The following is a 52798-nucleotide window of genomic DNA, read 5'->3' on the forward strand; positions in this document are numbered from 1 at the left end:
CCGACTTGGACGGAAGGCGACCTATGATGAAGAGCTTGACGATCGCGCAAAGCGCTTCCCAAAAATCTAAGAAAACCGCCTCCCGGCTTCACGGCGGGTGGAGCCACATCCTCCATCTCGTTGCCGTCCTCCTCATCATTGTCCTCGCCGTCCTCATGGGCGAGGTCGTGCGTCTTGGGGACTAGTGGTGGCGGCAGTGGGAGTGGGGGAGAAAATGTGGGCGCGGCATGGCTTAAGTACAGCTGACTATCAATGCCGACGCAGGAGCTGAGGCCGCACACGCATGAGTTGAGGCGGCAGGCGTATTGGTCAGCGACGGTCTTGATGGCAAATGCTGCTGTCGGTCAGCTGTTAAGGGCCGTCGAGTCGCTTCCAAGTAGACCCACGGCACGCTTGGCCGGACACCACTGGAGGACGTTCCGGGACGGCGCACGCCTGCAGTCTTGCACCAATAACACTACACTTACGGACTGCTTAGCCTACAAAAACTTTACGGACTAATGTGGCCTGAATTGGTTGGCTGAAATTTTGTACCTACCTGAAAAATCGGACCACGTTCCCCTTTCCCACTTTGCATGCAGTGCCACGACCTGAATCCGTAAGCAAATCCCGTAGAAGTTGTCCGTACGTGTAGTGTTACTCGTCTTGCACCGTGGCGTTCTCATCATCTTCCGTCGCAAGTACGTGGTCTAGATGAGCGCGTAATGCAAGTCGGCTTCGAGCTGCAGAGGCAACATATGTACAGCCAGAACATCCTCGTGTGTGCCCGTGCTGTGGTATGCTGGATCAAATGCTCGCCGTTGCTTGCTAAGACCATGGAGAGGAATTAACTGCAGGTTTCCTGTCCAGATTTGTAGAGTCTGCAGTCCCAGGCTCCTAGTTGTTGCCACATCAACAAATCCCGGCGGAAACGAGTGCCATGCAGGGAATGGCCGGGATCCGTGAGTTCAGGGTGCTGATTTCAGGGATTGGAAGTTAAGGGTTTGATCCCAACCACCCCTACAAACTGAAGGTTTAAAACAGACTTTACCCTATATCTTCCCTCAGCTGATGTCCCGCTGACCGCTGCTTGCTGCGACCAAAAAATATGCAGGAATAGGGTTTAGGGAGAAGAAATATTTTTCGAAAGGTCCAGCAACTCTGCCGGCTTTCGATTTTCATTACGGAGTAGTAGGTAGAATATTTACAGAGGGCGAAGAAAATCTAGTTAGGGTTTCACGCGAGAAGAGAAGAAATTGAAAGATAGCAGGAAAGAGAAAGACTGGCCTCAAATCGGGAGACGAAGCAGCCTGTCACCGCCGCCGAGGACGGGCTCAGCTCAGGTCACCGGCGAATTAGCGGCACCCCATGTTCCGGTGTGGGCGTGTGGCGGCATCGGTGAGCTGGAGGTGGAGGTGAAGAACTGAAGTGCAGTGCAGGTGCGAGCCTATAATGAGTCGAGTCCAAGCAATTATGGCCCATATGTAGCCGAGACCCAAGAGCTGCCTATAATGTTTGTGACCAATTTCGGCCTGCAGCTTACGGCCGTCGCCGGTAGAGATTTAAGTTCTTTTTTTTTTGGATTGTGGAGGAACATATCTAAGGATGGCAATTTTACTCACGGATACGGGTACCCGCAGGTAACGTATCCGTATGGATAGGATATGGGTACACTTTTATGCCCATGGATAGTACCCGTACCCTGCCCGTTAAGTCATGAGCAGGGCACAGGTATAGCCTCATACCCGCGGGTAGATCCATACCCTACCTATTTATTGTCAAATCTTACGTGACACGTATATTTTTGTTGACCTATGTGTTAGAATATGAGAATATGATTTCTATATTATGTTAATTGTTATGTACTCAACTACCTGTTATTGAGTTGAGATGATTAATGTTTTTAATCAAATTTGTTATTGATAAATGTAAAATTGTGATTGACTTGTGTACAATTTAACCTACCAACCGGATACCCAATGGGTACGGGTACCCGCCGGGTATGGGTATGGGTAAAGTTTTATACCCAACCGGATACGGATATGGATAGTATTGCACTACCCTGCCCATACCATGTCCATTGCCATCCTTAAACATACCGAAGCCAGCCGTTTTTGTCATGTCTCGAGGAGCTTGTTGGGTTTCCCACAACCTTTTTTTGCATAAACAGAGCTTCTTCCTAAAGCCATGATGGACTAGGTTAAGTTTAAAGTCATGTTCTTCCTCTAGTTTGGATGCCAATAAGTTATTTCTAATCCATTTATGCACTTTGTTTGACAGCCGCAAGCACAATTTTGTGAAGTTTTTTTGAACGTGGATAGAATATCAGCTAGTTTGGTTGCAATCTTTGGTATGTTTGGGTAACCACTTGTCACCGGTGCTGACTTTACCACACAATTCTATAAAGAGCTAAGCGAAATATGACAGCAGTAAAATAAAGGCCGTTCAATTCTAGCTACTAGCAAATACTACTAGCAAATAGTAGTAGTAGTTTGTTAAAACTTCTCTAACTACTAGCAAATAGCAGTTCATTAATATATTTCCCTAGCTACAAGAAAAATTGGTGTTCAACGCAACACAAGACCAAATTGGAGGAGTAGAGGAGTGGTCAATGGCATGACAGTCTTCTTCCTTCTTTCTTCAGCCGGTTGTGCCTCTATCTGCACACATTGTGTCGGTCCACCGTTGCCTCTTGTTCTTCCAAGCATGAATGTCACCCTGACTAACTCCATGGCCATAGTCAATACCGTCCGATGTCACGGCCTCCTCATCGGGGAAGAATGCATCAATACCCCACTGCAAGATTCAGTTGTGTAAAATACAACATGCAAGAACAAGCTTAACTTGGGTGGAGAAAGGATGGAATGGCTTCTGATCAAGGATCTTAAACATGTTCTTTAGAGCTGCGAAATCCCTCTCGATTGTCACTCGCCGGCTGGAGTGTCGTTCTTTGGCATTTTTTGGTAGTGTCTTGTAGGGAAATCATTGAGATGATACCTTATTGACCTGAAGGGTGGAAGAAAACCTACGCGACAAGCATAACCGACATCAGCTAGGTAGAACTTACCCTTTGAGACTTGTAGTCCATCAGGTCTCTCCAAGGTGTCTGCCAGAATCATCGCATCATGGGTTGATCCTTCCCATCCAGCTAGAGCATATGTAAACCTCATATCAAAATCAACAGTTGCCAGCATATTTTGTCTTGTATAGTGTTTCCTCCCTTGCATGCATGCGACTCGCTTCTTGGCAATGCAATCCTGGCATGAAAATGAGAAATTTGTTATATCTTGCTGAAGTAGAATAATGTGAGAAAATGATGTTGAGTGCTCACCTTGAATTATGGAAACCATTAGTAGCTGTCTTTGATCTTCGTGATAGTGTAGGCAGATGGCGACTTGATCATTTCTTCTCTGAACTCTCCAATTGCAAACCGGACTTGCTTGAAATAGCGAGATATTGTTTCAGTGGAATTTCTCCAGGTGCTATGAATCACTCGAAATCTCTGGTTATGTCCAAAAACATGAAAAAATATTGCTACTTGTTCTTCGATACATCAGTGGATGCTATCTTTGAGCAAACCCCTAAGCATGAATGTGTTGGACAACCGCTACATCATTGCTGTTGTAGATGTAGTTCAGATTGTTTATCCTCTCTGTTACAATCGAACATTGGACCATGGGTGATAGCCGTCCTGACATTGCGACGAATGGCTCGCTCTAGGATCACAAACATCCAGCCATAGATCGCAGCTATGAGCGCTTTCACTGCTCGTCCTAAGATATTCGGGGTTGCATACAGAGAAAGGAAAGTTCAGCTAACTAACGGCAAAATCGTGTCCGTCTACGTGTGGAGAAGGTTAGAGGTGCTTACGGCATTGCTTGAAGCCAGCGCCATGGTGCCATCGACGAAGACGCTGGGAACAAGATGGTGCCCCACAAGTTGCATGTCGCCGCTGCTCCTTATCTACAAACCCCCGCCGCCCAAAGGATGCAAGACGAGAGGGGGACGGAGTCGATGAGGCAGATCTGCCTAGTACGACATGTCGGTGTCGCGCGCTGACGCTGCCTTCGCTGTTCGAGAGGGAAATGGGGAATCGTGGCTTCTCCAACTGAGGTGATCCACTAGCTAACCAATTTTCCCCCTCTCGACATCTCCCTCTGCACCCGCTCGTTCCCCCTCGCGCCCTGCTTCCCTACTTTTGCGCCTGCCAGCGCCTGTCCGAGCGACGATGGACGAATCGAGCGTGCCTAGCAGATCTGTCCCGAGGCTACTTTAAGGTTTGCGCGAGACAACAACACGAAAAACGGTTGCCTTCCAAACCCGCGATTTTTTGCATCCGTGGAGCCGAGAAACGACTTTGCAAGAAACCAAACAGGCCTGATGTGTTTGTTGTCTCTATTGAGAAATGCACGTTGGTCCTAGGATACCTACAAGCTGGCAAAGATGTAGTTACATCCTTTCCGAGAAACTAATAGGAGGCTAGTTAAGTAAAGACTCCGAAAATCTGAAAAGAGCTAGGATTTGCCTCCTTCTATCCCTGCCTAGTTGTATATATAGATGTTGCGAACTTGGAAAATAATCCTCGGCGAGTTGAGATCAGACCTACCGATGGCCGACAATAACAAGTTTTCGTTGAGCTCCTGCACCACTAGTGCCGGCGTATCAGGTCTACCGGTGTTGCAGCCCTGCACCCAGGCAGAGAAAGCGTCCACCCGGGAGGACAGTGCGCTGAAGAGGAAGGCGCCGACGGCCAAAGGTGTGTGCCACGAAAAGGAAAGGAGACGACGGCTGCGCCGCGGCAGCAGATGAAGAAGCACCGAGGATGTCCTAGATCATGGCACCCCTGTGACGGAGGCGGTCGACAAGATGACGGACGAAGAAGATGATGGGAATGATGACGAAGACGACAATGATGCCAACTTCGACACGGTCTTTGCGGAGTGCAAAAAACAGTACGAGGAACACATCCAGCAGCTCATTGCTATCTTACCGTTTGTGTTGAGGTTCAAAGATTACTCCATTGATTCCGATCGGAGGAGAACGAGCCAGTCGTATGGAAGTGAGCTGTTAGGATCAGCCTCACCGTGTATAGATTCAGAGATGAACAAATGTGTTAATCACAGTATCAGCATGTTACCAAGGTAGCTAAATGTATTTATTTCATATACTCATTTGGCTAACAAGATGGTTACTTCGCGAGGCCCGCTAAAAATGACCAACAAAGGAAATAACTGCATTGATTGGCCTCACCAAGAATTCACGATCCAGCTTGCTCTCCGTAAAATTTGATCAGCCCAATACTTACCTTTAATTATCTTTACAATGTTATAAACTTCAACACCATAGAATTCATGGTATAATAATAAGTAACAAAAGGCATGAGTTAGCGAATATGCAAAAAACATAAGCAACAAAGAAAAACTGAAATTTAGGCAATGGGCAGAACTGAAGACCAAGCTGGAAGGTAATGTAAATATTGCTTAGAATGGTGCAGCACAAAAAATATAAAATATAGCAAGGAAATATTTCCACCTTTAAACACCCTCAGTCATTTTTTTTATCGAAGAAAAGCAACTTCAATACAAAATATGCATGATCAGTTCAAAACAACACCTCACAATTCATAACCAAGGCAATGGAGCTGAGTTGTGCTGTTTTATAAACTGGACATGATTCAACATGAACATAGCCTCTTGTACTCAAGAAAGTTATAACATCTTAGTTTATTGGAGGTGTCAAGCATACAACAACCAAGCATTATCACTCGGAAAATAAGAATACGACAAAGCAACTAGTCGCAGCCATTGGCCAAAAGATGATCATGATTCACTCTCTTTTGCTTGGGCTATTAGCTCTGCTTTCATTTTCTGTATCTCCAGCTCTCGTTCCATCCTTTCTTGCTGAAACAACAAGACAACTTTTAGCTGCTTCCATAACACATTCCTGTACATTTCTACATGCTTTTTAAAACTATATTTCTCCATACATTAATTAACAGTACAGGACTTTGCAAGCGGTAGTGATTTGGCTGGTGAGGTGCATATGTTGGTCATACCAAACAGGCAGTGATTGTGTTTTCGCTGAAAATGATACATACAACACCTAAAACCACTGTCTGGGTTTCACTAGCAGTAAATGGTTCCTAACAACAAATAGACATCTAATGCTCTCATATCTCAAGCCTCGAGATGAATTCATACAAATGGAAATCCAGGAAAGAGTTAACCTTACACATGTAGGGCCTGGAACATTTGGAAGGAGAGGAATGACAAAATATTTAAACAGAAAACACCGTCCTTGGAGAGATGGAAGGTTAGGTTTCAGAGCGATTTACTCCTGCATCAATACAGAGTGAAGCAGCCGATGGTGCAACCTCTCCTAGGTTGGATTCAGTCCACCTTTACTTAATTTAAGGCCAATGTATTTGCTATTTCTTGTACATTTCTTTCCTCCCTAGACTCTTTTTGTAACTTTGGGTCCTTCTTGGCCTACTAGTAAATATATAAAAGAAATGAAAACACCATAAGGGCTTCCCCTACGGTCATGCTCTTAAAAAAAAACCTTACACATGTAGGAAACATAATTCTAAGTCTAGAGCTCAAGGAAACATAACATAACTACAAACAGTTTCCATTTCTAACTCTGGAGTTTCAACAGAAGCCCATTGCCCAAATATGACCTTTGTGGGGCAATGGAGGGTGATCTTTAACACATTATAACGAGGCAGGTGGGGAAGGTAAGGTACATAATAAACATACTTAATGTGTTTGGAAATAGATTATAGGTCCCGTTGACAAATTAATAGTTAGCATAAGCCCATGTCAAGAGTGAAAGAGTAGTCATGACTCTAGACAAGTACTAGGCGTTAATCACACTGTTATGCTACAAATACTATTAATTATGAAAAGGCACAGCTTCATATCAGGATGATTGTTCACTGCATATACTATGATTATTAATTACTGATAATCCCAGCGTAACAAAATACAGAAAAAAAAAAAAACAAAGGCTGGGATGTGTTGAATGTCTATATATAGGATACAAGCTGCCCTTGGGCAATTTACTGTTAATACGAGCTCCATATAACAGAAGGGTGAACTGTCAGTAAGTAAGCGAATATTAACCCACATGTCATCTCGATGATTAGAGGCTACACCAATTCATTCCAAACGAATTCCAACACTAATCATGCAAATTTATCGAGTCACTACTCAGTTGTAGGATAGGCAATACCAGAGCAGAAAACGGGCTAGATGGATATATTCAAGCTGTAAGCCTAGTTTCAGAGGGGTGAGTTTTCTGTTGAATGCTTACAACAGCAAGATCGACTGACTGGACTCTCCGACGAAGTACAATCATCTAAGATTCTGTATGAAGAGATGATGCAGTAGGAATGATTGACTAAATCTAAATATATATTATTCATGCAGTTGGGAAAGACCGGAAGGAACTATTGTGGGAGGCAGAGCTACCGTACAGCTGTGGAATTGCATGCCACAGTTTCCAGTTCCTAAAGTAAACACATAGATATTGTTTCCATTGTACTGCGCTAACCTTTTATATATAGAATGGAAGACATTGAAATGTCTTTTGTTTACGGAGGAGGTTCACAGTTCCTTCTACAATATGAATTTCCAGTGCTTGCAAGGTCTTATATGTTCAGATACAGCTCCTATGGCCCTATATGTTCCATAATTTTTTGTTCCATTTCACTGTGTGATGCTTGGAAAATTCGGGATGTGAACTACGATTCCAAGTCCGCAAAAACGCCGCAAGACCCACAACTAGAGAAATGCCCCCTCGTCAAATCTCAACATCGCAGTTGGACAAGCAAGCCTAGCCTACTCCCAGGATCTACGGTTCGTCCATCCGTTCAGGCACGACCCAGCAAGCTCGCTAGCCCGATCCACGATTCACAGGAACTGGGCACAGAGCTAATCGCGGACGGAGAAGACCTAGATCTGCCGCGGCGAGGTACCGAATTTAGTGAGGTGGAAGGGGAACGATTGGGCGAGCGGTTAGGTTTACCTTCTCGTCCTGGTGGAGGGCGATCCAGACGTGGACCTTGTCCATGGACTCCCAGAAGAGGAAGGCGCCGAAGGTCATCGCGAAGTAGGTCGCCACCCGCACCATCTTCTTCTCCCTCTCCGATCTCTCGCTCCGGCGGATTTGGATTTGGCGACGGCTGCGTGGTGGCGATGGACGGCCGGGGATCAGATTTTGGGCTGAGGGGACCGTGAACTCCGTGACCGTCAGTAGAGTTGGAGCGGGTTGGTCCGGGCCTCGTTTCCTTTTCTCCGAAACATGGCCTGTCTAGTGAGTGTTGTAACGAGGGCAGGTCCAGTATTCTCTTCAGTTTTTGCCATTTGCGGGGTCATTTTTTCAGAGTATACATTTTGAATTTTCTGAGAGAACAAGGCATGTGCACGCAATTCATACACACATTGAAAAACTTCACACACACCACACTTTCACTACATTGAGTTTGTGATGTGTTTGTCGCATGCGTCGACCTTGCACTCGAAAGTCAATCAAGAAATAAAAGGCCATTGAAACTCAATTCCACAGAGGAAACTTTATCATGTCAGTAAGAGTAGTCTTTTCTGAAAATCTCGGTACGATATTGTTTCCTGGCTAGTTATAACAGCTTCAGCGCAGTTATCTTTGCAATAGTCCTCATTTCTTGGCTGTTAACACCCACCAGGCACCAGCCCATTTTGCTGATCCGACCAGTCAGTATTGTTCAGTAATCAATCTGCCCACTCAATGAGGAATTCATGATAATTTCAGCATCTTCCTGGCAGAAGGCTATATTCCACAGGTTGCTGCAACAAAGATGTACCACAAAACGAACTGGGTCTTCTAGCGGATCAGGGAAGATCCGTCTGCTACATGCCATATCAGGCCAGCAATTGTTGATGCCCAGAACTCTCCAAGGTTTATCTTGATTCTCATACATATAGTGTGCAACAGTAAAAAATAAATCAGATACAATATCCTCGGATAAAACATCTAGTACTTCTCATCACAAATTAAGCTTGCCGTCTTAGTGTGCACAAACTTGCATTGTAAGGGCGAGCAGGTTTGCTCCTCCTATACAAGTGATGTGTACCCCCTCTTGTACCATTAAACACATTCATAGCACAGAATTGCATCATTAACTGGGCTAAACTGTGCATCTTTTTGCGAACCCTATTATTTGAATCTACAATTTCTCGACAGATTTGCTGCCAAAATATATATGTAATTTTGTGAACAGATACAATATCACACATGCAAGCAGTGAATAGTAGAGAGATATGGTAAGACTATTCCATGCCATCCCCATTTGTTCAGTTCTAACAATCAATGACATATGTAAGTGGCAAGTTAGTAAGGCGCAGGAACTAGGAACAAACATACTCAATCATAAAAGAACAAAGGGAGGAAATCAAAAGGAAAAAAATAAACACATACACAATATAAATATATTTCGAAGCAAAATCTTAAAGATTGATCTGCACCTGCAGTACTAACATACATATCATAGAACAAAAAAAAAAGGATGATGAGAAGAAATAGAACATGCTAGATAGTAAAATTTGGCAAGGAAGCATATCTGAATGACAATGAATGAAACTACATTCAAAAATAATACTGATATTTGACATGAAAAACGATGCAGAGCAGTTCTTTTACTTTCTGGTTCTCTGGATTATTCAGATAATTGGTCCACACACAAACATCAAAAGTCTATCTTATCTTAAACCAAAGTCAGGAACACAATTAATATTCAGACTTCTTAGAAATTGCTGCCGGATATGATTTCTTCTCTAGCGGATGATGACATCAACATACTGGGGTTCAGAAATCAAATCGCCAAGCCAACCTGTAACAACCATACTATAGCAGAAACCCATCGTTCAATCAGCCAAAGGACGTGAAACTAGGAATTACCAACAGTAAACAACTTTAACTGTGCCAAAGGCTGAACAGTTCCCAATCTTCAAAGCCTGTTCTTGGTTCATGTAAATCTGAATCTAGCTGGCACTTCCCCTCTGCAAGTGGTTGCATAGTCCTCAGCAAGGTGTGGTGCAGCTTCGTTGTGACGGCGTATGAACTTATCCATGAATACCTTCTCGCTGATCGTGACTATACTGTAGTAATCTTTGCCACGATCTAGCAATCCATTTTCCTTGAGAAACTTGGTAACATAGTACCGGGGCTTGAGCCGTCCCTCCAGGCTAAGACCGAGCATTACTGGCCGATGAGCAATGTACAGCGGTTCCAACCCCACCTCAGAGCTAAGGAATTCTGATTTTCTCTGTAGTGTGTCCTTAGAAATCGTCAGCATAAGCGGAGCCCTAGAGAGAGCAATTTTCACCTCAGCATCGGACCACCTGAACGTGGTCTTCAGATACTCAGATTTGGCGGCGATCTTCTCCTTGTTGAGGGGTTCTACAGCATGTAGAGCGTGTCTGAACATCCGAGATCCACGGGGCACACCTACACCTTCAGCGCATGCAACCATGGCCCGGACGCGCTCATGTTTGGAGGCCAGTATCCTTGGCTTACAGGTGCACAGCTTGGCAATGTCGCAAACACTTAGCCCGCACTCCTGCAAGAATGCAACATTGGGCTCTACCTTGTTGAAGTCACTGCTGAGGAGGTAGCAGCATCGATGGAGCCCCCTCAGGAGGTTCTCGGAGGAGCCGAAGAGGCTCAGATAGTACCGAATCTTGGGGACGATGGTTCTGTGCCGGAAACTGACACCGGCGAGTGAAACGAGGCGCGAGATCTCAGAACGCGATATGCCGAGGCCGGTGAGCCCGCCGACAACGGGGCCCAGGGTTCTCTCCACCCCGACACAGAGGAACTTGGGGTCCTTGGCGACAACGGCGGCGATGTCGGCGGGGGCGAGGCCGAGGCCGGCGAGGAAGGCAAGGACCGCGTCCGGCTTGGAGGGGGATTTGAGGTGGGTTAGCTTCGCGGATGCCTTGATGGCCTGGGCTCGGGTAAGACCGCAGGTGTCGACGAGGTACTCCTCGACGGCGAAGCCAGGGGTGGGGGAAACGGCGGGCGAGTCCGCGGCCGCGGAGAGGAGTCGGTGGAGAGGGGAGACGGGAGAGGTGGAGGGAGAAGAGAAGAGACGGGTGAGGATGCACTTCTGAAGGCGGAGCATGGTGCAGGCGGCGGCGACGGCGCCGGCGGCAAGCCGGAGATTTCAAGTTGGAAAAGTGAAAAGAGGAGTCTGTAGAGATATGCGCATACATGTACGATAGCCCCCACAAGGCCAGAGCCCACAAGCCACCATGATTCCATTTCTTTTGTAAATTAACATAAATGTTTTTCCAAGATTCCAAAATTACGAAAATGAAATCTGACATATTGTAAGATCCAGTAGAAATCTAAACTCATGAGTTTTGGTTAGAAAAGTGGCCATGTACGAACCGTGCCATACTTGTTGTGCAATGCATATATACCTAGAATACCTTTTTACATTTTCTTAAAACATGAAAGTCTAATTGTTGCTAAGTTTCTCTGAGAATATCCTCTCTCTACTTACTGGTTTTCTTTTGAAACTATAAAATATGATTTTGGTTACGCGCCTCTTTGATTCTCAGGATTCTAAGAGCGCAGGAACATGAAAAATGCACAATTGCCATATCATGCGGTTCTATAGAATTTCGTATGCAGTAATATTTGTTTGATTCCATCGTAGAAAAAATAAAGGATTTTCGAAAACAGGTTTGAGTTGATGCTAGATTTCCTATAAAATCCGCTGAAAAATATCCGCATTGAAGAAATCTATATGGTTCAATCCTAAAAATCAAACAACCACCATAACGAAGGAAAAACTATGAGGATTTGAATCCTCCAAAATTTCTATGTTAATCTTCTAGACCAAAGAGACCCCAAGTTATAGAATTGAGGTCATATATAGCTACATCTCGTGCTACTCTTCCTTTCCTACCTCTCTTCCTTGATAGCATTGCCCAACGCCTTGTCCTCTTGACCTACCTTTCTTCTCTGGTGAGCATTGCCGCATAAAGTGATATTCAGATTTTGGATACATATGAACATGTTTTATAAGTCTTCAAACTTCGTATTTTAAAGTTCTAGAATATTTAAATACCAGTCTTACCTTGATTTGTTAGGGGGATATATTGAAATTCAGTAGTGATGGAAATATTTTTGAACAAACAAAATACAGAGTAAATTAAGTTGTACTCATACATCCTGTCCGCACATTTTATAATTCAGGTGAAGTTGTGTCCATTTTCCGCAACTGCTATGTGGGTGACAGGTGAATGTTCGTACATTCTCAGCTTAAATAAGGTTAAGTTGTATAAACCCAATGCTCCAGTTTTCTCCTGTTCCATTTCTAGCCTATATTTCTTTCGAACACATGCAGATGTGTGCATCAGTTGGTACGGTATATGCAATGTGTATGAAGTATTCCCTCCGTAAAATTAGTGTCACAACTTTTTTTAGATATATGAATATAACTACACAGTAAAATGAGTCTAGATAGATTCACATCTAGACGAAGTTACAACAGTCAATTTTGAAATCTAGATAAAATTGTGACACTTATTTTGAAAGTGAACATCAGTAGAGCTGAGGGTACACATGTTTTCAGAAGAGCAAACTCACACAACCCATAGACGGCACTCAATTCACCACCCACATATATGTAGAGTTTGATTTCCGCTGATTGTATTCTCCGAATTCCGACGAGCAGATTACAAGCAGCAGGTGCAGATAACGCTACTCTAGCAAAAATAGCACTACAGTCTACAGGATCGTACGTACTAATATCTGAAACACGCCGAATAAACCAGAGTATATGTTTGAGCAAACCAAAACAACTCACGAAGAGACCAGAGCCGGTTCAGTTGCAAGCATATCCAAGAGCATTCCATGAGCAGTAGTGCCACCATCAACGGCCGCACTGCCGATACCAGCAGCAGCATCAGCGCCCGGCGAGCCGCGGCTATGGAGCCACCACAGCAGGTTGGTCAGCGTGTTGCCGTCGTCATGCGACGCCAGCTCCCTGGTCTTGGCCAGCGCCGCCTCCTTGTCGTAGGTCCCCTCCAAGGCGTACACGAACCCCTTCCACCCGTCGCCGACGCCGTCCCTGGCCAACGCCGGCGCGGTCCAGCCCACCAGGTCCCTGACGAACTCGGCGTCCGGGAAGAGGGCCTCGCTGATGGGCACGATGGGCAGCAGCTGGATCCCCAGCCTGCACTCCTTCCACTCCGGCGGCGCGAACCAGAGGCCGCTGTCCCTCTTGTTCGCCCACACGACGCCCACCACGCGGTTGCTGCCGGTGAAGTCGTCCTCGTAGGTCGCGTCGCCCTCCCGGACGTGCCACCACGTCTGCGCCGCCAGCATCTCGAGCGCCGTGAGCGTGGCCGCGTCGGAGACGAGCCGCGCGTCGCCGTAGCTCAGCCCGAGGAGCGCGGCGGCGTAGTAGGCGTTGACGGCCTCGCTGCTGCTCTCCTGGTTGCGCCCGTCGCCGAACTCCGTCAGCCCGCCGGCCCACGAGTGCAGCTTCCAGAGGTCGAACGCCCTCAGCCTGGTGTAGCTCGCGCCGGCGGCTTCGCGCGAGGTTGTAGTCATGAAGTCGGCGACCATGGAGTAGGCCTGAGGCATGTGCTGGCGGCCCCAGGCCGGGTCGATCTTGGCGAGCACGGCGGTGGCGTACACGAAGTAGCCCAGGTGGTAGTGGTGGTCGTTGTAGATCCCGAAGCCGAAGTCGGCGCCGGTGTCCGTCATCCCCTGCAGAGTGACGAGGCCGCCCCATTTGGGGTCGTACAGGAAGCCGTTGCCCTCGAAGCTGCCGTCCAGCCACGGCGTGACGGTGGCTGCGAGGAAGCCGCGCACCGCCGGGATGACCTCCGGGCACCCGACCTCCTCGGCGATCAGCGCCAGCCTCGCCGCCCTGGCGAGCGCCTTCCCGTAGAAGTAGGACGAGGTGGTCGAGATGGGGGTGGAGGCGAGGTCGTCCACGTCCTTGCGCAGCGCGGCCACGATCTCGGGCACCCCGTCCTCGCTGACGCCGCGGGTGGAATGCCAGGTGGGGAGCACCGGGTCGGTCCTTAGAGCCCAGGCGTCGCCGACGACGCCGACCAGGTCGCCGTCGATGCTGCGGTACCTGAAGTCCTCGAGCACACGGACGGCGCCACGGTCCTTGGAGAGCAGGCGGAGGTGTAGCGGGTGCGCGAGCATGAGCAGGTCCCCCGACCCCTGCGTGCGCCAGGCGTAGTCGACGGAGAAGGGCCGGTTCAGCGCGGCCTCCCCGCCTGTCGGGAAGCGGCCGCTGTACCGGTCAAGGACCGCCTCCATGGCGGCGTCGGGCAGGAAGGCGACGCGGATGACGCCGGAGAAGCCGGGCGCGGCCAGCTGCGTGACGCTGGACATGGACAGGCGGATGGGCGCGGACGCGTAGAGGAGGAAAGTCTGGCCGCTGTTCATCCGGAGGCGCCACCTGGTGAGCGTGTCGTCGCGTGGGGCGGCCTCGAGGAAGGCGTGGACGGAGGCGAGGGAGATGTCGACGGGGACCCCCGCCCCCGCGGTGGCGACCGTGACGAAGGGGCTGCCGCGGACGAGGAACGCGCGCAGCGACGGGGCGAAGTCGAGGGTGACGGAGAGGTCGTCGAAGGCGGCGATACGGTGGGGCGCGGCGGGAGTGGCGGCGGACGGGGACGAGAGGGTGAGGTCGGCGACGAAGGTCTGGGCGTGGAAGGGCGGGGAGTGGACGGTCTTGGGGTAGCAGACCGTGAGCGCCCCGGCGGCGGATTTGACCGAGTACGGGTGGATGTACTCCGGCTGGTCCCCGTTGTTGAGCGCGAAGTTCTGGAAGAAGGAGTTGGTGGGGAGCGGCGCGGCGAGGAGCTCGGGGGCGAAGAAGCGCGCCGGGTCCGGGAGCACCGTAGACGCCGCCCGCGGGAACGGTGGCGGCGGCGGCGGGAGAGGCATGTCGGGCTGCGGCGGCGGGGTGGGGTTGCGGTTGGACTGCCAGAAGAGGAACGCTGCGAAAGCGACCGCGAAGTACGTGGCGACCTGCGCCATCCTTTTCCTCTCCATCTCCGGTTCCCTCTGCCGGGAGGCTCTGCCGGCGGCAACTATATAGGCGGCCCCGGTCGATCCTCTCTCCGCGGCAGAGTGTGATTTGGCGACGGCCGCGTCCGGCGTCCCACTTTTAGGAAGGGATGGTACCGAGGATGGAATGTCTACAGTACAGATTTTTTTTTTACAATCAATACCACATATATTCATAGTAACAAATAGTACATGGTAGAGATACATGAACTGACTCCAACGATTACAAAATAAAGTCTAAAAGATAGTAACAAATCTTCGAGGTCTTCAATTTCTTTCTTCTTCCATAACACAATCTTGTACTCTTGTGAAGGCAGCCAAAGATACATAACGAACCATAGGCACCAGATACGACGAAAGTTCTCCCATAATTTTTTGAGCCGCAATGCCAAGACTGCGTGCACGCACGCAATCATTAAAGCAGTCATACAACATCGGCAAGAGTACCAACACCAGTATATCAGGGAATAATAACCAACTAGCTTTATCGTCGTCAATGGAGAGCCGAGAGTACGAATCACCATTGTCGAGGACGTAGCAGCCGGGACAAAAACTGCGAGGATAATCCTCCTCGCGGCAACAACGACAAAAGATCCAAAATCGATCTGGCGAAGCAAGATCCGAAGACCCATACCTAGAAAATTGTGATTGTTCAACACCACCATTGACGCCGGGAAGAAGATCTCGTCGCCGAACGAAAGTCCGAAGATCACTTATTGCATACGATGCCATCTCCATTGAGGGGAAACCAACAAGAAGGCGGCTACCAAAATCCTAACATAATCTAATGAAAACAATACTTTTATTCAAAACTCCACGCATAGATCGGGTTCCCCACTCCTCCTGACGCCGGCGAAGCCGACCGGAGGAGGGGGAACCAATCTATGGAGGAGGATGAACTGGAGGCGGCTAGGGTTAGGGCGGCGGCTGAGAGGAGAGACCACGGGAGGAAAGTCCTTTAACGGGAGGAAAGTCCTTTAACTGGAGAACTTGGTAGCGAAGCAAAACAATTGGTACTTTAACATGAGCAACTCAAAACAAAGGTTTAACATAACTGATGCAACTGTTTCTCCAAGTACTGAAGCAAATATCTCTCAGTTAAAAAGATCGAGCGCCGAGGAACAGCATTCACAAATCACAACTGGTCTACAACGATGACCCAGCAAACAATCAGAGTACGAACCAACAAATGCACTCACAATGTCGTCTATAACACACAGAGAATAGTAGCCCCTATGGCAAGACAAGCCACACCAGTATCATCTTTTATTGTGATTTCGTTCGTTTACAACAGATTTACATATACAATAGCAGCACAAACTTTTACAAAAGTGCATCTAGTGGTTCCTTCGTCACTACACCCAGGTGTGATAGCAAAGACTGAGTTGCTATAGCAAACTACCCATTTTCTTACATCAGGAAAAACTCACTTCCTTCATTTTTATTCTTTTCATGGGGTAGGCAAATTTAGGTATGCATTTTCAGGTATCAATATAATCGAGCTCCATTCTGTGGGAACAGCCGTGGCGCATGGTTGCGCCTCATTGCAGCAGCCCGCTCCTCTTCCCCCACCCCATGGCTACTATGTACAGAATCGTGCAGCCAGCAATGGTTCCGAAGGTGGTTTCCCAGAACTTCACATGTGCTGCTCGTGTCTCATCTGGGGTTGCGGGATTGTAAAGCGATATGCCAATGTTCATCCCGAAAAGACCGACGACGGCCACTCCGGCAGTAACAACAACCGTGGCAGTTGAGAGCATGACCCCCATCTGCAGAAGCTGATTTTGCTTGTCATCCAACATTATGTTGATGTAATCCTCGGTATCATCAACATACTCCCTCAGCTTCAACCAAACATACAACGAGTATTAAGATTGAGAATTTGATAGATAAACATTCTATATAAAACTCCCTACACCAATGCTTCATTGTTAGAAACAATATTTTTTGGTAGTAAATCATTCTAAAGAACTAATAAAACCAATTGAAAGAAAAATGAACTCAAGCAATAATGTCTACTGATATACCAATAAACTTCTACTTCTAGAGTGCCCTAGCTCCTAATATCAGCCTGTTGAAGGCATCATTTCTGCAACATTCTGTAACCTGTACCAAAATGTTTTTTACTACGGTAGTTGCATTTTATGTTCTTGAGTACAACCACATATAGCGTTATAAAATTCACGCTCCAGATCTAAAGTTCTTTCAACAATTATAAATGGACGGAAACTCAGCAATATTTGGATTAATGCAAGTAACACGAGAAAGAGAACAACTCTTACATGTGAAAGCTTATTTAGTGTGCCATCAATTTGCACAAAGTAGGCCTCCAAAAGCATCTCTAGTTCTTCAATGTTGGGCTTATAACCAGCAAAGCTAACATTGGTTCCATCTGGCTCGCTTCTATAATCTTCATCCCTACACACAAATGAAATGATTGCATTTTTTCAGCATATTCATACATGCATATAGATTCATTCAAACCAGTAAGAAATATTTATGATCAACAGAAACAGCAGTACATCTAAAAGAAGAAAGTAGAGATGTCCCCCTTTGATGACTTACCCACCCTCCTCTAACTGAGATGGATCATGATCATCAACCTCAACTCTAGATGAAGTCTCACTGATATCTTGTTGAGCAAGTTTTTCTGTCAAGTACATTTCAGCCATATCCATTTCATCATCCAATAGGTGCTCAAGTTCATCCCTCACCTATGAGAAAGTAAATTGTAAAAATGTGGAATTATTGTGCAAGTGGATAAGGTAAATGAGTTCAGAAGATTGCAGTAAAAATAGGCTTTTGTGAGGAAATTATAGACGGAAAGAACATGTATAGAGGTAGGTGGTGCTCAGATGTGCATATGATGCAGGTGAGGGTGAAGGTTTGGGGAAAATTTCTTCCACATAGTTATGGAGATCAAATAAATAGTGATATCAAAAGCAGCCAGCAGAATAAAACAACAAATTATGTTTGACAACACCTACCCATGATAGTATAGAAAATTTACATGAAATTGATGGAATCCTCGAACAAGTTAAATTGCCTACCTTCTGCACACGTCCAGAAATTGCCACCAGGCGGCTCTTAATTTGCCTAACTCGCTCAAGATTCAATGTACTGATCTTTGAAGTTAGCTCATCCAATGCTGGATAAGCCTCTTTCTCCAGAGTCCCAGTCTGCGGAAAAAAGCAGGCCAGTCACTGTCTGCAACTACCAGCACACCATGTTATGTGAGAACTACTGCTATCTCAAAAGTGATTTGTAGTCTTTGCTATCTTAAATGTAATATATATTAAATAAACCAGGGAACACTCAAAAGACTATTCCAGGCCAGCTTAAGAAAAGCTTCTACAGTAAGCATGGCTCCATCTATCTGTAAAATAAAATATAAACAGGACTGCCCCAGGTTTTATGGGAAAGCAGGAGAACCAAACTTTTATAAATTGCTCTAACAAGGCATCAAGTTCATCTGATAAGCACATCTGAATAAATGACTGAACATCCTATGTAAATACGTAAAAACAAAAGCTCAATATCGAACAGGCCATGGTGTGAACCATGGCTTGTTAAAACAAGATATCCTAAGATGGCAAATAAAATGATCTAGTTGTATTCAAATAATTTGAACAAGAATATCCAGAAATATGATGAGATACGTACTTCCTCTTCCAGAGATCTACATGCTGACTCGAGGCACACTTCAAGCGCACGAAATTCAAAAGGTAAGACCTTGGCGCTTCCATCTTTCATTGTGGCCAACGTCGGCACACTGCTGCTGTGAATCATTCCACCCACCGCATCAGTAGTCCTCTTAGCCATCTCCAGTTCATGTCCTTTAGATGAACTGGGAGCAGGAAATGGTGAAGCAATCACAGATGATTCACCCTCAATATCAGTAAACTCTGCAGCCTGTTGAAGGAAGAAAAAAATTCACATATTCATACAGCCCCTTATGCCTTATTCCAGTATCTCTTCTAGAAAGCAGGAAACCAAGTGGAATGACCTAAGTGTCAGGATCAACACTTGTATTTTCAATTTTGCATATAAACAATTGGACCGACTGCCCATGTCCTCATATATGCCTCCAGTCACTGAAGTGCAGAATTCTTAAGTGAGCAGAGCATATATTATGCTAACTGTATGGATGTCTGATGTTGTTTTTGGCAAATATAAAGTTCAATTCAGCAGCAATTTCTCAAACCAAGACTGACGATATGGGTGGTCTAACAGATGTGCAAATCAAATTGTATTCTTGGGACCATATGGTGTTTGGACAATTCTGAATATATGGGTGCTCTAACAGATGTACTCGAGCCCCAATGCTACTGGCCAGTCACAGTTTCAAGACCATTTTAGACACCTGATCCTAGACCAGAAACCAAAGATATAGTTCTGGGAAGAATTAATACCACTGGCAACATTGCATCTCTCTTTAAGAAGCAGAACACAAGGTTTGATATATCATATATATGCGAAATCTAAAAAAAACTGCTCATAGTTCTACTATCCACCCACAGCTCGGATATTGTACCACGGACCACAGTTATTTTACTAATCGAAATCCTAAGCCCAAAAGCAAGCAAATCGTGAACTGTCAGAAAGCAGTGGTACGGGAATATACCTGACCAGAGGAAGCGAGCACGCGGGCCTGGAGGTCGCGGACGAATTGCGCGAAGTCGGGGTCCTTGGAGTTGGGGAGCAGCACCTCGGCGGCGGTGATCACGGCCTTGACGCGCTCCAGGTTGACGACGATGGCGCGCTCGCGGCCTAGGATCGTGGACGGGTAGGACAGCAGTGGGTCGAGCACCCTCAGGTCGCGCGCCGGCAGCCCCGTCCGCGCCATCACCGCGTGCTTCCCGGCCTCCTCAACCCGCGCCCGCCCTGACGCCGGCACCACCAGCCACTCACGGCTTGCCGCCGCCGCAGCAGCAGCTCCCGCCTTCCGCCTCCCCCCGCCGCCCGGCACCGTCGCCAAGGGCCTCATCCCTTATTACCGGAGTTAGGGTTTCGATTGAAATCGCCGACGGCAGCGTGGAGGCGGAGGTGTGTGTTGTCGGCTGCCAGGAGAGGGTGTTGTACGAGTGAAAATTGGGGGTCTTGTCCGCAAATGTTACAAAACCAATTTTGTTTGGACTGTGTAGCAATATCCTTGGCCAAAAATCAGTCAAATAATCTCTGCCCAAAAAGGAAGTACTACTACTGTAGATGATTTTCCAACAAAATATTTTGGGGGAATTTTTTTCACATAAACATGCTTTGGATCTAGTATAAACCGAGTTCTAGAATTCAAATGTCTGGAAAACCGAATAAATCATTAAAATCAAATTTGGATTACCAAGCCGTCGAATAGGCTAGAAATTTAAAATTATGGGTGCAGTGGTTTGGAATGTTGAATCAAGTCTTTGATGTCTCATAAAAAACGAAATATTTTTTTAGTGGGAGGTGAAGTTCCTATTGATAGTGAGGCGTCCCACTGGCTTCAATCTTAAAACTCATCGGATCAGAGTTTCAAAATCGGTCCGATCTCTCAGAGGTGTTTATAGAGATAGGATGTGCGTGTGTTCGTTTGTAGGGGTGAGTGCGTATATGAATTTGTGAGCATTTACGTATGTACTACTGCATTTCTAAAAAAATCAAAGCCTACATATACTTCCATTGGAATACTACTGCATTTCTAAAAAAATCAAAGCCTACATATACTTCCATTGGAATTGAGTCCAGATGAAGACCAAAGTATGCTACTACTTTGGAAGATAGAATAAACACGGAGTGGCGGTTACGCAACAAGCGATCAGTTGGACCATTAGTTCCCCTACTCAATAGTTGTATGGCAACATCATCTTCTCCTCCCCTTCATCCTCTTTTGTTTCATCCCGTTCCAATCCGTCTAGCCCTCATTGCATGGCTCCACATATTGTTATAAGGTCCCTATCCCATGAGTAAACATTCTTTTAGTGCATGTTGCTTTCCAAGAGATTTAAGCTCTAAATTAATGTAGAGAGGAAGAGGATGATGATACATTGGAGCGGAGTAGGAGTATTCGCAAGTTATAACAATGAACCAATACAATTATAGGTGTTTAATTTCTCATTCACAACTCCTCCTTTCCAATGCATTATATAGTAAATTTCTCAACATGGGCTCGTGGTCACCACGGGGTTGTACCTTTCCGTCGACCACATATACGATAGACATTATGGACTGACCAACATGTATAGCTTTGTTGCACGCCTAGTTCACTCACACTAAGGGTCATATAAATAAGACAAACACATAAGAAAATCAAAAATACCCATGGGATTGGAAGTTGTGTTATTGAAGCTTCCGTTGTATGAGTAGATGCTCGTGTCACAAAAGCTCGCCTTCTAATCGCTCCAACCCCTTGACCACCGTGCACCACATCAATTTGTTTTCATCGAAGGTAAAGTTTCTTGCTCTTGCTATGGCGTCGTATTCAGTGGCGGATACATAGAGTGGCTAGGGTGGTGCATGGACCACCTTGAAATTTCTACTTAGACTATATATATATATCATAGAATTTCTTTTAACACAAATATAATTAAATGAAAATATACACTATTGGATCACCCTGGTATTTTGTGTTGGATCTGCCACTGGTCGTATTGGGGTGCCGTTGGTGAAGAATTAATGAACCTTGTGGCATCGGAGATACAGAATGCCACTAAAATCAACCCCCTCATTTGATACCTCACTAAAGAGACCTAGATCGGGCATCGTGCCCTTTTAGTTCTCGATATGTCCCGTTTAACCTCCATTGGAGGCATCCCATCTGATTCTTTATCTGGAAGGATGACTGGCATTCTTAACAATGATGTTGGATTCACCCTTGACGACTACTACCTGTTCTAAGGGCTCTTCCTCTAGGTAAGAGCATATTGGTCATTATTGGTGTCAATGACTTCTTATAATCTCCAGGTTTGGAGGTCATCATCCGATGGCTTCACTACATAGCTGGTGGAGATTGTCATTGAGCTTGTCGATGATTTTGGATGAGTTGGCCAACAACGCAGATGACACATGTTGCCACCTCCGCGGTGGCTTGCCATTCCTAGATGGAGCCCAACTGCAAGTGGTAGTTCTTCCAATTAACTATATCCACGTGTTATAAGAACAAAATTTCTCTCCTATATTCTCAGGCCCTCAATCGTGGAGTCTCAAGTTCAAAATAATTATCCAAAAATAGAATAGATGTATCTATAGTGAGTGGTGTCATAGGTGCAGTATAATAAAAACATTTATTTATTATTTTATAAAATCCCAATACAAATTTGTGGATTGGAAATATTTTCTACTACTAAATTTTGTAGTTATATGTGCAAGTACCTCACATGGTTTTATGCTTTTGGTTAACTTTTTTTGTAGGGAATGTTCCCTTTTTTTTTTAGGGATGTAGGGAATGTTCCTCGTCTGTAGAGGGGACGATCACGGCGCGTACATGCCCTAAACGAGTTTTTTTGTTTTTGTTTGACAGATGTCCTAAACGAGTTGCTCAACACGCGCTGCTGACTCGGCTTTGTTTCTTCGTTCGCCAATCTTTGCGTGCTCGAGAAGACTCTTCCGTGCTGCGCCACACCCATGTCCCCACCCCCTCACTCTCTCCTCAGCCGTCGGATCCACATCCGTAGTCTACCCCAGCCGTCCGATCCCTCCCACTCCCACACCTCGAAACCTCCTCCACCTTTTCGAAACCACCTCCTTTGTTTCTCCTCCTCCTCTCCTCCCTTTGCTAGATCGCACCAAAACGGAAAAACTCCCCTTCCATACCGAAACCAAGCAAACGAGGACCGAACGGACTAGGCGAAGGATCCCCACACCCACCCACGGCTCCAGCCCCCTCTCGCGCGATCCGATCGGCGGTTCCGTCCGGGCGATCGGAGCAAATGCTGCGGGAATCGAGCCGCCGCCGCCGCTGCTGCTGATCGCGGTGAGCCACACTCGCTCCGATCCGCTCGATCGCCGCCGTTTCTGCGACTATTTCCCGGTAGATTTGACGGCCCGCGCGCCAATTTGAGCTCCGCGTGGTCGGGCGCCCGGGATTTTGCTCGATCGGTGCCTATTTCGCGCCTGATTTTTCTGATTTTAGTGCGGGGTGACGTCAGCAGAGGCGCAAGGGGAGGTAGCTGCGCAGGAGCCCGGTGTGGTGTTGGGGAAATTGGTGTCTAGTTTTCAGTCGGTCCGTTTGCTTGCTCGTCGTGTGGGGTCTGGGTGAGATGGTTGAGAGTCCGGTTCCGCTTAATCACGGGCTGGAATTCGTCTTCTGGCAGCTTCAGTCGACCATTTTTGTGGTGTTAGCTTACTGTGGGCTTGGTAGGGTTGCTGCGATCGTTTATGTCAGCGCATGTTGTGGTAGTTGTGGGTTGGGTTTTTGCTCCGTTTGCCTTAATTGGAGCTCTACGTTCTCCATGTAGTAAATACAGTGGGGAATGTTTGCTCAATCGCTGTAGTCGGGAGTCCAGTTGATGGTGGAAGTGTGGATTTCACAATAGGAACGATTGCACCACTCCGATGGATTTAGTTTCATGAATTTGTCCTTTTGAGGTTACCCCATGTATGAATTTATCCTTCTGAGGTTACCCCTTTATGAACTTTTGTAGGGACAATTTTCGTGTATGTAGGGTAATGACTTTAGCACAATGCATTTTGACTTAATACTGGACCTATTGTTGTAGGAACTGGCTAATGGGTTTGGATTTAACCTTACGATGAAGAACTAGATACTTCTCTTAAACTAGGAATCATACCTGAAACCAGTTGCTACCCTTTTAGTCAGTAACGGGGAGAACTAGCTGGATAAAATATTAGTGTCTTGTTTGATGGTGCTTTTCATACGGTGCTAGTCTGCAGCATGAAATGTGTCAAAACCAGTTGAACTACCTAAACTCTAGTTCATGAAATCTCGCCAGGTCAAAAGAGCGGGGTTATATGTCCTTTTATTTATGTATCACATATACAAACATGATGAAAATAATCACCTGAATTGGTTTGTTTTGTCAGTTTTAATCATCATGACAGACTTTCCTCTTTGTGACTTTGTTCGGTGTCACTATTAACGACTTACCTTTCATTTGTCCATGGACCACTTAATTATTGGTTGATTTGTTAGTTCTATATACTAGTTCGAAATTTATTCCATCTGATTATAGAATTTTACCCTGGCAGGCTTTGATTATAACGAACATTGGATGAAGTTTGTACTGATCTATGGAAGTGGGTACTCTACAAGATGTTCAGGAGATTAAGAATGAAGAGAATGACTTCGAAGAGAATGGCAGTTCCAGTCCCATGGTTTACCAGCTAGTTCGGGTATATTCTTACTTTCTTAGCTATATTACACCTTCAAAGGTACATAACTCATTGTGATGTTTCCAATTGCTTATAGCCCTTTGATGAACACTTATTTTTTCATTTTAAAAAGGTTGAAGGTGATGGAACGCTTGTTCCTCCTACAGAGGATGAAGTCTTGCAGATTGAACAGTTTCTTGATGAAAAGGTTGATCTGCCTTCTATTGAAGATGTAGGACACGTGGAGGATTTTTATACTAATGACTGCATTTTTCTGACAAAGCCTGACTATGAAGGTGCTGGCCGTATGTGTATTCAGTTTGAATTATTATTACTGTGCTATTTCATTTCCTTTTGGGAGTTCTTACTTCATTGAACAGTATTTGAGCTGTGATGTTGGAATACAGTTTAGCCATACAAAATTCTTGTTTCCTGCATTACATATTAATTCAACCCCCTTGACTACTTAAGTTGCTTACTGTTTATGGAACTTGTGCAGAGGGGTATTCCGAATTAGAGACTGCTGGTGAAATACATGCACTACAGTTTGATGCTAACCTAGAGGTATGTGTGTTGCTTTTGTACTGTGCATCATTAATATCCCATGATTCCAAGCTTTTCAGATTCGCTACTATACATTAGGTTTATTCTCTACAAGAAAATAAGTTCAGTGCTCATCTAAGAATCTTTTTGGTCAATGTTTGAAGCTAAATCTGACATGGTTATCATATGGGCTGCCCGGTTTCTACAAAATTCTCAAATTAGAGTTTGCCATGTTTGGAAAGCATGATTTTTTGTTTCCTATAAGATTCCTGCGTCCTGAACAGGCCTTGCCTGTGACGTCAGTATTAATACATTCATATGTATTACATCTTGTTTGAACCACCTTTAGAATTAGCATTATTCATTGTCATCTAGTCAGAATATCAGATCTGTGTTTCCTACTCAAGCAACGCCATCTTCGTTCACGCTTAAGCTTTCCTTCATATATATGCTATTCAGGTATAGCTAAGAGATTCTAGAACACGGCCAATAATTAACAGGGAGAAATGGGAGCACATATCAGAATTAAGCTAAGTAGTAGAAATAACATATAGGCAAGTTTTCATGCCTAAAGTTATCCCATGGTCCATTCAAAGATGTGGGAAGGTTTGAAGTGCAGTTATGTAAATGTTATTTTTGTTTTGGTGCTGCATATGAAGTGTCCTTGCATGTGGCTAGTAAGTGATTACACTGTTTGTTTTAATTAATTCTCTTCAGACTAATGAGTTACGGGCTATTGGCCGAACTTGGTGTCATATCATCTGCATGGTATCCATTAATGCTTGAGTGGGATTTTACAATTTGTTGTAATTACTAATTAGATCAAATCGCCAATTATCTACAAATCTTTCTTGTAGATACATTGTCCACGTTTTATTTATCTAAGTGAATGTGACATTAAGGGGATGCATATCGTTGCGCAGGAGGACAGGTTAGAATCGTTGGATGTCTCGCTTGACCTTCCCTCAAAGTGTACAGGTGGTCATGATTGCGGACAAGATAAATTGAACACGGAACAAGGGGATAACACCATTGTTCATCAGGACAACACTTCAACCGAGACTACAAAATCAACAGTATTAAATGACTCCTGCAGTGCTGAAAAAGAAAAGGCCGATGCCTGCTCAAGACCTGTAAATAACTCATCAACAGGACCATCTGTTTCTAGTTCAGTTCCTGACTTTTCCATTTTAAGAGGAGAAGTATGTTTGGATAATCTTACAATTAGAGAACTTCAGGAAGCATTTCGAGCTACATTTGGGCGCCAAACTAATGTCAAGGACAAGTTATGGCTCAAAAGACGGATTACAATGGGGTTGACCAATTCCTGCGATGTTCAAAGTTCTGGTTGTGTAGTTAAAGATTATAAAATTGTTCACAAGGATGCCAAACACGTGCTACCTGCCATTGAAGGAATACCGAAGGTTGAGGTTGAAGCCACTTCTTTGGTCAGGAACAAAGTATTGGTTACTAGAAGTGAGAGAGATACACCATCTTGCTCCTACTATCAGAGTGAGGACCAGCAGCGATCCTCCAAGAGGCTAAAAGGAGCATCAGCACAAAACAATGGATCACAAGGAACTTTGCAGGATGAGCAAGGCTCTGCTAAGAGACTTCGAAAGCCAACAAAAAGATACATTGAGGAGCTCTCAGATATCGAGACTGGTGACTTCACTGGGAAGCTTTCTTCACCAGGAATAATGCCTGTACATGATGAAGTGTTACTGAGACAACGCGTTACACCTTTCGAAGGATCAAAAAGGCCTGCACATGATGAAGCGTTGCTGAGACATCGGGTTACACCTTTCGAAGAAGTTGATTCATTGAGTATAACTTATCCTACTCGAAAAGATACTTTTGGAGGATTCAGTGTACATGTTCCTTATGTTTCGAGGATGAGAAGAGGGCGACCTCGAAGAAACCTCCTTTCATTCTTGGTAACAATCTACTTCTTCGTAATTTATTTTCACAGCTTTGCTTTCTGTCTGCGTTCTTCTTATTCTATTTACTAAAAAAAGATGCATATATTAAGTTACTACATTTTAGTAATGATGTTGCATGTTATTCTCTTTATTTGTCTACATTTATTTCTCAGAATAGTGAAATACTTAAACATAACTCATTGATATACATTTTGGCATGTAATTTTCATTATGCCCCAAGTAGGATAGAATTACTATGCACTTAGTTGCTACATGTCAGATTCTCACCTAAGAAACTTAGCTTGCGTGGAAGTATATTTCAAGAAATTGTATTCAGTACCTAATTGCTGACTATGTAACTGTTGTTGATTCATTATTTTCTTCATTTAATTCATTGCCTCATTTTGCTGCCTTGTCAATCCATTATGCCATTTTTTCAGACAAATGTGACAAATCTCTAAAATTCCATTATGCCATGCATTCATGCTGCCTCTTAAAGTACTTAGTATGTTGGTCCGATGGTCTCACTTTAATACACAATATATCTTTCCTTGTGGATGTCACAATAGACTGTGTCTGACATGTAGGTTAACATACAAATGTTACGAAATACCTTGCTTTGCTGTCAGGGGTGAAGCCAGCCTAGATTAACATTGGGGTCATCTTATTGCATTGGGGTCATTTTTTTACTAATGACAACATTTATCACTAATTTATTGAGGATTTTCATTGAACGATTGGGGTCAATTGACCACACTAATTGTACCTGGCTCCGCCTCTGTTTGCTGTATTATCTCCAGTGTGCTGTTAGAAGAATTTAGACCAATGAGTCAACTGGTCTAAATGGGGACAGCACAGTAGTCTAATTATACAAAGTTGATGCATGGCCAGTGTCCAGTTGAGCTATTAGTAAATTGCACATATGTTAACGTAGTGATTTGGATGTATCACCATATGTCACTAAGTGTGCTATATTTGTTAGACCAATGAGTCAACTGGTCTAAATGGGAAAAGCACAGCACAGTAGCCTAATTACACAAAGTTGATGCATTGCCAGTGTCCAGCTGAGCTATTAGTAAATTGCAGCATATGTTAACATAGTGTTTTGGATGTCTCACCAGATGTCACTAAGTGTGCTCTCTTTGTTATACCTTCAATAACAGGATGATGATTCTTCAGTGGAGGGTACTGAGGTTCAGATGGCAGTTGAGGTGACGTTGGGAAAAGATGGGGAACAGAAGAACCATGCAAACAAAGCCATGGAAGTTTCACTAATGGTATTCTTATATCGCTCTGATCATGTAGGACCACGTAGTGAAAATATAAACTTAAGAAACTCATAACTAACTAGAAATATATTCTGAAACACGTATTACTTAAAAATTCAGACATGGTTGCTGAGCTACAATTGTGACTTGTGTCTACCATGCAATGAAATATCTCCTGTTGTCCCTCTTGTTGCTAGACAAATGCTGAGAAGAAAGGAGGGCTTATTGAAACAACTGATGATGATGATGAGGTTCATGCCGTACAAGCAAACGATGTTTGCAGAAGTGATGCCAAGCCGAAAACACAGCAGTGTTTGAAGCGGAAGCATCATCGAGCATGGACATTGTCCGAGGTTCAGAAACTGGTCGATGGCGTGGCTCGGTTCGGGGTTGGCAAATGGTCTGAGATTAGAAGACTATCCTTCGCTTCATATTCTTACCGTACCTCTGTGGATCTCAAGGTGGGTTTGCTCGCGCAATTCCTCGCTTATTCCTTATGATTTGGTTTTCTAATTGATCACGGTGCCCTTGTTTAGGATAAATGGCGTAATCTGATCAGAGCCAGCCAGACGCAGCTTTTCCCGGAAAAAGATGTAATATCTTCCTCCCTTCCAACTTTTTGCATTTTCACCATTTTCTCTGATTGGCTCAGTTATGCTCATCTTGTCATTTTTTGCTCCTCGATTACTCACTTTATTCACTCTTCAATCATGCTGAGCAGGGTGTCTGTCCCCGGAAAATCAATCCTTCGATCATACCAATACCACCAGACATTTTGTTACGAGTGAAAGAACTAGCTGAGCTGCAGCCACCATCAGGCAACCTGGCAACACCGATCAAGTTCTCAGGGCAGGGCAGCAAGGTTGCACAGGGGAAAGGATTGGGGTTCCTGTGATCCACGTACTAAGCTGCAAGTAGATGGAAACTGCCGAGCTAGGTGTACGCTTGTGGACGATGAACACTACCTTTTGTTGCGACAAAGTTGTGGTCGCGTTCTCTGCGTGCAATGTAAATAATCTCTACGCCTGCAATGCAATACATTTTCACCTGGTTTCTCTGCAGCATGTAGTTAGATGTGCATGGAGCTTTGCCATATGTTCCAAGTTGGATAGTCAGGTGAATGTTTAGTGCCTAGCGATGCTGTGCATATGATGTACAAGTAAGATATGCATACGATGATACAAGTAAGATATGAATATGATGATACAAGTAAGTAACCTATGGCCAAGAAGAAAAAAGGGGCAGTGTATAGGTGAACTTGAAGCTGGAAAGAGAGATACAAGACTGGACGTACTCCGGTCGTATCCTGGAACACTGGAGCATGGTCTCTGCAAAACGAGGTTCCTTCTCTCTGTTGCACCGAGCAACCAAGTGACTCTTGATGTTCCTTCTTTCTATACCTGTAGTCACGCTCTGTGGAAGATATATGGAAGCTATAACCGAGGTTATATCATCATGCTAATGGGCGAGCTGAGTGCTCGGCCCAGGTCACTCATGACAAGGCCCATAGAACCGTAGGCCCTTACACAATACACTGGATCATAGAAGGCCGTGAGACGGTACACTTGATGGGCTATCCCAGTCCAACATCGCAACGCTGGGCTGCGTGTGTGCACCTGGTGAGACCAACAGCCGCGCGCAATGTGCCGTCACCTGCGCCCGTCGGCTCAATAAAACCCAACCCACGAAGCGCCCCGAAGGATCTACCCATCTTAATTAGGGCAGGAGGAACCGGACCTGCGCTGAGGAAAGGAGAGGAACCGGAGGATCTGCTCGTGCGACTCTTCTCCGGTGCCCTGGTATGGACCTTCTAGCTTTGGCCGATTTTTGATCCTGCACTTACTTTGTTTTCTCTCTCTTTCTCTCTATTTGAAGGTGTTCTCTATAGATCTGGTTTGCCTTGGGTCATGCTTTTGTATTTACATTAAAACTTGGGAATTTCTTTATACATTTGAAACAGATCTATGATTTCTATAATCACTTTGTTAGGTTTATGATTTGTGACATATCAAAAGTCCAAACTTATGGAGAAGATTGAGCAATCCACATATACTTAATTATTCTCTTAGACAAGGACTAAACTTAATTGAATTGTGAAACCATGAGAGTTGAACCCAATATCTTACTCTCATACCATATTGAGTTTCATACACAATAGAACCAAAGGTCCTAGCCCTAACTAATGGATAGGATTAGACAATTGATGTATACTTATCGATCACAAACTAAGATTTTGTTCCAGATTTCATAAGGATACCAACACTCCTCTCTAAATCAAATCTATTATTTTCCGCATTTAGATGATATGGACCCACCCCTTAAGTGTAAGGTTAATATGACACATTCACAAGTCCTTCAGGGGATGCTACATCATGTAATAGAGGCCCAACCCTCCTCCCATGTCGCTCTAATATATTTTAAGTTGTTATGAGAGGTTGCCCCTAGAACCATTATATTATTTTTGTGTAGTAATTGCTTAAAATTGGAGGAAGGAAAGCAACCAATTGTGCCTATGTTCTAAACAACCTCTTTACTTTCAAAACACGTATACAAGGAAGAAGTTTTCACTAGAAGAGTGAAGTTGATCACCCTTCCTTATTCACACTGAATTGCCTTTGTTTGAGTAGACTATTGAGTGGTTTCCCGTTTCCTGCTTGAATTTGATATCATTGGCACATTGGTCTTATTAATTGCCTCACTTGGCCCCATGTTGTGGATACGATCATGCTAGTGTATTGTGTGTGATTGTCAAGCCATTCTGGTACTCGGAAGATGAAAATCGGCGTTAGCAAGATTGCCAACCCGAAATCTAGCTTTTGTTCTTTCGACATACAAGTTGATTTTGGTTGAGGAAAAGAAGGTTGTTCAATTGAAAGGAACAAACAACTTGTTGTGAGTTCTATAATTTGTTAATGATAAAATTACCTTGGATATGGCCACAGCATGTACTACGGGGGTAGCATTTGAGAGGTGTGGATCAAGGGTGACGTAGTCATCTACGGATCGAGATTGCGCAGGTACAAGGGTTTACCCAGGTTCAGCCCCTCTAGAGAGTAAAATGCCTACTTCCCGTTGCTTTGTATTACTTGGATAGTTACAATGGGGTCCTCCAAGTCAGCAATTGTGACTCGCAAGGTGGTATGAAGGTGGAAAATCGTCCGTCTAGGGTTCCATGCTGGGGGTTCATATTTTTAAACAGAAGGCACGAATGCCCAGCTTTGAATTAATAATATAATAAAGCCATACGGTCGATGATACAAGGATGCTGCAAGCAGCTTACAACACCACGCACACCCCAAGCATAAAAAAGATAAGAATCAAGCCCAGCTTGAGGTCGACGAAGACCACCATGCTCGAAGCCTAGCCGAAAGCTGACGGCAGCATAGGAACGGCCAGACGCCATTGAAGCCAGCACCAAGTGAGCATCTTCCAGTGACTTAGGTAGAGCACCAACCTCCTTTCTCGCCGAAGAGGGTCCCTACCCTCTCGCCCTAGATCGAGGGCGCCGAACCGTCAAACGAGGAGCTGCTCACCCTTGAACAAGGAGGTTGTACCGACCCGAAGAACAACACAGAGGGATGCATCACAAGGCCCTTCTCGCAGCGACGAGCATACCACAGCCGCCACCAGCACGAACAGGGACCAACCGAGACAGAGGGAAAGCTAGAGGCAGACACAGCTCACGAAGGATGTAGGGGAGCCAAGCGCAGACGACCAACACCTCCAGCAACAACACCCCAGCCACTGAACCCCCCACGCCTGGCTACACTCACCGGCAGCCAGCGCCCCCAGCTGGCGCCTCCAAGGAGGGTAAGACGCCCATGGCGCCGCCGCCGTCCAATTCGAAGGATTTTGAGCATTCGCCCGGAACGGAGGTGGGGGTGGGGGGTTTGGGACCTCGGTAGCGCCTCCAGGAAGGTGAGCGGCGCCAAAGGCGTCGCCGCCGCTGTGGTCAAAGACCAAGAGCGCCAAGGATGCCAAAAGATGAGACCTGCGGGGAGGAGAGAGCCAAAAACCGAGGGAACTGACCTTCTAGATCTGGTGCGAGGCGGCCGCAGCCGCCAGTGCAAAGCCTGCACCCATCAAAGAAATGCCGTCCGCACGGCCAGATCTCTGGGCCACCGCACCCGTGGAGGACGCCTGACAAGGGATTAACTTATCAATGCCTACAGATTGTAGACTAGGGTTTAGTTGGAAGTAGAGGGCAAGTAGATCTCGAAGGTTTCAGCCGAAAAGTACTCGACGAATAAGAAACTAGGGTTCTGTTGACAATGGATTCGAACCTTTCTTTGTCCCTCGACTCCCCCTTATATAGGAGGCGGAGCCGAGGGTTTCGTGTTACACAAGATTATATATTCCGGGAGACTCTCTGAGTTCAACCCGTAAATTTACACATCTCTATATTTCCTAATACAACTCTATCGTTCCTTAATACTAATTGGGCTTCTGAGCTTCATATTCTTCGACTTGTGGGCCTTCCGTAAACCCCGGGTACCATCTTCGGCAGGCCCATTGGGGATGCCTATGTCAACGCCGCCTCACCTCACGAGGATGCCGCCTCGCCGCCCGAAGCCTCCACGCCAAGCGCAGAGGGGTAGAGCCCCCACCTAGGAAGGAAGGCCGCCACCACCAGACGCCTCCCACACCTCCGGCCGTGCCAGAGATCGGCCCTCGGCCGAGGAGACGCCCGATGACCCCACCTAGGCTACAGCGAACCCGGCGCAGAGATGCTCCAGCTAGGAACCGCGCGGGGGGCCAGGAGCTCAGATCCCCGCCGCCCCCTTCACCGGCGTCGTGGCCTTAGGCCGGCGACGTCTCTGGGGGCGACGAGGGGAAGGGGGCGGAGGGGAGGGGCAGCGGCGGCGGGCTAGGGCTCGCCTCATTGGTCGCCTGGGGGCGACGCGAGGAGAGCGAAACAGTCCATCCTGCCGGGGGTTTATATGAGCACCCGTGGTTAGGGTTTACAAAAATTACAACGAGTCGGTTGGCGACTCGTGGGAGTAATGCGCCATATAGCTACTCTCATGGGCTTCCTCCAAATCCAGTCGGCCCAGGCGATTCGAGTGAATGTCCTAGCCTTGTCGTCCAGACAAATATCCCCATCACTTTCCCATGAACAACCATGGTAATTGCATAAATGGTAACTTGATGAGGAGTCACTTGATGAGGAGTCTCACATTTGTTTTTAATCTTTTAAACGATGTGTGACTAGCTTTCTGCATCAACTTCCTCAATCTTCTTATGAGTGACCATGGTTTTCTTCTTTGTGGATGATGCACACTTTGTCAAGCCGAGCGCAAGTAAGTTATAGTATATGTGGTTGCTTAGATCTTTTCCAGTTTGGACTTTTGGTTGCATTGACTAGTGCATAAACTTGACATGGTACGTGAGCAGAGGTCTTAGGTTTAAGTCTCAGCTTTCACAATTTAATAAACATTGATTTGCCTCCTTTCTATCCACGTATAGGAGTCATACATGAGAATTCTATATTCAATTGGTGTAGGCCTCACCAATTCATACATGAGAGAGGGTGTACGATATATGCGTATTGCCTAGCTCTTTCAATGAGTTCGGACATTTGGTTGCGTTAACTACTACATGAAACTTGACAAATTCCATGTGAACTTTGTTAAGCTTACTATATTCCTTATGGATGCACATTCTCGTGTGTCATCAAACTTTATCGATCCAATATTTGTCAGCTGAGCTTGAGCCCGAAAACAAGCTCATAGGCAAACTTATCTCTTAAGCTGCTAGTAGTATTAGGTTAAACCAACCACTTGGTTGTGCTCTGTTCTCTATCATTGAATGAACAAAGCGGATGCCCATACCTATGTGTCTAGGAATCATCTTTAAGTTGAGTAATCTTATACAAGATCGCGAAAGAATTGAGCTATCTAAAGATGACATAAATCTTGCCTTGATTCCTTTCACATGTTGGTTTCACTGAATGTTGTGGACATGTCTGACCAATTATTAGTAAGATCTTTTGCCAAGGAATCCAATTTACAGAAGAAGTCAAAAGGGCACAACGAGGCATTTTCATACTAGATTGAATCAACATTAACAAATCTACTCCAAGACTCTTCATGGTTCATTGCAAAAGAAGAGTCTCGTTAGTCCCTAACTCCATGGATTTGTCTTTGGTATCAAGACCTTGTTATTTGCGCCTTGGGACATGAGGCTATGAAATGGTTGAAAGCAGGCATGTCATTAAATAGAGTAAATCCAGTAGCCTTAAGTCTAATAGTAAAAAGGGGTTTCTTTCAACCTAGTGGTCCATCGGTGGTACGTGGAGAAAAGTTGCCCCAAGGAAGGGACTAAGCCAATTTGTTCAAGGGTATCTCAAGTGGAGTACCAAAGGGAAGGAAAACCTCTTGAGAAATCGTAGCCATCTTAGGTCATCAACATGTGTATACAAGTAGAAGTATTGCTTGGTATTGTGGTACTAGCCAAGGACAATTTTGAAGGGTATGAGGGGTTTCAAGCATTATGGAGTGGTTGTAAATTGATTACATTGGTGCGTTGTGACAAGATGCACTTTTGTTCAACTAATTTGTACACGACAGGGTAGCACTTAGTGATCTCCTATTTGGACATCTCCTAGTTTGGGTGGTGGCATTCTAATTTGTGTTGGTACAACGTATTTAGGGCCCTTCACTCAATTTGGATTTCAAAATGCCATCAAATTTCCATGGGACCACATCCACCATCTCCATGTACCTCGCTCCAAGGGGAAACTTTTCATACTTGTACTATAACATGTTTGCACTTAATTTGTACCATCTTCTAGACCACTCATCGTCACACCAGCTAATCCCTATTATGTTTTGTATTCTACCATTTGCAGTACCAAAATCATTGAGAATGTCAAGAGACTCTTATGAGAAAAATGTATTTGGAGTTGATCCCATGGAGCACTACAAACATATTATCTCTGAGTTGTTACTCAAGAAAGAAGACACTTCCTCTACCGGAGTTGTGGCCCAAAATAATGTTAAAGCGAGTCAAGAGTCTCTTCCATTATTCTCAGAAGAAATTAGGGGCCTTTCCGAATGCGACATGGAGATATTAAAGCATGTTCTTCATGACGTTTTTACAAACCTCAATGATGATGTTGATGAGGTACAATCTTGAATACTTGCTCCTACCCATTATGTATTCATAACTTCTTGGATGAGGCGCTTTTGCATATGCTCCCGATTTTTGAAATGACTTCTAAAGATAATTTAGAATTTCAAATAATATCAGACAAATAATTGACGTGTACGTCTCAACATACTATGTGCTCATAAAGTCGTCTCACGAAAAGCCGACATTTTGTATGTCGTGTGCAAAAATCACAAAATTCGGTGCTTAAAAACACTTTTCACGATACATTTCTCTTATCTTTTTTACACAGGACACAAAAAATGTTAATTTTCCGCAAAACTTAACGTGCACACATTATTGTCGACATATATGCGCCAAATTTTTGTTCATATTTTTTTGACATCTTAAAATGTTTTTCTCGCGTAGCAGGCGCATATGCTTCCAAGTTTAAAAGTGGATTTCCGTAACTTCTTAAAATTACATTGAACAAATTGCGTGAGGCAGATCGAGGCCTCCCGGGTCGCACGGAAAGGCGACTCCAGAGGCGATTAGATCTAGCCAGAAAAAGCTCCGTCCAAGGATTCTCCACGCCGCTGTCGCCGTTGGCTCTGCCACGGCGGCGGCGGCAGCCTGCCTTCGCCGTCCTCTTCAGGCCCTTGGGCACTTGAGTTCTCGCGCGGCGCGCAGCAGGGACCTTGAAGGCAAGTACTTTTGGCGGATCGAGAGGCTGCATGACTTGGCGGCGCACCATGCCGAAATTGGTTGTGCGCATGCAGCGAGGAGCAGTTCTCTGGAGGGATCGAGGCAGCGTCGCCGGGAGATGTCGCGGCCAGGAATTAGACGAGGTTGGCCATCTGTTGGATCCCACGCCGTCATCCTGGTCGACTGCATTAAGGACCCAAGTCAGACGTTGAAGCAACGTCTGAAGGTGTCCTGGCACCTGGCGTCACATGTTTGCCTTGGTGATTGGAAGCAGTCTAAACTGTTGCCGCATGTTGCCATCAAGATCCGGGAGGTCGGGGTGAAGCTGCTAGATCGGCCTTTGAGCTCTTGGCGGCGCCCATGACGTAAACCGATGATGTGCTGGACGGCGGCAAGTTGGTGCTTCTCAGCAGCACCTAGGTGGGCATGTTTCCGGCGGGTCGCGTCGGGCTGCTCGTTCGGCCTGAATAAAAGTGGTGGTCCTTGGAAGGACCTACCGGAGGCCTGAACTCGTGATCTGGCCGGAGTGTTGAGTTCCGGAAGACTCCGCCGATGAATGTAACAGTGCTTTTGCCTGGAGTTTGTTGGATCGGAGGTATTCGGTCGTGCGCACCCATGTTTTTATTCCGACCGATTGGTTCTGGAGGGAGCGGCGCGAAGCTCTTTTTCTTTGATTGACATCAAGTGACTATGGATCCATGATGAAAGTCGGAAGAAGAGAATTTCATGAAGGCCAGAGGGGAGGACTAGCTAAGGGAGGTTCAAGTCTTTGCGATGTTGAGGGACTTGCTTGGTGTTTCGGGCTTCACAGCAGCGGTATGAAAGTGGGGGCGACAACACAGGTGAAGTGCAGAGTCCTACCTTTCAGGGTGAAAACCCAAGGTCTGGCCTTAATTGGTTGTGCCTGGCAATGTCCTTGGTGGAGGCATTTGTTTTGAGAGCGGGGACTAGTCTGTAATTCAGGTGTTATCTTGGCTGTGGATGTATTGCTGTTGTTAGGTCCGAGATACTGTAACGGGACTTTTATTTCTTAGTTTTATTTTCTTATTTTTGGCTGTGTGCATCCATGGTGCCATTAGGGTGGTGCGTTGTTGCAGAGGCTGGGTATAATTGGTATCTTCTTGATATTAATATATTCCCTTTATCGAAAAAAAGATACTGTACTGAGTTTTGTTCAAAAAGTCCACGCAAACACCAGATGAATTAGTCTATCTTTATCGTAAATGGCCATACATAGAGATGGAGTTAGGAACGGATATAATGTTTTGTAGTTTGGAGTAGAGACCTTCCTTTGGGAACATGTTTATTGGGTTATAAGCTAAACGAAGAAAGTCATACAAAATACATTATCATGCCTAGGTTGTGAGGGTTCTTATCAATTTGATTCACTTGGGGTGAAAATGCGTCTGTTCTCCTACAATTATATTGTAGGCTCTAATGAGCAATTAGGTTATGATACTCTTCCATGTGTCTTTGGTACAAAATGACATGGGGAAAGGGCATGTCAAGTGAATCTCGCTCTTGGTGTAGGCCTCCCTTGAGAGTCAACTTGCAATCAGCAAAGCATGCCGTGTCCTTGGTAACTGTGTAAGCATGTCATGCGAAGGCTCTTGACCACTGGATGGTCTTGGCGCACACTATCTTAGTTGTGCCTATTGGTATTGTGAGTGAAACCAACCAAGCTTATTGTATTTCTCTTTGTGATTTATAGTATATGCATGTTTATGAAACAAACCAATTCTTTTGGGTAGTGTTACATGCTATTAGTGATCTAAGGCTCTGTTTGGCATTATGGGGCATTGTGATAACCTTATTTGCCTAACCACCTTGTACACAATTTGCTGTTTTTAACTTTTTGTAACCAAAATTTGCCTTTTTTCCACCTACTTTCATAAATATCAGATAATAAGTTCAGAACAACATAGTTCATCAACCACAAACTGATCCTAAATTACATTGAACAATCAATAAACTATTACCTCACCTTTAAGGGTCTCTTTGGCTCAAAGTACAATTTTGGAGGATTTCATTTGTTACAATTTTTCCTATAGAACTTGTTTGTTTTTCTGGGATTGGAAATTATAGGATTTTTTTCTCCCACGGTCTAGTTTGCATGCACTTGGAAAGGAAAATTTCTGCTAAGTCCACTAGTGGAAACTTGCATCTGTTCAGAAACACATATGTTTTCTTTGGTGCAACCAACAAACATCTAATATCCAATGACATCGCGTTTTATAAATGCTATATACAAACCAAAGAGGCCCTTAGCTTTTATAAGGTGAACAATCCTACAAAAGGCTACTATCTAAATTAAGAGAAATATCTAATATGTACATATGCTTGCGGTGAGAAAATAAGCATCGGATTTGACATTCTCCACTGCGGTGACGCATGGAAATACTTTGACAATATATTACATTTACCAAATACTCTCATCTTTTGAGAGTCTCCAATGCATGTTTTGACTTTGATTTCACTTATAATATACCTACAAAATTAGTAAAAGGACATATGACATAGACAAACACAATGGTATTGTTCTTACATGCCCACTGCATATATCAGGGGTCCAGATTGTGTACTTATGTGCCTTATACTTTGGAATTGAGTAAGTACTTCATATTCGATGCGTTATTATTCATCTTATTTCTTCTTTCCTTTTGACGTGAATATATTAGTAATAATCATAAATGATAAATGTACCACTTGAATTTATCATCCATGCAGTATGTTTCCACAATCCATGTCATTTGGCATCCTTGTAACTTTACAAAGATGGCTAAAAGTTTACCTATAGAGCTATACTGCTATATGCTAGTACTTTGTGTGCGCTGGATTAAAAAAAGTGACAACATGTGCACCTAGAAAGGTTAGTGATTTGGTATCTTGTCTCTGAACCCCTACACCCAAAACAAGTAATTATAAGCTCTAATAGTTGTATCATCTAAGCATGGACACCTAGCTGTATGAGCTGTGATGTTAGCTGTGACATGTCGACTCAAGACCAAGCTAGTCGAGGCTCAAGAGAATCCTGGAGACTCAGGCTCATGTCTTCTTGGACTTCCCAGGAAGGACTAGTCTTTTTCTGTTAGTACGGAGCACACAATAAAGGACACGCAGTAATCGTCAATAGCCCTGACTAGTTTCTCTAATTCTTATAAGTGCTCAATCTAGCTGTCTATATAGACTTCTGAAGTTACAGTACCGTAGTCACTAATTTAAGATTCTTTGATATTGCTTAGGCATAACTGTTGATATTAGTGATTTTATCTAATATGTAAATTTGACCGCAGATATTCTGTTACATTTTAGCAATATCCGAATTTAGGTCTGAGAAGTTGCTATCAAGCCATGCAAGGGGATCATGTGAAGAAGAGATTGCCCCACCGAGTGCAAAACGGAAAACACTGACTATTTCTGAACGGGGTGCTTGTGAAGAATTACATGGTCATATTAGTTCAGATATCTTTGAACAGGTGAAGAAGCTATATTTATACCGAACTTTCATGCTTGATTTACTACTTTTTCCCTTCGCATGTAACCCATTTTGTTCAGCCAATCCAACACCAATCTGTAAAAACAATGGTATATTATGGAAAATGCTCTCATCCAAGCTACCTTTTAAAGAACCATACGCCCTGCTAACGCAGAGCATGGACACAACTTTGTTGCCCTATTTTTGTTAGGGAAACCATAATAATTCTGATAAAAAAAGAAAAAAAATTAGGTGATCTTTTTTATTTGGCAGTCTTCCATGCTGAATCATGTGAGAATGATGTCAAGTTAGGCTATACACCAAACCTACGGTTCCACTATAAGAACATTTTCAGAATTTTTAAGGCATTGATAGGTGAGGTTTTTTCTTCTGGCAGTTCACAAGAGATATCCGGTTGATAGAAGAAAGTGGTGAAACACGTCCAGAGGCTTTGCAAAAGTTTTCTGATGGATTGCTGCGAAAGGTATTTAACATGGCATTAGGCTATGGAATCTTCTTCGACAAATAATATCTTAAACAGTTCTTACATGAGTTCTACTTCCAAGGATTCAAGTGAGACCTTTTTTCAGCTTAGTAAAATGGCGCAAGGTGTTGATGATTTACTGAACACAGTGGCATGCAACTGCAGGTAGTGTTGCTGTCTCAATTGAGTGATATGCTGATCTATGTTGACTGTCAAGATTGTGTACATTCTAAGATATTGAGCAATTTATTGAATTGTTGCATATTAACAGATCTATGACCACTGCTGAGAAGATTGAACTCGGTAATCGCATCCACAAGCTCCCAGAGAAGGCACTTGATCACATGGTGGAGGTAGTTAAAATGAGGAAACCTGAAATCTGGGGTTCTGATAAAGTATCATTCAACTTAGGAAGACTGGTATGCTCCTTATATGTACACTCCTACTAGTGAACTTACCATGCAAACTATTCATGTGGTTTGGGGTTTGCTGTAATGCCAACCACGAGGCTGTCATAGAAATTGTTTTGGATTTTGATACTCCTATTAATCTACACAAGGCGAGAGTCTGTCACGAAAAATGGGAGAGTACTACATGCTATGTTGGATGCATACTTCAAACAGCAAGCATGTTTTGCATTAGCTTTTCAATTACCTTTACTTATTTGCAGAAGCTTTATGTCTCACATTGTCTCCATTTGATTAACTGTGTTACATCACTATATTCAGCTTGGCCTCACTTACTTTCATTTGGTTAGGATGATGCAACTTTGTGGAGACTATACTACTATGTGGAAACTGTGCTGAAAGCAAAACAAGATCTGACTATCACCCCTCCACAGGTGTTCAATCGACAGTAACTGTCGGTCTAATATGTTGTCCAGGTTTTACTAGATGTAGTTATTAGGAGAATTCAGTGTAGGTGGTAGTGCTTGGAGAAACATATTAGGTTCGTTTGCTGCCAATGTAACATCTACCTATATGTATAGGGATAGCTCTTGCATTGATAGATGGTGCACTAACCACTAACTCACTAGGGCACTGCTGGCAATTTTGTTTTAGTATGCCACATAGTGCAAAATCAATCCTGGTTATCTACTTTAGATATTGCACTCCACTGCAAGGTGTTTCTGCTTTCTCCTTTCTGCATATTTGCTCTTATTCAATGTTTCTGCAAAAGTTCCAGCAATGGAGGTCTTTCTAGCGGACGAAAGATATCTCGTCGACTTTGCCACGCCTGGTGTCTTTTCCTAGGTTTGGTCCTTCTCTGCCAGATGATTTGAATAGCTCAGGCCTGAGGAGCGCGCGTAGCGCGTTGGCAAAGCCCAGCAGTGGCTGGCTGCCCGCTCGTGAGTTCGACTCCCCGGGAGCGAATTTACCGAGTGTCTCACCTGCACAGTGTCTAGTGTTGGCGCTGTAGCAAATTTCTGGAGGGCCCTATGGGCTGCATATATGCAGAAGACTGAGCCCATAAATCAGTCTAGCCCAGTTCAAGCTTCGGAGCCAATTTCCACCGTGGTTCGACACTGGTATTGTGGTGTGCCCACCACCGCAGGGATTTCCCAGAAGATCTAGGCTCGCGGAGGCTCATGTCTTAGTATAGGTTTGGTTAGGTCTAGCTTGCGCACGAGTGGCGTGTGTGTGGTGTTGTGTGTGTGTGAGGAGTGTGTAGTGCGTGAGTTCAGATACTACAAGATGTACTAAGACCAGGAAAATCTCAAAAAAAAAAAAAAAAAAAAAAAAAATAGCTCAGGCCTAAGAATTGGCAAGGATTGAAGGGAAAGTTTCCTGGAGGAGTGGCCAGCGCTTGAGTGCTGCATTGCATCAACTAAATCTCCTCCATTTGCAGATTAGTGGAGACGTTAAACTTCTCATAATGTTGTTCCTTTATTTTCCCTTGTCCCGTCTCTCTCGCTAGAAAGGCGTGTGACATGCTTTGCAGTAAGACAATCGAATATATGATATGAGAGGAACGGAACGTCTTAATGGTGTTGCTTTTGTACTAGCATATTCTAGTGCTCTAATAGGGAGTCCCTGTTATGACTGAATATAAGAGCATCCCCACTCGTTGGCGCTCCCCACGCCCAAATCCGGCGAAATTTTCGTCCAGATTGGATCAATTTTTGGCATGGGGGGCAGTATATGTCCAGTCGTGTGCTCCCTAAGCGGCGTTTCTCGGGGAAAAAGAGGATGGCTCGGGGAGTCCGGACGAAAGAGGAGACACGTGGGCGTGGGCGGTTGGTTTTGCTCCATCCGGAGTCCCCGAGCGCTCCCCGGGGGGCGGGGATGGCGTGGGATCGCCGGATGAATTTAGGCCCAAATCCGGACGAAATCGAGGAACCGGGGGCGCGACTGGACCGGATTTCGCCGTCCGGATGTAAAAAACGGCTCGTGGGGGACTTCTCGGGGAGACGAGTGGAGATGCTCTAAGGAAACCTACTCTTGCTTTGAGCGTAGAAGATACAATCAGAATTGAATGGGCAACGAAATGATGGTGGTACATGCGTTTGTACCGTACGATGATTCCGTGATTATAGTTGAAACGTGTGAACCAGAGATTACCAAGAGTACCGGCTACAGATGTGGAAATGCACCTGAATTCTATAAGCCTATCATGTATTGCCAAAGTGCTGCCTATCTCGTCCTCGTATGGTCTCATATGCCGCCATCATATTTTCTAGTTATCTTCTGCACACCTGTAAGAGATTCGTGTGTGTGTATATTACAGTATGACATAGGTTGGAAATATTCAGAAATGATTGCAACTGTATTTTTCAGGAAGCAAAAAGTAAATCCCAAATCGAATACAAAAAAAGACAGCTTCTAGCAATGCGGTGTGTTGGTTCACGTAAAGGTGGAGCTGGCAGAGATGGTGGGCTCATGTCTAAGAGCATATCTAGCAGAGCCCGTAAAAATGTGAACCGAAAACCTGGAGTTCAGTGCACCGAACTCGTGTTTACGGATCGTAAAATGGCTAGCGCAGAACAGAGCTCGCAAACCAAACTGAAAAACGGAATATTCTGTTTTTCAGTTTTGGTTTTGGTTTACGGACTCTGTTCTGCGTCAGCGGATTCCGAATCCGTAAAGGTAGAATTTTTCATAGAATTTATATGCAACACATACAATAATCGATCATAATTAATCAAATAATCATCCAAATTATTAGAACACATGAACAATAGTCTGAACCAAATTATTACAACAGTTTTGGAAAAATTGAACAAATGAAAAATGTCTCAATCAAATTACAACAACTCTCGCAAAATTGGACAAATGAATAAATGTCTCAAGAGTGATACATGTGACAAACAAATGAATGGAATGATAGGATCAAAGGCGACGGCCATGTCGCTGCCAGTGGTGCATCTTCAGATCATAGACGAGCTGGACATGGGTGCTGGCATTCTCAATCTGCCGATAAGTTTCAAGGAAAGCTTCAATGCGATCCGGATTGCGTTGGAGTTCCACTCGGGTACCAACATTGTCATAGAAGCAGGGCAAGCTCAATTCTCTTTCATCCTCGATAATCATGTTGTGAAGAATCACACAACATGTCATGATGTTGACAAGGGTTTTCTTGTCCCAAAATTGGGCTGGGCCACGAACAATGGTAAATCTTGCTTGCAAAACACCAAAAGCTCTCTCAATATCCTTGCGAGATGCTTCTTGAGCTTTGGCAAATTCAGCTTCTATTTTATCTTGGGAATCCTTGATAGACTTAACAAAAGTTGCACAATCCGGATAGATGCCATCGGCTAGGTAATATCCCATTGTGCACTCATTGTTCATGACCTTGTAGTTGCAAGTGGGTGCTTCCCCATTTGCTAATTTGGCAAACAAAGAGACCTTTGCAGCATGTTGATGTCATTGAGTGTCCCTGGCAAACCAAAAAAAAAAAATATGCCAAATCCACAAATCTTATGATGCAGCGGCCTCAAGTACAATGGTTGCATCTTTGCTCTTGCCACACTACTGTCCATGCCATGCCTTTGGACAATTCTTCCATGTCCAATGCATACAATCAAGGCTACCAAGCATGCCTGACCAACCTCTTTTCTCATTTATCTCCATCAATCGTTTGGTGTCATCCTCATTGGGAGCTTGGAGATAGGTTGGCCCAAAAAACTTGATAATCAGGCGAGCAAACCTGCGCACCGACTCCGATGTAGTACCTTCGTTAATTGAAAGATACTCGTCGGTGTAATCCGCAGGGATGCCATACGCAATGAACCTCATGGCAGCAGAGATTTTTTGGAACGCGCTGAAACCCATCACCACGGCGTCATTCCTATGTTGCTTGAAGTAATTCGAATTGGCTTCACGGGCCTTGATGATTCAGACGAACAAGCTACGCTGCATGCGATACCTCCTACGGAATAGATGGGGCGGATAGGTAGGTACCTCGGTGAAGTAGTCCTCCATCAGCTGCTCGTGGCCGAGGAGGCGATTCTGCTGGATGTGGTTCCATCCGAACACGGACCCGCGCCTTCGATTCAGCAGCTTCGCGCGGTCCTTGATAACGCGTGAAGCACACGTCCGTTGGGAACCCCAAGAGGAAGGTGTGATGTGTACAGCAGCAAGTTTTCCCTCAGTAAGAAACCAATGTTATCGAACCAGTAGGAGATGAAGGCCACGTGAAGGTTGTTGGTGAAGGAGTGTAGTGCGGTGCAACACCAGGGATTCCGGCGCCAACGTGGAACCTGCACAACACAATCAAAATACTTTGCCCCAACTTAACAGTGAGGTTGTCAATCTCACCGGCCTGCTGTAAACAAAGGATTAAACGTATGGTGTGGAGTATGATGTTTGTTTGCAAAGAACAGCAGAGAACAATGATCGCAGTAGATTGTATTTCAGATGTAAAAGAATGGACCGGGGTCCACAATTCACTAGTGGTGTCTCTCCAATAAGATAAATAGCATGTTGGGTGAACAAATTACAGTTGGGCAATTGACAAATAGAGAGAGCATAGCAATGCACATACATATCATGATGACTAATATGATATTTACTTAGGGCATTACGACAAAGAATATAGACCGCTATCCAGCATGCATCTATGCCTAAAAAGTCCACCTTCGGGTTAGCATCCGCACCCCTTCCAGTATTAAGTTGCAAACAACAGACAATTGCATTAAGTACTGTGCGTAATATAAACAATACAAATATCCTTAGACAAAGCATTGTTGTTTTATCCCTAGTGGCAACAGCACATCCATAACCTTAGAACTTTCTGTCACTGTCCCAGATTCAATGGAGGCATGAACCCACTATCGAGCATAAATACTCCCTCTTGGAGTCACAAGTATCAACTTGGTCAGAGCCTCCCCTAGCAACGGAGAGCATGCAAGATCATAAACAACACATATATGATAGATCAATAATCAACTTGACATAGTATTCCATATTCATCGGATCCCAACAAACACAACATGTAGCATTACAAATAGATGATCTTGATCATGATAGGTAGCTCACAAGATCTAAACATGATAGCACAAGAGGAGAAGACAACCATCTAGCTACTGCTATGGACCCATAGTCCAAGGATGAACTACTCACACATCAGTCCGGAGGCGGGCATGGTGATGTAGAGTCCTCCGGGTGATGATTCCCCTCTCCGACAAGGTGCTGGAGGCGATCTCCTGAATCCCCCGAGATGGGATTGGCGGCGGCGGCGTCTTTGGAACTTTTCTCGTATCGTGGCTCTCGGTCATAGGGTTTTCGCGACGGAGAGAATATATAGGCGAAGGGGCAGAGTTGGGGGACGCTCGAGGGGCCCACCCCATAGGGTGGCGCCCCCCCCCCCTCTTGGCCGCGCCGCCAGGTGGTGTGGGGCCCCCTCGGCTCCTCTCCGTCTCTCCTTCGGTGTTCTGGAAGGCTCCATGGAAAATAAGACCGTGGGCTTTTGTTTCGTCCAATTCTGAGAATATTTCCTGTGTAGGATTTCTGAAACCAAAAACAGCAGAAAACTGGAACTGGCGCTTCAGCATCTTGTTAATAGGTTAGTGCCGGAAAATGCATAGAAATGATATAAATTGTATATAAAACATGCGAGTATTGTCATAAAACTAGCATGGACCATAAGAAATTATAGATACGTTTGAGACGTATCAAGCATCCCCAAGCTTAGTTCATACTCGCCCTCGAGTAGGTAAACGATAACAAGGATAATTTCTGAAGTGACATGCTACTATCATAATCTTGATCAATACTATTGTAAAGCATATGAGATGAATGAAGTGATTCAAAGTAATGGTAAAGATAATGACTAAACAACTGAATCATATAGCAAAGACTTTTCATGAACAGTACTTTCAAGACAAGCATCAATAAGTCTTGCATAAAAATTAACTCATAAAGCAATAAATTCTTAATAGAAGGTTTTGAAGCAATACAAAGGAAGATATAAGTTTCAGCGGTTGCTTTCAACTTCAACATGTATATCTCGTGGATAATTGTCAACACAAAGTAATATGATGAGTGCAAATAAGCAAGTATGTAGGAATCAATGCACACAGTTGACACAAGTGTTTGCTTCTAAGATGGAAAGAAGTAGGTAAACCGACTCAACATAAAGTAAAAGAAAGGCCCGTCGCAGAGGGAAGAAGGGATTACTTATGTGCTAGAGCTTTTTATTTTGAAAACATGGAAATAATTTGGTCAACGGTAGTAATAATTCATATGTGTTATGCATAAAACATCCTATAAGTTGCAAGCCTCATGCATCGAATACCAATAGTGCTCACACCTGGTCCTAATTAGCTCGGATTTCCATGGATTACCATTGCATTACATATGTTTCAACCAAGTGTCACAAAGGGGTACCTCTATGCCGCCTGTACAAAGGTCCAAGGAGATAGATCGCATTTGATTTCTCGTTTTTGATGAATCTCAACTTGAGGACATCCATACCGGGACAACATAGAAAATAGATAATGGACTCCTCTTTAATGCTTAAGCATTCAACAACAGATAATATTCTCATAAGAGATTGAGGATTAATGTCCAAACTAAAACTTCCACCATGATACATGGCTTTGGTTAGCGGCCCAATGTTCTTCTCTAACAATATGCATACTCAAACCATTTAATCATGGCAAATCACCCTTACTTCAGACAAGACGAACATGCATAGCAGCTCACATGATATTCAACAAAAGTGCAACAGTTGATGGCGTCCCCAGAAACATGGTTACCGCTCAACAAGCAACTTATAAGAAATAAGATACATAAGCGACATATTCATTACCGCAATAGTTTTTAAGCTACTTCCCCATGAGCTATATATTGCAAAGACAAGGAATGAAATTTTAAAGGTAGCACGCAAGCAATTTACTTAGACTGGCAGAGAAATACCACATAGTAGGTAGTTATGGTGGACACAAATGGCATAGGTTTTGACTCAAGGTTTTGGATGCACGAGAAGCATTCCCTCTCAGTACAAGGATTTGGCTAGCAAGGTTGTTTGAAGCAAACACAAGTATGAACCGGTACAACAAAACTTACATAAGAACATATTGCAAGCATTATAAGACTCTACACTGTCTTCCTTGTTGTTCAAACACTTTTACCAGAAAATATCTAAACTTTAGAGAGACCAATCATGCAAACCAAATTTCAATAAGCTCTACAGTAATTCTCCACTAATAGGTTCAAACTACATGATGCAAGAGCTTAAACATGATCTATTTGAGAGCTCAAAACAATTGCCAAGTATCAAATTCTTCAAGACCATATACCAATTACCACATGAAGCATTTTCTGTTTCCAACCAAATAGCAATGAACGAAGCGGTTTTCAACCTTCGCCATGAACATTAAAAGTAAAGCTAAGAACACCAGTGTTCATATGAACAAGCGGAGCGTGTCTCTCTCCCACACAAGGAATGCGAGGATCCGATTTTATTCAAACACAAACAAAAATAAAAACATACAGACGCTCCAAGTAAAGCACATAAGATGTGACGGAATAAAAATATAGTTTCACTAGAGGTGACCTGATAAGTTGTCGATAAATAAGGGGATGCCTTGGGCATCCCCAAGCTTAGATGCTTGAGTCTTCTTGAAACATGCAGGGATGAACCACGGGGGCATCCCCAATCTTAGACTTTTCACTCTTCTTGATCATATTATATCATCCTCCTCTCTTGATCCTTGAAAACTTCCTCCACACCAAACTCAAAACAATCTCATTAGAAGGTTAGTGCATAATCTAAAATTCACATGTTCAGAGATGACACAATCATTCCCAACACTTATGTACATTACCCAAAGCTACTGAAAGTTAATGGAGCAAAGAAATCCATTCAAACACAGTAAAAGAGGCAATGTGAAATAAAAGGCAGAATCTGTCAAAACAGAACAGTCCGTAAATACGAATTTTTTCGAGGCACTTAATATGCTCAGATGAAGAAGCTCAAATTGAATGAAAGTTGCGTACATATCTGAGGATTACTCATGATTTGTCGCAGATTTTTATGAGTTTCCTACAGAGATATCTGCTCAAATTCGTGACAGCTAGAAATCTGTTTCTGCGCAGTAATCCAAATCTAGTATCAACCTTACTATCAAAGACTTTACTTGGCACAACAATGCAATAAAATAAAGATAAGGAGAGGTTGCTACAGTAGTAACAACTTCCAAGACACAAATATAAAACAAAAATTGCAGAAGTAAAATAATGGGTTGTCTCCCATAAGCGCTTTTCTTTAACGCCTTTCAGCTAGGCGCAGAAAGTGTGAATCAAGTATTATCAAAAGATGAAACATCAACAGAGGAGTTTGGAGTTTTCTCAACTATGCATTGTATCTTATCTATGTACGAAACTCCTCTTTCGTTACTCTTAGGCTTACTATCCTCCTCAAACAAATTTTCAGGAACAATCCAAGCAAAATTCTTTTCTAGTGCCTTATGCATTCCTAAGAGCTTACAAGGTATTGGTACTTTAATCCCCCTCACAATTGACTTTATTAGTGTACTTTAGTCTATCTTTTTCCATCTTTTCAAGGGTATTTGCAAAATTGATATAAAAGCCAAGCCTCTTATGCTTAATAAAGACTTTCCTAGCTTCTCTAGCTACATCACCAAATTCTCTAAGAAGGGTTTCTAAAACAAAATCTCTCTTTTCTCCTACTTCCATATCAGAGAGTGTAAGAAACATATGTTGCATTATAGGGTTAAGATTAACAAATCTAGCTTCCAACATGTGTACTAAAGAGGCAGTAGCAATTTCATAAGTAGGAGGAAGTTCTACCAAGTGTATATCTTCAAAATCTTTAACTGTACTAACATGAGTGAAAAATTCTTCTATATTATCTCTTCCAATGATAGACCCATGCCCTACTGATATATCTTTAAGAGTGAACTTAGGGGAAAGCATGATGAAATAAACAAAGGGTAAATAAAGTAAATGCAAGTAACTAATTTTTTTGTGTTTTTGATATAAAGAAAGCAAACAAAACAGAAAATAAAATAAAGTAAAACAAGACAATAAACAAAGTAAAGAGATTGGATGTGGGAGACTCCCCTTGCAGCGTGTCTTGATCTCCCCGGCAACGGCGCCAGAAAAAGAGCTTGATAACGCGTGAAGCACATGTCCGTTGGGAACCCCAAGAGGAAGGTGTGATGCGTACAGGAGCAAGTTTTCCCTCAGTAAGAAACCAAGGTTATCGAACCAGTAGGAGATGAAGTCCACGTGAAGGTCGTTGGTGAAGGAGTGTAGTGCGGCGCAACACCAGGGATTCCGGCGCCAACGTGGAACCTGCACAACACAATCAAAATACTTTTCCCCAACTTAACAGTGAGGTTGTCAATCTCACCGGCTTGCTGTAAACAAAGGATTAAACGTATAGTGTGGAGAATGATGTTTGTTTGCAAAGAAGAGCAGAGAACAATGATTGCAGTAGATTGTATTTCAGATGTAAAAGAATGGACCGGGGTCCACAATTCACTAGTGGTGTCTCTCCAATAAGATAAATAGTATGTTGGGTGAACAAATTACAGTTGGGCAATTGACAAATAGAGAGAGCATAGCTATGCACATACATATCATGATGACTAATATGGGATTTACTTAGGGCATTACGACAAAGAACATAGACCGCTATCCAGCGTGCATCTATGCCTAAAAAGTCCACCTTCGGGTTAGCATCCGCACCCCTTCCAGTATTAAGTTGCAAACAATAGACAATTGCATTAAGTACTGTGTGTAATGTAAACAGTACAAATATCTTTAGACAAAGCATTGTTGTTTTATCCCTAGTGGCAACAACACATCCATAACCTTAGAACTTTTTGTCACTGTCCCAGATTCAATGGAGGCATGAACCCACTATCGAGCATAAATACTCCCTCTTGGAGTCACAAGTATCAACTTGGCCAGAGCCTCTCCTAGCAACGGAGAGCATGCAAGATCATAAACAACACATATATGATAAATCAATAATCAACTTGACATAGTATTCCATATTCATCGGATCCTAACAAACACAACATGTAGCATTACAAATAGATGATCTTGATCATGATAGGCAGCTCACAAGATCTAAACATGATAGCACAAGAGGAGAAGACAACCATCTAGCTACTGCTATGGACCCATAGTGCAAGGATGAACTACTCACGCATCAGTCCGGAGGCGGGCATGGTGATGTAGAGTCCTCCGGGTGATGATTCCCCTCTCCGGCAGGGTGCCGGAGGCGATCTCCTGAATCCCCCGAGATGGGATTGGCGGCGGCGTCTCTGAAACTTTTCTCGTCGTGTCTCTCGGTCATAGGGTTTTCGCGACGGAGAGAATATATAGGCGAAGGAGCAGAGTCGGGGGACGCTCGAGGGGCCCACCCCATAGGGCGGTGCACCCCCCTCTTGGCCGCGCCGCCAGGTGGTGTGGGGCTCCCTCGGCTCCTCTCCGTCTCTCCTTCGGTGTTCTGGAAGGCTCCGTGGAAAATAAGACCGTGGGCTTTTGTTTCGTCCAATTCCGAGAATATTTCCTGTGTAGGATTTCTGAAACCAAAAACAGCAGAAAACATGAACTGACGCTTCGGCATCTTGTTAACAGGTTAGTGCCGGAAAATGCATAGAAATGATATAAAGTGTATATAAAACATGTGAGTATTGTCATAAAACTAGCATGGAACATAAGAAATTATAGATACGTTTGAGACGTATCAGTCCTCCAGCTCCTTGACGGAGATGAGGAGCATGGTGGACTCCATCTCGTCGCCCTGGAGCAGCTCGTCGAGGTCGGAATATTCCGAGCTCGACGAATCCGACAGATCGACATCGACGAACTCGTCGCCTGAGCTCATCCTCGATTCGGACGGAGCGGCGGCGGCGGCACCCGGAGTTGGGCGAGGAACAGCGGGCGGGATGCGGGGCGACCTGCAGTAGCTTCGGGATGCGGGGCTCGGGCGAATCGGGCGGTGCGGCGTCAGCGGAGTGTGGTGGTGGCGCGGGGAGGGATAGAGCGAGCGGTTGCGTCAGCTCAAATTTCAGCGCCCTAGATATGGATCGAGCGTTCGGTTCGCTCGACGACCCCTAAAAATACAGACCGATTTGGGTTTTCAGTCTCGGCCCGAAAAAAGTTTTTCGGTTTTGACCCTTTTACGGTAACTGGCGCTATTTTTCTGTAAACTGGCGTTTATTTTTTGGTTTTGGCTCGTTTACGGGCTCTGCTAGAGATGCTCTAAGAATGATGGAACATATACCTATGGAATTCAGATTTCAGATCACAATAGATGGACCTGGGGCTGGGGCGTTCCAGTTATTAAAAGAAAAAAAAAATATATAAAGTGACAGCTAGCTAGCTAGCGCCGGGCGCAGGGCAAGCTGCCTTGGCCAGTTGGCCTGCCGCTCACCTCGCCTTCGGGGTCAGCACCACATCACACAGCAAACTTCCTAACACTTTCGACTAACCATACGCCGGAAAAAAAGCTTGGGCGTATCATGCCGCCGATCGAGATACATAGCAAGTGACGCGCTTGAGGACATACTACTCAGTCTATGTACAGAACGATGCAACAACTACAAGTTGCGAGTTGCGACGGTGCACGCGATGTCAGAGAAGAAACTGCTAGCCCGATCGACCGGAGCAGCGCCACACATGCTACAGATACTCTAGCACGTGTTGGTGAAACATTCAACAATAGCGACTCGAAATTATTCAATAGCTTGGAAGGCCAGCCTAGTCAAGTAATCATCAGAACTAATGCCTTGATTAACAGCTTGCAAATCCAAAAGCTTCCAACAATTACTCAAAAAATAAGTGAAACTCCCTCACATCTGCTTTACTCTGGCCCAAGAATCTTTGTTGATGCAGCCTGGAAGAAAAGAGCCAACGAACAGCCATCTAAAGCTGGAGTTGGGATACATATTACTTGGAAACAGGGGCAACACATCACTGATGCTTTTATTTCAGCCAAGACTGCGCCAGTATCTTCTCCTTTGCAGGCAGAGGCGGAGGGACTTCTTGTTGCGGCCAGCATTGTTTCTTCGCTTATTTTGCAGGATCCTTATTTCTTCACAGATAATCTGGGACTAGCAAGAGCGGTGCAGGCCCGAGGGGGAGCAGACACAAATGTTCTCTGGGAGATCAGAAGGCAAGCAGTTCAATTCCAGGAAGATATGCAACTTCTTAGACCAACCATCTTCCACATTAACAGATCTCTCAATGCTATTGCCCATCACTATACTCAAAAGGCAAAAACTCTTCCTAGAACTATGCCTCTTTGCTCTTGTAGCAATTCTACTCATGCAACTTTCTCGTGTCCTGTCTCCGTAGCAATAAACAGACTCAGATTGTCAGGGCCTATGATTGTATCAGCACAATGTCTATGAGTAATGAAAATCTAGGGTGCTCAGCACCCTACCCTTGTTCAAAAAAAAAAGAAATTTTGTGTCAGTGTGATGCAAGTATTCCCCCCGGCTTTCAATATTTTTCCT

The 52798-nt window shown here is 44.5% G+C and overlaps 3 protein-coding genes, 1 long non-coding RNA gene and 1 pseudogene across 4 annotated transcripts; 1 reads left to right on the plus strand and 4 right to left on the minus strand.

The window, feature by feature from the left end:
* Nucleotides 1–2425: 2425 nt before the first annotated feature.
* Nucleotides 2426–4212, minus strand: LOC139838620 (uncharacterized). Its single transcript, XR_011756190.1, has 3 exons — nt 3311–4212; nt 3047–3236; nt 2426–2775 (listed from the first exon to the last, which is right to left on the minus strand). It is a non-coding gene; the product is annotated as an uncharacterized lncRNA (long non-coding RNA).
* A 1403-nt stretch (nt 4213–5615) lies between these two features.
* LOC127345273 (uncharacterized) lies at nt 5616–8240 on the minus strand. The gene is made up of 2 exons (XM_051371717.2): nt 8008–8240; nt 5616–5879 (listed from the first exon to the last, which is right to left on the minus strand). Exons 1-2 carry the CDS (start codon nt 8110–8112, stop codon nt 5799–5801), a joined length of 186 nt encoding a protein of 61 aa, XP_051227677.1. The 5' UTR covers nt 8113–8240; the 3' UTR covers nt 5616–5798.
* A 1342-nt stretch (nt 8241–9582) lies between these two features.
* LOC127345274 (transcription termination factor MTERF8, chloroplastic-like) lies at nt 9583–11240 on the minus strand. Its single transcript, XM_051371718.2, has one exon. The coding sequence runs from the start codon at nt 11138–11140 to the stop codon at nt 9983–9985; it is 1158 nt and encodes a 385-aa protein (XP_051227678.1). The 5' UTR covers nt 11141–11240; the 3' UTR covers nt 9583–9982.
* A 1410-nt stretch (nt 11241–12650) lies between these two features.
* LOC127340221 (glucan endo-1,3-beta-D-glucosidase) lies at nt 12651–20178 on the minus strand. The gene is made up of 7 exons (XM_071827615.1): nt 19691–20178; nt 18730–18978; nt 18117–18245; nt 17632–17780; nt 17349–17484; nt 16611–16910; nt 12651–15204 (listed from the first exon to the last, which is right to left on the minus strand). Exons 1-7 carry the CDS (start codon nt 20051–20053, stop codon nt 12832–12834), a joined length of 3699 nt encoding a protein of 1232 aa, XP_071683716.1. The 5' UTR covers nt 20054–20178; the 3' UTR covers nt 12651–12831.
* Nucleotides 20179–22794: 2616 nt separating this feature from the next.
* On the plus strand, nt 22795–41253 carry LOC127345275 (uncharacterized; annotated as a pseudogene).
* Nucleotides 41254–52798: the final 11545 nt, after the last annotated feature.

Source organism: Lolium perenne, chromosome 3 (genome assembly GCF_019359855.2).
Source record: "Lolium perenne isolate Kyuss_39 chromosome 3, Kyuss_2.0, whole genome shotgun sequence".
Lineage (NCBI taxonomy): Eukaryota > Viridiplantae > Streptophyta > Magnoliopsida > Poales > Poaceae > Lolium > Lolium perenne.

Coding starts and splice junctions, on each gene's coding strand:
- LOC127345273 (XM_051371717.2), bottom strand. CDS start 8,112: ATGGTGCGGGTGGCGACCTACTTCGCGATGACCTTCGGCGCCTTCCTC. Junction 5,880..8,007: donor CCCTCCACCAGGACGAGAAG/GTAAACCTAACC, acceptor TTGTTGTTTCAG/CAAGAAAGGATGGAACGAGA.
- LOC127345274 (XM_051371718.2), bottom strand. CDS start 11,140: ATGCTCCGCCTTCAGAAGTGCATCCTCACCCGTCTCTTCTCTTCTCCC.
- LOC127340221 (XM_071827615.1), bottom strand. CDS start 20,053: ATGAGGCCCTTGGCGACGGTGCCGGGCGGCGGGGGGAGGCGGAAGGCG. Junction 17,781..18,116: donor TTTCTGGACGTGTGCAGAAG/GTAGGCAATTTA, acceptor ACTTTCTCATAG/GTGAGGGATGAACTTGAGCA. Junction 16,911..17,348: donor CACTAAATAAGCTTTCACAT/GTAAGAGTTGTT, acceptor GTTTGGTTGAAG/CTGAGGGAGTATGTTGATGA.